This window comes from Stylophora pistillata, chromosome 10, assembly GCF_964205215.1.
Source record: "Stylophora pistillata chromosome 10, jaStyPist1.2, whole genome shotgun sequence".
NCBI classification, from domain to species: domain Eukaryota; kingdom Metazoa; phylum Cnidaria; class Anthozoa; order Scleractinia; family Pocilloporidae; genus Stylophora; species Stylophora pistillata.
The window spans coordinates 25,570,090-25,640,248 of NC_142528.1; the positions used below are offsets into that span (position 1 = coordinate 25,570,090).

At 38.1% G+C, this 70,159-nt stretch overlaps 7 protein-coding genes and 1 long non-coding RNA gene across 9 annotated transcripts in view; 3 read left to right on the forward strand and 5 right to left on the reverse strand.

The window, feature by feature from the left end:
* Positions 1–317, reverse strand: part of LOC111323006 (uncharacterized) — a 2,003-nt gene extending 1,686 nt beyond the window's left edge. Inside the window, exons 1-2 of the mRNA XM_022926260.2 lie at positions 205–317; positions 1–51 (exon numbers count right to left, since the gene is read on the reverse strand). The exon at positions 1–51 is cut by the window's left edge and continues 1,686 nt beyond it. The gene's annotated coding sequence lies outside the window, so the exon portion shown is untranslated. The remainder of the gene's footprint in view (positions 52–204) is intronic.
* A 3,182-nt stretch (positions 318–3,499) lies between these two features.
* Positions 3,500–5,381, reverse strand: LOC111323044 (melatonin receptor type 1B-B-like). The gene has a single exon (XM_022926318.2). The coding sequence runs from the start codon at positions 5,303–5,305 to the stop codon at positions 4,250–4,252; it is 1,056 nt and encodes a 351-aa protein (XP_022782053.1). The 5' UTR covers positions 5,306–5,381; the 3' UTR covers positions 3,500–4,249.
* Positions 5,382–6,756: 1,375 nt separating this feature from the next.
* On the reverse strand, positions 6,757–14,072 carry LOC111323034 (SUN domain-containing protein 3). Of its 2 annotated transcripts, none has more exons than XM_022926308.2 (12): positions 13,476–14,072; positions 12,774–12,995; positions 12,030–12,106; positions 11,307–11,402; positions 10,633–10,723; positions 10,048–10,091; positions 9,800–9,905; positions 9,597–9,715; positions 9,007–9,069; positions 8,310–8,420; positions 7,628–7,720; positions 6,757–7,530 (listed from the first exon to the last, which is right to left on the reverse strand). In XM_022926308.2, the coding sequence occupies exons 1-12, from the start codon at positions 13,528–13,530 to the stop codon at positions 7,408–7,410; spliced, it is 1,200 nt and encodes a 399-aa protein (XP_022782043.1). In that variant the 5' UTR covers positions 13,531–14,072; the 3' UTR covers positions 6,757–7,407. The 2 variants fall into 2 exon arrangements, with proteins under 2 accessions (XP_022782043.1, XP_022782042.1); XM_022926307.2 differs by having other exon boundaries at positions 10,048–10,103.
* A 3,423-nt stretch (positions 14,073–17,495) lies between these two features.
* On the forward strand, positions 17,496–23,175 carry LOC111323009 (BTB/POZ domain-containing protein KCTD5). The gene is made up of 6 exons (XM_022926266.2): positions 17,496–17,847; positions 17,924–18,032; positions 19,428–19,522; positions 20,575–20,673; positions 21,297–21,428; positions 23,104–23,175. Exons 1-6 carry the CDS (start codon positions 17,707–17,709, stop codon positions 23,131–23,133), a joined length of 606 nt encoding a protein of 201 aa, XP_022782001.1. The 5' UTR covers positions 17,496–17,706; the 3' UTR covers positions 23,134–23,175.
* A 4,499-nt stretch (positions 23,176–27,674) lies between these two features.
* Positions 27,675–29,208, forward strand: LOC148722401 (uncharacterized). Its single transcript, XM_088736804.1, has one exon. The coding sequence runs from the start codon at positions 27,769–27,771 to the stop codon at positions 28,519–28,521; it is 753 nt and encodes a 250-aa protein (XP_088592930.1). The 5' UTR covers positions 27,675–27,768; the 3' UTR covers positions 28,522–29,208.
* A 1,051-nt stretch (positions 29,209–30,259) lies between these two features.
* On the reverse strand, positions 30,260–37,433 carry LOC111323025 (uncharacterized). Its single transcript, XM_022926293.2, has 3 exons — positions 36,757–37,433; positions 33,334–33,442; positions 30,260–31,975 (listed from the first exon to the last, which is right to left on the reverse strand). Exons 1-3 carry the CDS (start codon positions 36,948–36,950, stop codon positions 30,701–30,703), a joined length of 1,578 nt encoding a protein of 525 aa, XP_022782028.2. The 5' UTR covers positions 36,951–37,433; the 3' UTR covers positions 30,260–30,700.
* A 5,578-nt stretch (positions 37,434–43,011) lies between these two features.
* Positions 43,012–44,776, reverse strand: LOC148722402 (uncharacterized). Its single transcript, XR_015992708.1, has 2 exons — positions 44,586–44,776; positions 43,012–44,242 (listed from the first exon to the last, which is right to left on the reverse strand). It is a non-coding gene; the product is annotated as an uncharacterized LOC148722402 (long non-coding RNA).
* A 607-nt stretch (positions 44,777–45,383) lies between these two features.
* On the forward strand, positions 45,384–60,101 carry LOC111323022 (cytosolic endo-beta-N-acetylglucosaminidase). The gene is made up of 12 exons (XM_088736268.1): positions 45,384–45,994; positions 47,699–48,002; positions 48,566–48,714; positions 50,440–50,608; positions 51,714–51,817; positions 52,526–52,637; positions 53,202–53,407; positions 54,468–54,622; positions 54,928–55,147; positions 55,611–55,687; positions 57,400–57,446; positions 58,498–60,101. The coding sequence occupies exons 1-12, from the start codon at positions 45,414–45,416 to the stop codon at positions 58,843–58,845; spliced, it is 2,472 nt and encodes an 823-aa protein (XP_088592394.1). The 5' UTR covers positions 45,384–45,413; the 3' UTR covers positions 58,846–60,101.
* The last annotated feature ends 10,058 nt before the right edge of the window (positions 60,102–70,159 follow it).

A 70,159-nucleotide genomic window follows, 5' to 3' on the forward strand; every position in this document is an offset into this window, starting at 1 on the left:
GATCAGCCGATCCGGCAAACGTCTGGATTTACGTCTGGATTCTGCTCGACTCTGAGGGTTGAATTAATAAATCTTTGTTTAAATAAACCTATTGATTGCCTATATAACCCTTTCCTCCGGTCTATACGATATATTGTTTGCTGCGCTAGTCCGTCGTTTCTATCAAAACACGTTGCCAAGCTTTGCAGGGGACAAACTTGTTACCTTAAGTGGCCCACTTTTTGTTCTACTTCTTTCTTGCGTGCACTTTTCACAAAGCCCGACTATACAATGACCTTATAGAGCTTTATTAATTACGTTAAATCGTTTCAAACCTTACGTAAAAGATTGCTTTGTTATCTGTGCATATAAATAAGGTGCTTTGTTCAAAGCCACTGATCTCGTCCACACAAAAGGGCAATAAAAGCTTTCTCTTCTTTCTTTCTCATTTTCTCAAAGAAGAGTCTCGAAACATGATACTAATTTTTTAAATTTTTCTCTTCTCCAATAAGTCAATACAATACAATACAATACTTTATTACCCACGCTACATCTAGGAGTGATAAAAACTCGTTAAAACATGTGCGTGAAACAAAAACATTTAAAAAAAGAAATAAATAAAATAAAATCTATTAAATCTACCGAAAAAATCTGCTTTTAAAGACATTTAAAAGTAGAAATATCCTTGGCGTTTCTAACATACACAGGTAACGAATTCTATCAAATCTCTTAAATCTATTAAATCTATTTAAAAAATCTACTTCTTTAAAAGACATTTAGAAGTAGAAATATCCTTGGCGTTCCTAACATACGTAGGTAACGAATTCCAGAGTTTTGCCGCCAAAAATGAGAATGACTTATGGTGCCATTCTAGATTAAAATTGGGTAGCGTTAAAAGTGTCCCCGACCCTCTTAGATTATAATTACAGATTTTAGTCTTAAAGAAATCTTCTATGTACCTTGGGGTTTCTTTATTAAACATTTATATACCAAAACTAAGGCCTGGAATTTTCTTCTTTCTTCTAACTTTCTTATACCAGCCATAATTAATAAATGGTTGTATGGTGTCGGCTTTCCATACCCTAAATAGATCTAAGAATATAATTATTGTTGTCTTCCAATTTTGTAACTTGACCTCTTCCAACTCCAAGTGATAGCGGACAACAATATTCTAAATGAGGCAAAATATATGCTTTATAAAGGCGGCACATCATTACGTCTAAAGGAATAAACCTGCGAATCATCCGTAACGCAGAGGCTTTGGTACCACGCCTTTTTTACTCGTTCAGATACACGAGTGGCAAAATTGAGCTTACGATCTAATGTAACACCAAGGATTTTAAGTGTATCACAAGCGTCCACTTCATTGTTATCTACACTGAAGTTAGATCGATATGATACTGGACCTATAGCCATTACCTGTGTCTTAGATGCATTGATCTGAAGATAGTTTTGCCGAAGTCATGTTGACAATATATGTAAATCAGAATTGATAATTTATTCTAAAACTGGAGGGGAAGCGTCCGATGCATTCAGTAGTGTCATCTGCATACAACCGTAGAGAGGTATTTGTAACCTGAAGGTTTAAATCATTATTTAGATATTAAAAAGCAAAGGGCCCAACAGGCAACCTCGTTCCCAGGGTTTTTCCCTTTTTGAATTTCTTGGTTGCCCAATAGGGACCCCTGAGGGAGGTTTATTACCAGCTTCGTTGTCAGTTGTAATCCTTTTAATGACGAATTTTATTAAATTTGTTTAATTTTTTATTGTCTGTTAAATTGTCCGCGGCAAAAAGTTTAAAGAAGGCAATACTCTGTTGTTATCACATGTACTTTTTTTTTCCTGTGATGTATAGCATAGTTCTCAGGCGGGTCAAAGTTGCTCTCTTCTTTAATAGAGGAGGTTAACGGTCTGAGAAAGGACCCTGAAAAAAGTGGTTTGCCGGCTAGCTCTCAGGCAACCTCGTTCCCAGGGCCTTTTCCCTTAGTTGGGGGTGGAGTTGGGGGTGGGGCGGGCGCCCCACCCCCAGCTAAGGGAAAAGGCCCTGGGAACGAGGTTGCCGAGAGCTAGCCGGCAAACCACCTTTTTCAGGGTCCTTTTTCAGGGTCCTTTTTCTTATGTCATCGAGTCAGGAAAAGAAGAGTGAGGGTGCGCCTACCTCCCTTCTAACTATTCTTCTGTTCCTACCTTATTTTTACATCATCCGCGATCCATAACTGAATACGAAATCTATATGATCGATAGGCCATGGACAATAATATCGATTTCTTGCAAATTCATGGCTTTAAAAAACATTACATGGGTTATATTAAAGTTCACAAGACAATCAGGTGGACAATCAGACATGGTTTCATGCGACTCTGGTTAAAGGATTTGATGAACGGTAACCAGGAAATAAGAATTCATCAACCCAACGTTTGTTTCACTGCACTTTGTGATTTGTATTTGGTGCATTCATAAATAAGGGAGTGTGATACTCCTAGGAATTTAGTCATTCTTTTTCAATTTCAGTCCGCTATGATCAGGGTTCGACATCCCCGCTATCCCAAGGCTGGTAAAAATTTGGTCGGGCTGGTAAAAATCCACGTTTAATAGTCCGCTAGCTAGTAGAAAAACTAAAAGAAATTACACATAATTAGTTTACTTGCAGCTCACAGTTGATTAAAAAAAACAAGAAAGTTTAAATTTTAATGATAATACCAATAAAGAAAGCATAAGCCTTTCATCTTCTGACGTCTTTTTTTGTCTTGCGTGTTGATCGTAAACATCGCTCTATCCCAGACTCTGCACTTAATGGTCAATGTCTTCCCCAATCTTCTCCCTACCAATGTTGTGCGCCTTGCACATCGCATCGCACGATCGCTTTGTACTTGAAGCGGCGATTCAGCGATCTGTCAGTTACTCTGATGATGAGCGACAAGTTGATTGATCGAGAAAACGAGGCCTATGGGATGCTAACACATCAGGGTTTTAATAATTTGCGTTCACCTCGCACACAGTCAAGTGAACGTGAAACAAAAATTTACTTAGCTTTTTCGTTAAATAGCACATTACGTTATCACAATGAAAGAAAAAAACGCCATTCTTTATCATTTTAAAAGACCTTGCCAATAAGTTTAGAGGAAGGTTTGCGTGTTTGGAGTTGAAGTAGACCTCGAGGGAAATTGATCCGGGCTACCAAATTGTGTTTCGGGCTAGTAAATTTTAGCAAGCACTAGCCCGGTGGCGAGTAATGCAGGTAGCCAGGTGTCGAACCCTGTAGGCTATGATTCATAAAATCTTAAAGCTAACTTATTAAATCTTAAACTCAATTCATCTTGGCTATGTCACGAGGCACAAACGGCCGTCGATCTTCAGACTTCGTAGCAAGAAAAAGAGAGCTGATTTTTTCGCTCTGATGTTCTAGAGTGTATGCCACTTTATATTCCGGATCCTGAAAAGAGCTTCATGTTAAGATAAGATAGCAGAGAAAGAGAACGAATAAAGAGATTTCAACAAGAAAGGAAATCGAAATAGAAGCTAGCGAGTGAGATATCTTTATTTCAACTCAAACCGAACTTAAACTAAACTTGTTTTCTGATGACGTACCAACAGGGAAAAAAAAATTGCAATATGCCTCATTTTCCCTACTGGGTTGAACTAAAATGTCACCTGAATTAAAATTGATCGCACCAAAAAGACCCAACCGCAGAGACGACGAAATTACCACAATCTTAAGAATGAAGTCGTCAGTAACACAAATTGAAGGTTCTTTGTATATTTTAAGTGCCCTATTTCAGGATCCAGAGTATTTTCTAAAGTTAAAATACCTACAAACAAAATACCTACAAAATACCTACAAAATACCTACAAACAAAAAAACACTGCCAGGCATACTTAATAATGTTTATGTGATCTTTTATATCAATCGATTCTCACCATCACACAATTAGAAAAAAATGGTGCCAACGATGCTGAAACGAATGAAGATGGGCGCTAGATATGTCACAATTATATTTAGTGTAAAAAAAACCTATCCTACTTACGCAGACTACTAATAATTTAACAGAAATGGTCCTAATGAAACTAAAAATAGCCACTAACAAAGAAACTCCACGAAAAAAAAAATATTGTATTGTATTCAATAGCTAGGCTAAATACAATACAAATTTTCAAACGCAATTCTATCCTAGGGCGTGTTTCGTTGACTAATCAAATTCCTCATTTAGAATGATTAAAAATGCAAGTTTTGGAAGAGTCTATGTTGATGCTTGCTTTCCTCCTTTATCCTTTACTTTATCTGTCTTATCTCAAGTGCCATATTCTTCTTGGTGGTTCTGACGCTATGATTCTCGATTTGGACACCTCTGCGTAGAGACCAGAACTTGAAGGCCGCTAAGATGCGCAAATACTCTACACGAAAGGAAGGATTCATGATGCCATAAATGATGGGGTTGAGAGAAGCGCTGGCGAATGCTAAACAAGTGTAACTCACGTACACTTGTCGTTGGAGTTTCCAATCTGAGTTTATAAAGTCGATCAAGTCGATTACTACAACAGGCGTCCAGCAAACTAGAAAACCTGTCACGACGACTAGAAGAGTATAAGTCACGTTGACTTCGTCCACTGAAAGGCTGCAGTTTATCGATGGATCAAGTTGGCTTCTACCACGAAGCCGGGAAACGAAATTCAAATTGTGTTTCCGCACCTTCATGAACACCCTGGTATAACATACTATGATTGCAATTAATGGAACAGCTACGTACACGAGGACCAAGTACGCTCCGTAGCCGTTATACAGACTCTCGACGTTATGCGCACACATGGCTTTCGCAGGATGGAAAGAAAACTCGTGTCCGGCAACGACGTAAGGAAGGGGTGCGAGGAAAGCTATAATAAACAAAATCGCCATCGTTAGTCTGGTTTTCTTGGCGTTGAACACTGTTTGATACAGCGCACGGGAATGTACCACTCGAAAGTACCTGTTTACAGCAGTAACGGCTACAGTTTCAAGGGAGATTGCACACATCAGGAGAATCCAAAAACCCTGAAGCTGGCAAAGAAAGTTATTGAAGGGCCATCGTCCAACCATGAGAGTGGCTACTGAGAAGGGAATTCCAAGTAAAGATAGAAGAAAGTCGGAGAACGCCAGAGTTATGATGTACAAATTGGTAACAGATCTTCCAAGAGATGGATTTTTGATTGCAGCGATTCCAAGCAGAAGATTGCCGGCAAAGGAAGTTAGATTAATAAGAAGCATCACAAAAGATTCCACGAATCGAATTGCCGTTGTTCGACTTTGCAACTGTTGGGAGAACACCTCTGTACTTGTAAATGTGACATTCATTGCGTTCCCTGAACGTTCTATGTTCCGAGGAGTGTGCTTACGAGAGCGTGCGAGCTGATCCAGTAATCACGGAAGCACAAAGAACCGAACTCAAGAGAAATCTTACAATTGGGGATGAATTATTAAAAAAGCTTTTAAATTTTCCCTATTTTAACTGTAAACTCTGTATTATAACTTTCACCTGTTCTGCTCTTTCACTATCAGGGTGACTTGCAATGCAAATATGTTGTGAGTAGAAGAATAATGACATCAGCACGAGATTTAGCTCAAATTAAAAAAAATAATTATGCTCTTAACTCTGTAATAAAACAAGTATTAAACGATTTATACAAAAGGTGTGTCGCATCCTTTTAGCGATAGTCTTTATCTTTTGTCCGATTCTCTACTTTTAGCAGCAATAAAAGTAAAAATGTCATATCAGAATCTTAATTTAAGCTGAGCTTAATGGACTCTTTAAAATCAAAACTCTTTATAAAGTGACTCTATGTAATCACTTTCGGTTCAATGATAATTGAAATCATTTGAAAGGGAAGTTAAATTTGTCCTTTTACTGCAGGTCAACATTTGTAAATTCAAAAGCCAGATGGCCTGTAAACATAGGTGGAAATGCAAAGCTGATTCTAAAGGTTTATGGTCGATTCACCACCACAACAAACTCGCCACCACTCTAATGAAATCGCCACCAGTGGCGATTTGACTTAAACGATATGTGCAGCCTCTCGTGTGAAACTTACATCAATAAATATATTCTTTCCGCGAGGGACAAATACGTACCGCTGCATAATTTATCATTGTTTGATTAAAAAAAAAAAACAACAAGTCACTGCATAATTTCTGATTGTTTCATTCGAGAAGACATGTCAAAAACTCAGGCTTCGTGCTTCATCAAACACCACCTGTTTTTCGGTGATTGAAATCCGTGATATTACTTCTCGATTTCTGGGCTCTCCTGGACACAGTTTTTTTTCCTTAATAATCCAGAGAAAGAGCCATAAACGATGCTTCGTTCTGACAATGATATTGATCCAGTTATTTAACAAATGCAGCCGTCGGAGGAAACATCGCTGACAAATCACTTATTATTCTAATAAAATCTAAGTTTGATCCGTTTGCTTCAGGAACTCCTAGAGGACGCCAAACTGCTTTCTGCCGAATTTTGCCGCGTTTACGTGCACTCTTAATTTCACATAAAACAACTATAAAAATAAACTTTAAGATCTAACCTTTCGTGTGACACAAGTTTCATTAGATTTGATCGCGGATCGTGTTCATAATAACTAAACTCGTGTTAAAGCTCACGTCGACAAAACACAAGGGGTTTACCAAACATAGAATGGACGCCAAAGTCTGTTTGTGTAAACTTCGCTGTATTTGTACGCGCTTTTAATTTCGCACTATTCTTCGACTTCTTAGCCTGTATATGAGGTGAGTTTCATTCGATTTCATTCATATCGGCGGAAATCACTTAGCTAATCAGCAGCTTGAGACTGATGCCTTAACTTTGTTACATCAAAAGCTTTCCTGGCAATATAGAATTTAAATGCGCACGAACAAGACTTTAATACCAATAAGATGAGATACATTTTGCACAAACACAACGTTCTGCAATCTTGTCTTCGTTTATTCAGCTAACCCCTTTAGTGTTCTATTTTTTCTTTGTTTTTTTTTTTTTTTTTTTTGATAGGCAGCTGGTTACTCACAGTTACTTCGGTAGAGCACTTTTCGATTAAGTGTTACAAAATCAAGCGGCACACGACGTTCAACTTCTGACAAAGAATTGTATCACAAGGAAACAATGAGATCTTGAGATAAAGATAAAACGAATGAACTACTTCAAGCACTGGAAAGGTACATGGCGTGGTCATCTCTAGTTTTAGTTTCGTGTCTGATTGGTCGAGGACTCGGTGTGAATTTCAAAGACAAATCACTTAGCAGAAACAAAGTATACAATCAAGAATTTCTCTACACGGTTATACTATAAGCAACAAAGTAGAAGCCAATACTAAGAATAAACGTTCCCATTTACATTCTTTACACGCACTTTGAATTATATATACATTACATAACTGTTCCTACTTTGCAAATTTGATTAAACGTGTGTATCAGTTATTTGTTTTGTACGGTAGTCCATGCACTCTGAATCTGTACAGGCAGGTAAAGACAGGATTTCCATAGTTGGAGAGCACTTTGAGCTCAATATATCGAAATTCTGGTACGATGGTCGCCTAAACCCAAAAGCAAAACAATTCGTTACTCAATTACTCAGTAACAGCCGCAACGATCATCGGTGGGATTAACTTGGAAGCATGATTTTATCCTCACCTGCACAGGAAAATTTTGAAGGGCGTGTCCTCCATCATTATACACATATTCGCCCAGGAGTGCCTTTTCATTACCACGAGCATCAGCCCACCCCTGTGGAGAAGCAAATGAACGATATCATGAGTTTCTGAAGAAATTGTTGGGCAGCAGCGATGGGCAAGTAATACAATAAGTTGCCTATGAAATGTAAATGGAGCAAAGTTGTTGAACTGCGGTAGCGAATTTTTGAAGAGCTAACTTTTCGAGCGTTATCTTAATGAAATGCTCAAATTCTTTAAATTTGCCCTGAGGAAGAGTTCATCCCTGTAAATATCACCGCAGCATGGTGCTAGGACCCAGAGAGTGCAATGATATTTGTAGGTGTTAGAATGTTTTTCCATAGAGTATCCTTGAGGCAAAATCAAAGTAATCGTAGCAGCCAATCAGAGGAAAGGAAAATATCCTAAAGAGCCAATGAAAATTCAAAGTAAACACAAGCCAACCAAAGCGCGGGAAAACTCAGGAAAGCGTGGGAAAGCGCTGAAAATGCGGATGTCCGAGTTGTTATAAGGCTTAGTTTTCCATTTGATCGATTGAGAGAGTAGAGCGTATGACAAAGAGTATTTTTGTGGAAATATTTCACGCTGAGATCAATCATTCCATTTAAAACTAGTCGAATTGAGTGTTTGGGTCCATAACTTACCCAGACCGTGAATTCTCTAGGAGCACTTGGAATACTGTGATCCTCAAACTGGGACAGAGTTGTAGCCATGTGTTCCAACGTGAAAGAAGTGGGTTTGATCAAACGGGAAAGCTGGTAAGAAATATACATACCATTAGCTTCTAATTACATGCACTTTTTGTTTACTGCTCGTCAAGTTTTTTTCTTCCAATTTTCATGTAAATAGTCGGAGTACTATATACGTATCGTAAGCAAACGATTGATTTTTAAGTGATGATAGTTTTTAGTAGCTCACTTGGCTGTAGCCTGTGAGCTGGCCCTAATTTTTACTGCTTTGGCGGGAAAGGTTGAGACTTTCAACAATGCCAGCCGGCGAGAGATCTGCAAGGGATCTAGCACTGACAATTCCGAACTACAGGTAAACCTCTCCTCGACTCATCTCCAATCTTTCTGCGGGCGGAGAAAGGCACGTCGGGCAGTGTCAATAATACTGGTCGCAGAAAATGGTATGTAAATCCTTTTCGCAAATAATGGTATGTAATTGTGGCGTTGATGTAACTCTGTAGTATTGCAATTGTGAATGGCAAGCAGTTTTAATTAAGTAGTTCTATTACTGTATGCGATTGACCACATATCATACAAGGTGCAAACAGTGACGTCCACCACAACAAACTGACAAAAAAAATCAGAAGTTAATTAGCCACCGACTGATACCAACCTTGAGAACTATAAAACCAGAGCTTCCTTGAAAAGCCCAACATTCTCCGGGGGTATTTCCAGGCTAGAATTAAACGAAGAAAAGAAGTCATTAGAATCTTGGATATAAAATACAAAGATTTGTAGACTCGTGCGGTGCAAGCTGATCGATGCTACGCGCATTGAGGTGATGCGCCACTTTTAAAAGAGCTCTTTCCACCGACCTTAGATTACCATTCCCAACTGAGTGTCAAAAGGAATCCGAGATTGCATCACTTTACTTTGCGCTGTGATTGGTTCAAAAAATCTCGCGCCATCCTTCTAACCAAACCGATGCAAGTCTAAAACCAATCACAACTTGGTCGCACGCGTTTTCCCGCGTTTTTGGTTTTGGTGTGAGTTCTCATTGGTTCTTTAGGGTATTTTCCCTTATTCTAATTGGCCGTTGTGAAAATTTTGGTTCTTTTCAAGGGCTTTATTTAGGAAACTGAAACTGTCGTGATTTTTCTTAAAATTGATGAGAAATCCATGTAAACGTGCGCCAACTCGAAAACACCAAGGCTTCCAAAAAAGCCGATCACCGAGTACTTAACTATTGGCTCTGCCACTAACCTGAATGATCACCCTTGGTAGCTTGACGTCATACCACACAGGGATACCAAACACTAACACTTGAGGAATGGCTCCATTAGCGAAGGTAGGAGAGTGATTTGCACCGTGTATCTGACCACCTTATAGTGAATCCAGACAAACAAAGAACACGACAAATTAGACAAGATGGTTGGTGTAATTCCAACACTAAATAAACTACCAACCTGCTGATTCCAAGGCGTAATCGGGGATACCAATCTTGTCCGCGTCCCAACGACGAAGTGCTTCTTCAATTATATTTTCCACGGGTTTTCCTTCGCAGGTTTTGGACTAAAGACAAATATAATTTGTCAACTAATCAAGCTCAATGGAATCAATATCATGAAAAAAAGAAAGTACAACATATATGCACAACAGAGTTAGTAGAGGGACCCCTTTGCTAACTCTGTACACAGGTAAATGTACAACATACCTGGTCTTTAAGTAAAACTTTCTGGTAAGCATGGTCTTGGAATGCTTTGAAAGAAACTGCATGTTTAAGAACACAGGCGGCTAGAGATGATCTCACAGTATAAAATGAGATTGAATCTTCATATAAAATATACATTCATATATTCACAGTTGTTAAAACCAGTATTGTTTCCAAAAAGTTCTACACCTGAATTTCTGAGTTCTTCCATGTCTCTTGTCACAATGAAGTCTGCCACAAGATCTTTCCTGACCCCCTCCCCCCTCCTCATAAAGAAAAAACAAACACTTTGCCTGATAATCAAATATATGCTTTGATGTAGGAGTATATCACTTTTATGATGGTACTTGTGATGTTGTTCTGTTAATACCTTAAAACAAAGTTATTCACTTTTTGACTTTCTTCCATTCAAAGCAGCGAAATCTTCCTAGACAATAAGTGTTGTCTGTCTCCTCACTCCACCCCCCCCCCCCCCCCCACTGTGTTTGAAAGGGATACAACCTCTCCATTCCCACCTTGGAAAAGTGCTTTACAGTACAGACAGAGCTGGCATTTCTTCACAGTTACCCCTGTAAAGTAGTAACTTACATTGTATGCCTTGATTGGACTGTGCTTGTTCCAGTTTACGAATGCGATTTTTCAACAGTGTTATTTCTGTTTTATCATCTCCATGCTGTTGCTGTTCAATAAATGACAATCTTGAGATGGCATATTTAAAAAAAAACACTTGTGGTTGAAAAGTTTTTTTTATTGTCCTTTCCACCTTATCTCTGTGAGAATTTCAAAATGTTATAATTGCATCTAACCATAAATAGCTGCAAGGTTTAAGGGAACAAGGCTCTCTTTCTGATCCAAACTTATTTTTCTCCTCAACCCTAATTTGACTGACTAGTTAGTTAGTTACTTTCCCTTCACAATATCATCTGCAAATCACACATGAAGGTCATGACAATGGAAACGGTTGCTAACTAAAAAGGTTTTGATTGTTAAACAAATTCTCTTTGTCAGCACCTTTGGAAATGTAAAAGAGAACAGAATGGAGAATATACAGACTGACATCATCATTGGCATTCAGGACAAAGTCTGCAAGACTACCGGACAAGTGAAATGAAAGGAATAACCCAGCAATGATTTTTTATTAGAAGGGAGAGAGCAATCAAGCTTCCTATTTGTTTCAAGATTTAATTATTATTATTTTTTTTTTGCAAATTTCAGTTTTCCTTATTGCTGGTAAGGTAAAATAAAGCAGAGTCTTAAGTTACCTTTTGGTTCAGATGGTCTGAGAGTAATCCAGTCAAAGCCACCAGAAAAATTAAGCAGAGACAAACAATGAAAACTGCTGAACATTTCCTGAGATGCTGCGTAAATGAACAAATCAATCATCAGTTATATAAATTTTCCTTTATTTACAGATGCCTAAAGAATTTCTTATGCAACCAACAACACTACTATCGATTGCTGTCCTGTCAACCCCTACTCTAGATAATTTCCTTTAACAACATTTTTTGTAGCTATAATATATTATTAATAAAATATCTTAATAAAACATTGGATAGCTTTTTCTGATACTGAAACACCAAGTCCTAACTCCTAATTAAATAGCACTGACAATCTGACAACAATCACCTACCAAAACCAAATCATTCTTTTAATTCTCTTTGGACAATTCAAAGCACCCAGCTAGTATTCAGTAGAAAGTCTGTTTTTCCCCTGATTTTTATGGAACAAGTCCAAGAAAGGAATGGGACAAGGTAGATCAATGACACAAGGCCAGTCAATTCCAAGAAGGAAATGGTATGTTTTCTTCCTGGTTAATTTGATCTGGTCCCTCTAAGTTCAAAACGTCTGTAGTTACCGGTTGCTTTCTACTCATGCAGCTGGGATTGAATGAAGGCAAAAAAAAAACTACAAATAGTTTACACAACAAGAAACCAACCTCTTTCAGAGCTACGTCAGAGAACTTATAAAAGGATCATTTTACATACTTTAGTTATAGGTTTGGCCTGGGCATTCTCACTTTCATCTTTGCCTTCTGTCACTACTTTTGTTGGATTATCTAAGCCTGAAAAGTTCAATTCAGGTCTTTTCCTCATGTTGCAGTAACCAATATAACTAACTCACTCAGATTATACTTGGTCAGCATTTGGTCAGACTTCCTTAACAATTCCCTAATACCAAATTACACTCCTGGGCGGAGATCGAAAGGCATTTATGTCTTGCCTACCAATGACATACCATGACCCCTCTTGAGAGAAGGGCTCTAATCATGACCCTGATCCTTCCAGCCCAATTATGGCTGGGTTTTGCTATCTACCACAAGTGAGGGGGGGGGGGGGTTGCAACTCACTGTAATAGGCCTCATAGACACACTCTGTCCAAGGTTCCTTTTCTAGGCTCATAGTCTTTTAGATGGGTTCTACATAATTTGTTTTAGAGAAAATTGTGTGAAATGTGTTTTACTTGAACCAAAACCCTTCTTTTGTCTTTACTCTGCACAACATTTGGTTAATGTAGTGTTTTGATACAAGTTATTTCATGAGAGCAGCAAATTCCTTATCTTTAAGCTAAACAAATAGAAGTTCCCTTTTGTACAAAGCAAAGACAAAGTTTTCGATTCTGCAGCAGAACCCTTGTGTACATGCTAACAACATCATTGAATTCTCTTCCTCTTTGACAACTCTATCAAATTAGGGCACTAAATAATAAATATGAGCTGTCACTTTTCTTACCATACAAGTGTTCCGGCTTATCTTCAAATGTTGGGGTGTCATTAGTGATATTTTGATCGTTATCACAATGGACCAACGGATCGCTGTCATCATCACTGAATAAAGTATCTTGCTGCTGGCTTACACTTGGCCGCTTGACCACTCGAGAACGTTGTCGTTTCTCCATTTCTGGAGATTCCCTTTTGCCAGCTGAGCGAGGAGTACTGCGTCTCTTGGGAGTATCTTATGTTAATATGAAAGATAAAGTCATGATCAGGTTTTAGAGAATGTATCATCACAAAATATTTATTTCGCAGGTGCAAAAATTTCAAGCCAATTTTTCTAACCAGAATTAAACACAAAAAAATCGTTCAAAGTTTAAACTATCAATACAAATAATGTGAACAGGATCGGACATAACATAACCTGGCAAAACTGAAAAACTAACAACTTTTAAGGTTGTTAGGCAAGGCTAAAAATTTCGTTTTGTAGCAACGCCAAGAATTTCCATCGGCTGGTAATGATCGCGTTAATCTTAGTCCTCAAAAAAAAAAAAAGAAAAAAAAAATGCAACGAAAGCCACCATAGAAAGCATGTCAGAAAACATAGTATATAGTACTATGTTTCATGGTGCAGCTTGTAACATGTACATTGCTTTCAATTTTGTTGTGATATGAAAATCAAAATTAACAGTTAAGTTTGAAATTCACAGGTTAATCTTACCTTGCGTTGACACATTTACAGTGCGATCCATCCGCTGTTTTCGGCCTTTACTCATGGCTTTCGAAGGTTTAAGGCTGTTTTAAAATGGCTTCCTTGCAAAATCAAATGCTGCTCAAAACTATTTTTTTCTTCTTTTTCGAAAGTTCAACGACATGAAGAGTTCGCGACTTCAAGCAACGCGCGAAACGTAAGCCTCGTTTTCAAGACAAAAAGTTTTCCCAACTGTGAGGCAGGTTCCGTAAATAGATCCCGTAAATATTCTCTAATGCGCCCCCCGGGGGGTTATTCATTTCAAGTACTTTGCGGGGGTGGCTTATCAGAGGGGCGCTTTATAGACGAAGGGGGCTTCGCCTGATGTTCACTATCAGGATACAATAGGATATGATGTAAAGTAGAGCTTGTCAACAAGTTGATCAGGACGTTTTTGGGCTTCGGTTGTGCGAGGCCTTACAGTCCTTGACATAAACTTTTCAAGCCATCCGTGGCTAAATCCCAACTGGTCAATGTTCGGAACCTCTTTTTCTTCATCGATTTTTGTACCTTTAAGCATGATCAGTTTTCTCGACACCCTGAGACCTTTACCACGTCGATCAAAAATCCTCTAAGAAATCATAGGTCATCCGCCGCCATCTAGTCTTCGTCTTCTTCCGCCCCGAGATTTTTCGGTCTTAATCTCCTCCAATTTTTGTCGTTTCTGTCTCCAGTCTCGTACGCTGCTACGATCAATTTTGTATTTCGTTGATACAGTATGAATCGACTGAGCTTCCGCGTAGTCAATTACCTCCCACTCGAAATGGACAGAATATGACCGCACTTTCTCGCCTTTGAATCCATCTAGTGCTCTTCGATTTTAAATAACCCTACCTGCTCTATTACAGAGTGAACTGTACTCACAGTTATACATAGGTCAAAGATTGTGACAAAGATTGAGTAACAAATAAAGATCAAAGGTCTACATAAGTTAGCTTTACCCCCGCCCAATTAGCCCAATGGATAGTGCGCTGGACTGTACACGTTGTGCGGGAGGTCGAGGGTTCGAGCCCCGGCCCGACCAACACTCAAGGTCTTAAAATAGTTGAGAAGAATTTGCTACCTTTCTATAACATCAAGAAATGGTTAGATATTCTAGTCTTCTCGGATAGGAGACGTTAATTTCCCACACACGAGATTACTGTGTGATGGATGTCCTCCCCAGGGGTGGGATGGGTGGGAAGGTGAGATCGATGGACTGAAGCGGCTGCCAGAGGCGCCTGATATGCTGACGTCTGTTCTCAACCTTAAAACCGCACCCGTAATTCAGCCTCAGGCTGCAAGTGGTCAGAAATAAACTATATTATTATTATTATTAATGTTATTATTATTATTATTATTATTTAGGAATGTAACACATAAGACTCAAACGATAGGAGTTACTCATCCTATGCATCACATCGTCAAGAAAAAACAATGCTAACACGAGAGATGCAATTTCCCTTGACCCTGCGCTGAAAAGCTACCGTCTTGTGCAAACATTCATGGCAAGGACGCAAGGAGTATTCATTGTCTATCTCCACTGTTGCGAGTTCGAGTCTGTTGGCCGTGATCGCCATATCTACAAAAGAGTTTGGAGGCCCGAGGCCGGAGAAAAGCTTTTCTTTAAGCATGATACAAGAGAAGAAGCTAAGTTGTATAATGAATTTGATGTTGGAATTCATCGCTCAAGCAGTTCTCAAAACCTACAACTAGTTGGACATCTGTCGATAGAGCTTTCGTTCCTGTTGTGCAAATTTACATCTCGTGAATATTGAAAGTTTGACTTTTCACTTTCAGGAGCAAGGTTTCTTGAGCTCGTGGTTCCGAGGCGGTATACTGCAGTTGCGAATAACCGGAAGACCTTAACGATTCTCCACAGAGAACTAGAGCGAAATGTGGAAAAACTTAAGCACATGAAGCTGGAAGTCAAGCAGCCGACAATAAAGAACTCAATTTTATGATCTAACTCTCTCAATGAATCTTGTTTAGCATCGCTCTGTAATTTCCGTATACCGTGTTCTACTAACGCCAACATGATGGCATCAATCAATCAATCAATCAAGCAATCACCATAATCGATTTTAAAAGGCAAACTAAAATTACAGCATTTGAATATATTTATCGTACTTACTGACATGGAATGTTATTTTGAATTTTTTATTTTTGAGGGAGAGGGGTCAACCTCGTTCCCAGGGCCTTTTCCCTTAGTTGGGCGCCCCACCCTAACTCCACCCCCAACCACGGGAAAAGGCCCTGGGAACGAGGTTGGGAGAGGGGTGGGGCAACAGAGGGGGACTTAATAAATTTCTTCCTCTTAAGATAGGGGGCTTATTGGAGGGGGTGGCTTATTCAGAGAGGGGGAGGGTTAACAGAGGATTCACGGTTTGCACGCTGAAGGTGGGGCACTGGGAGTCCAGGTTCTACGTGTACTGAGTACTGAGTACATACAGATACATGTATCCTAATAAGTCTCATTTTCTGGGATGAATCCCGCAGAATTTTAAATTTCATGCAAACTGTGTGGGTAAATTAATGTCACGGAGTCTGCAATGCGTGAGTACCAGATTTCAGCGGAGAGTAAAATGATAACCTCACTACTGGCTTCCATTTCTGAATTCCAAAGATGCAGTATTAATTTTACTAGGAGCCCAGCTCTTGAACTTGCCCAGAATTTTCAGTCGTGAGTGAAGTCAAATGAAGGAGATAAATTATACATTATTCAGTCCTCCTCACTGCTAAAAACAAAATGTATACATACTATTCAAAATGAAGAGTCGGAAAGATCTAAAAGTACTATCACTTGTACGCTTCACTTATTACCTCCTTGAAAATTCTCAAATTTTGTGTAATGGTTTTTGTCGGTCACATAGGAGCAGGTACGTCAGTTAAAATTTTAAAGGGGTAAGTTTCTAAAGAAACTGTCGCGCTGCGTCGGTGGGGTAACAAGGTAATTTGGTTGTATCAACTAAATTGAAATTTTAAATTGGCCAATGTAAAAAGTTAAAAAGCTGACGTTTCCGGAGCGTTAGCCCTTCGCCATTCGCTCTGACGGAGAGCTAACGCTCGAAACGTCAGCCTTTTAACTCTTTACGGTGGCCAATTTACAATTTCAACTTAGTTGATAAAACCAAGTTAAAATTTTTTGATTAAAACATCACTAACACCGAGGGGAAATTGTGACAAGGTTTTACCTCCCCCGTTCTTAAAAATAGATATTGAATCCAAGTAGGTGGATAAGTGGGAGGGTGATGCAGAAGGTAAAAAAAAAAAAAAAAAAGATTAGCTGTGCACGAATGAGTAAATAATCATTGGATCTGTAAGACATGCCCACACATTTGAGGTCCACCTGCAGAGCCACCTGGTATACTTTTCAGTTAAAACCCATTTCAGGCAGTTCAACAGAGCATCAGCTGCTCTCTGTTTAAGTGAAACGGAAAAATAGCCGTCATTTTTAAATTGGGGTTTTTTATTTTTATCCCTTGGTCCGTGAAAGAAACTTTTGCATGACTCCGCGATTCACAAAACTTATTATTTTTAATGCCCTAGTTATTTTTTATAGATTCTACGAATAAATGATCGATGACCATAAAAGTCTCATACAAAGAAAGTTGTACCTTTTTTTCCTAATCTTCCGTATACATTCAAAATACCTGTGAAATAAAATCTTTTTAGAGAAAGCTCGGTTGATTACTTTTTTTTTTTTTTTCTTTTTGTGGCCCACTCGTCATTTGCATTCAGATGAGGACCACATTTTTAAGGACCAAACCCTTTTTTTACCAAAAACCGATCAGAATTGCTATACGATGTCAATTTATGGAGAGTTTTACACGCTTCAGACGTTTCGTTTTGATAATTTAAAAGAAAAATGCACTCGATGAAGACTTCAAGGAGAATTTAAACTTATTTTTTCCTTTGCAGCTGTACACTACTCCAAAGGCAATACTTTACATTTTTTGCGTGGGCGTTCAAAAAATTGTAGTCCTTTGTCGTAATCCTTCGGAAATCATCGGAAGCCCTCGTCAGCGGAGTTTTCTTTTTCAAAACGCTTTTTCTGTGCTGGGAATTTACAGATTTAGATCAAGGAAGCCAGGTGAATGTGCCCAAGTTAACTGAAACTAAATTTAGAAAGCTATTTTTAGCACAGCCGCCGACCAATCGATACGATTTACCGAATTATTATCTTTCGGCGAATTCATCTTCATAACATGATGAGTACAAGATGGCTACTCCAAGTAACAACTGGGTGAAGTTAAATGTCGGTGGAACGTACTTCTTAACGACAAAACAAACGCTTTGTAGACATCCTAACTCCTTTTTACACAGGCTTTGTGCAGAAGATCCTGATTTACCCTCGGACAAGGTGAGAAAAAGCATTTCAGTCGAAATTTTGTGAAATTTTCAACCCTTCTAAACAAGTAGGCATTTTGACATTTCAGGACGACAGCGGTGCTTATATGATAGATCGAGATCCTCGCTATTTTGGACCTGTTTTAAACTATCTGCGACATGGCAAACTTATAATCGATAAAGACCTCCTAGAAGAAGGTGAGAACACTGAAAGTTAACGTATTTTAGATGCTTGGTTCGAAGTTCACCTCGCTTTTGGCATTTTGCTATGTAAACATTTAGCTTGAAGCGAATGGGCTTGGAAGTTCTCTCGGTAAATGCCTTATTTTATGCTCTAGTTTCACAAAGTCTTCATTTGAGCTGTGGAGAGAGTATGCTACTAATAAATTAATTTTCGTTCGAAAGAATTCAACCTATTTCACGTATGCAGAACTCATTCAAATCTTGTATATGCAGTGAAGAACGAGTGTTGTTGACTTCGGCTGTTTTATTCTTTTTGAAAATCTCTTTTGACGCATGGGGGGCTCAAGTGTCAGCTCATTTCACTGCTTTGTAAGAGTGTACGCTAAAATACATACTAAACATCTCCAAGAGTAAACATGCGTTTACCAATTGTCATGACAGAACTTCGAATTCTTGTATGATCCCGCCTTGTCAGTTCTGTTTATGTTCTCGCAGAAACTTGCATTTACGAGATCTCCGGGAATTTAAAAGAGAATTGATCGCTTACTAGAAAGTTTTGAAATGGGGAAATCTGCTTAAATAGAATGTTTCGTTGCATCTTGGGTAAATTTAAGCGTGAATTTCTGGTAAGCGCTGCTTGAACATTTTATGATAATCGGCGAGTTCTGACTTCGTTATCCAAAGCAATGGTGTCTGTTAGAAGGATTTATACCTGGTAAGGGACCCTCGACTTTCTAACTAGTAATTTTCTGCAAAGTAAACAAATTAAAGGAATATTCTGTTGAGGTTTCACTAAGAAAAAGAGCAGTCCATTTAAACACATCATTTAAATGCAAACAGATGGCTTACATTAAATTCAACTAATTTACATGACTTGTGAATGATAGCTGTTCTCTCTGATTAGAAACTTCATCGAAAGCAATGTTTCATTCATCTGAAATGTGTTGGTTTGAAAACTAATTTATGACAGGAACAATATGAAAGAGAGTCAAGAAAAAAGTAGTCTCTCTTCCAAAGAGTAGAGGAACTAATTTTAGTGAGCCTGTAGTGCTATGTGAACAGCAGCTTCACCTCATGGCAGCTGGAGTCCCTTAGGAAGCCTTTATTCCCAAGATCTCATCAGTAATTCTCCTAACTGTCTGCCATACAATTCTTGTGATGTTAGTTTGGAGAATTTGGTATTGGATCAACTAACAATCTCCTAATTGATAGTTTTCGTTAGTCTCATTACTTTTCTACTTAATGTTTTATTGATGTAGTATGGAGAATTCTGCCTTGGTCTCGCAAGGGAGTTAAAGGGTTATAGGCATGCATAGATCAAATTCGTCACACAATACAGTATTTCCCACTAACAACTTTGTAGAAAAGCATAAGAATTACTATATTGAAATATTTTTGTATTTCTTTTAGGTGTATTAGAAGAAGCAGAATTTTATAATATTGACCCTCTTGTTAAGATAATTAAAGACAGGATACAGTCAAGAGAGGCACGGCAAAAGCTTCCAGTAAGTTGTTTCCTTTTTCCTCTTTGGTGAAGGTTTCAAAATTACTTGTGGTTCCTTTCATGGACATCCATGTTTTTGAAATGTCCATTCTGCTCCTCCTTTTGTTTTTTGTTATTATCCCGCACATTCCAAAAATATTTGAAGGAAGATAAACATAGAAATCTCTATTAGGTGCATAAATATGCATGGATATTTCTCATTGGACATTATCTGTTCCTCAAAACTCAGAGTTTCCCTTGAGCTTTGCACTTGGAAAACTGTTCGCTTCTTGGAACAGATTAGTATAGGTGTAACATCTGCAAGCAAATATTTAAACACATTTTCACACTAAATGGAGGCCATTGTTTATGTGGTGACACACAAACGGACATTTCATTAACAGAAGATGACTAGGTGTGTGTATACCATGAAAATGTCATGACATATGCGTTATTAACCAGGCATGAAGTTAAGATGGTTGGATATTGGTAGAGTTCCTTTTTTGCATTTTATGGACTGAGATAAAGTTTGAGATCCATAAAAATGTGAAAAAAGAATAATGCTGATATCTAGCCATTTTGATCAAACAAGCTTGGTTAATGAAGGATTTATTATATTGCAAAAAGATGTGGCTTTTTTGAGAATTGAGAAATGACTTGCATTGTTTACTCCAAGAGCTGGGAAAGAAAGCCAACTGTGTTTGTAGCACAACAAACTCATGAGATTCATTTCTGTTTTCTTTTTTTTCGTTCTTTGTCTGCTTCCTCTTGCATTTCCATGGTAGAAATTGTCCAAGAATTACATAAGTAGGTCTAATTTTTTTTTTTCATGCATGAGATCAACGCAGGTAATCACATGTGGCAAGATAGGCCCATCTTGCCCACTCGGGTAGCCAATCAAAACACAGAATTTGCTTCATCTTTCCCACAGTGCTGCAAAAGATGCAATAATTGGAGGTTATCACACTTTGAGACAAACACTCAACACTTAATTGGTATAACAGTACATGATATTTTATCCCCATGGACAAGAGCAATCTTTGTTTTCAATATTTGGTAACATTTCCTCATCAGCTTCAATCAAAGAAACATGTATACAGAGTACTGCAGTGCCATGAGGATGAACTCACTCAGATGGTATCCACGATGTCAGATGGTTGGAGATTTGAACAGGTTAGCTTTAAGCTAACTAAAGAGCTCTTTCCTTGAGATGATTTCAGTTGTAAAGCAAGGAATAGTTTATTTTGCCTCTGATAACAGTTAGGAAATATTGTTTGTTGCTTGTCAGTTACTTCTATAATAGAAGTTCCACAAGTAGTGAAATACATTAACATGCATTGTACCACAGAGATTTGTAATGGTAGTAGACATGAGTGGAATCTGAGTTGGTATGTAATCATATGAGTAAAGAGTTAACAAGCTGATGTTTCGAGTGTTAGCCCTTTATCAGAGCAAATGGCGAAGGGCTAATGTTCGAAACGTCAGCTTTTGAACTCTTTACGGTGGCCAATTTACAATTTCAACTTAGTTAATATTACCAAATTACCTTGTCACCCCCACCGACGCAGCACCACAGTTTCTTTATAAACTTACCCGCTTTAATCATATGAGTGTTAATTACAACTATGATCACAGACAGAATTGGATGGCAGAAAGTACTCTTGCCAATTAATCAAAACTACATTTTGTTGGTTCTAAAACAAGGTGGGACCTTTAGGTTAGGTGCATACCTATAGAATGAATACAGTATAGATTTTTTCTCCATCCATCAAAGATATACTTGTCTTCAATTTCAGCTAATAAGTGTTGGCAGTAATTACAACTATGGTAGTGAAGATCAAGCAGAATTTTTATGTGTTGTGTCAAGAGATGTGTCTGATTCACAAGAACAAGGGGCAGCTGGAACTGAACAAAGTGATAAGGCTAAGGTAATGAGAAAATGAAATATCTTTGACACGAAATTAAAAGTTGTTCAAAAGTTTGTGTTCCAGATGAAATAATTGATTCTCAGGGGTTGAGTGAAGGAAGTTAAATGCCCTTTGATTTGCAGTTTTTGTGTCATATGTCAATGCATTAGTACAGATTCATTGTAGATTGAATACATTTTTAAAAGTTTTTACTTCATCCTCCAAACTCTTGTCAGTATCAACACTTGGTTGATCAATTTTTTGGGGCCTCATGTGTCAGTAGCTTGAAAAGCAGGTACAAGCCCCATGACTCATTTTGCATATCCTATGCTTTTGGTGTTGTCAGTGGTAATTTTGAAGTTGAAACCTGCATATGAAAGTGTATTGTCAAGTACCGTATATACCTGTGTATAAGTTGACCCCCAATTTTTTAGGTCAAAAACTAGATTTCTTAATTTCCAGTTAAGAATTTCTTGGAAAGGTTATCTTGTACGGATATGTGAACAGATCACAGCAAGTTTCAATGTGAAGTTTTAATCAGCTTATTATGGCACGTACACGAGCATATTACCCAATTTAGCAGCACATGTATATGCGGGCTTTTTGACGATAATTTGTGAAAAATGCTCACAAAATCAAACATAATGATTTCAAACAAACCATTTAAGTGTGTAAAGGTAAAAAGTGGCTTTATAAGACAGGCAAAACACCAAAGAAGCTCAGGACTCTTTCCAAATGACATGCTAAGCAGAGTGCAAAGAGTGTGTTGGGGAACTTGGTAGCCAAGCCTCGAAATTGGTCGAGTATTGGTAACTGAAATAAAACTAAAGTTCTTGTAAATTTCGTATTCGACTGCATGCAGAACATTTGAAGAAAACTATAGAAAAAAACAATCCTGCAGTTGGTCATTGACTTTTGATTTATTTGGTGGCTCCTAAAGGAGCCACCAAATAAAGGTTCCTTCAGATGATAAATGTTGATGCATTTTAACTTGAAGCTCTGATATAGTGAAACAGATTGCTAAGTGAACATATGCTGTAAACTGTGCTGCCGTTTATTACATGTTAACATTGATAGACAATTATTATGCTAATTATTTGATTGGCGCTTGGATCTTAAGTTTGACCCATGTATAAGTTGAGGGTGAATTTTTGGGCCAATTTTTAGATCTTGAAAGGTCGACTTATACACGGATAAATACAGTAGCAAAAATCTTTGAGGCTCCTAGTGACAAAAAAAATCTGTGGATCATTAATTAAGTTTGAGAATATTCAGTGGATGCTCTTTTTGAGAGATTTCACTTTTGAAAAATAATGATACTGAGGACAAATTCTTCTTCTAAAGTTATATTTAGAGTACAGTAAATTTTGCTCACATCAAGGTGTCGTGCAACGTGTCGTGCATTGAAAGTATTGTTTTATTTGATGGTAAAAACAGCATGGTCTTACTCTTACTGACAATAATATCCATCACCACAGTGGTTTAAATGTTGTGGAATCACTCATCTGCCCTTCGTGAGTCCACAACATTTTGACCACTGACAAAGAATATCATTGTTGCTGACAGACCATGCTAAACCACTGTTGATTTGTTAAGTTTTCCATGGGATTTGAATTGTCAAGGTTCACAGATAGGTAGCAGGTAACAAATTTATTTCATGATTTTTACTAAATTTTTGTTTTGAACTTTCTTTCAGACTTTACGACTGCAAGGATTAAGAATGTAGCATCGAGTAGAGTAGGGTAGTTTACTTACCCCCCCCCCTCCCATAAGTATAATTATTGCTCTCACCTTACCAACAGTTACCTAATCAAGGAGACAGTGGGTTGTGGTGTGAGTAAACAGAAACCATAAATTATATATTATTTGGTGGGGTGGGAGGGGAAATAGGAAAATTTAATAGCATTATTCATTGTCTGTGCTTGTGACTAATAGAATTTTAAAGTAATTCTGAGACTTGTTTCTTTTACAGAAAATAGGACTATTTCTTAAAATTGTAATATTGCTTTTTGTTTCTGAATGCAAAAGAAATGGTGTTTAGATAATCCTATAAAATTTCACTAGTTCTTGTGAAGTGCAAAACACATGAGAATTTTTGGGAGACATTTGAATTTACAGAGTAAGTATTCTACCAAGGTGTTGGTAGTTTAAAATCCTCCTTGTGGAGGCTTATGAGATTGTTTTTGGCCTGTGGTTGGTGAGGGTTTGGTTTCATCCCATCCTCTCATCCTTTCTCATCTCTCTCCTTCCCAGTCTTTCACCATTCTTGTTTCCTTATTTGGTTTTATGTCCCTTTATTCTTAAGATATCTTTATCAATTCTCCTCAATGTCTGCTGTGCATTTTTACAAGTTATAGGCTCTACGAATTTAGCTTTGAATCAAGAAATATTCTTTGATCACAATTTCTTTCTTCTCATTGTGTTCCTTCTTTAAGAACATATTTAGGTAAGGAGAAATTTCATGCTGATCGCTTCTGAAAGTGAAAAGGTTACTTACCCTACTATTTAATCCTTGAACTCCCAAGATTTGATATTTAATTTTCCTCTCATGCTGCGGCACATTTCTTTTAAAACTAATTAAAATACTATGGTGTTAGATGATGATAACAACTACATGATAAGTTGATAAGCGTTTAGTATTCTCATTACCTGTTTGCTGAATAATTTTTCATATTATAAGGAGAAGTTACATGTTAATCATTTCTGGGAGTTAAAGGGTTAATATTGTATTTTGGGGTTTCGTTTCCTTTGCTAATTGCTTTAAGTGACCCTCAATATTATCAAATGGGATTATTTCTATGCTCTCAGAAAGTTTACTTGAAATTTGATACTTGCATTTTGTCAACTGTCAGCCAATGAAACTTCAAAATTAACAGTCCTTGGTAGGCAATGTTTAGTGTCTCTCCAGCAATTGACATGGCATTGTTGCAATCAAGGTTTGAATTCTCCCTGTTGTTTTATCTTATTCCATGGGAACTACACCCCAGACACAATTGTTGGGACACCAACTGCCTTCTCTGCCACCCTTAATGTTGTTCTGAAAGATGGCAGACAAACGTTGGCAGGAAACCGCATAGAAGCACTGGCAGTCAATGGCAGAGAAACATTGGCAGTTGATGACAGAAACATTGACAGTAAATGGCATGGGAAGATTGGCAGTTTATGCTAGAGAAACATTAATTGGCAGCTAATGGCGTAGAAAGACTGGCAGCCAATGACATAGAAACATTGGCAGGTATCGGCATAGAAATATTGGCAGTCAGTGGCAGAGAAACATTGGCAGTAAATGGCATGGAACATTGGCAGTTTATGCTAGAGAAACATTGGCAGCCAATGGCATAGAAAGACTGGCAGTCAATGGCATAGAAACATTGATAGTCAATAGCATAGAAACATTGGCAGGTAATGGCATAGAAACATTGGCAGTCAGTGGCAGAGAAACATTGGCAGCTAATGCTTAGAAACATTGGCAGTAAATGGCAGAGAAACACTTGCTTCCAATAGCATAGAAACGTTGGTAGTCAATTGCAGGTAATGGTGTGGATACAGTGGCAGTTCATGCTCAGAAACATTGATAGCTAATGACATAGAAACACTGGCAGTTTATAGCATTGAAACATTAGCAGTTAATAGTTAATGGCATAGAAACATTGGCAGCAAATGACACAGGGACATAGGTAGTTTCTAGCACAGAAACATTGGCAGTTCATGCAATAGAACTTTGGCATTTAATGGCATAGAAACATTGGTAGTTAACAACGATAGAAGAGGGAGAGGGGTGAAAGAACATCACAGAGGTTGTTCAAGAGTCCCAACTAATTGTGTCTAGGTGTGAAGGTTGTCTGTCAAGGAAGCAATCACCGGGAAATTTTATTTCATTGGCTGAAATGCAGTTAACATAAAAGTTTTGTTGTTTTTTTCAAAGACTTTTAAGAGTTTTATTTCTTATGATTGCCATAAATAATGAATGTGAATTTGTTATTTGCCTTGGTTCTCTGTCTCAGTGTTCAGAACACTTGCTTAACTACAAATGATTAATAGATAGATAGATTAATTGATTAGAGTTGATAGATGACAGATGAAATGGATTTACGTTCATACAAGCCAGCAATTCTGAAATGAAAATATTGAACCAGCATAATAGTGATCGTTTTGTATATTTGTATATTTCCTTTGTAAAGCTGTATAAATTGCCCTTGTAATTGATTGGCAATAAATATGATTTTAGCTGCAACTGAAAAATTCGTTCTTTTACAGGTTTGTTTTACTGTCCCTCCAAACGATCCCAAGAGCCTTTATGGTGGCAAATCGTACCCAGACTGCCGCTCGTTTAGAAAATGGCAAATTGATCCCTACCCAACTTATCCAAATAATTCTCCCCCTCCCCTTTCTCCTACAAACCACTGTTCTTTTATGAATCGTGTTATCGTTTTATCTATGTAATGTTGATGCCATTCAAAAGCTGCTTACCACATTTTTCCTTGAGCAACCGAGCGGCTCTTTTACTTTATCGCCTTGTTGACTCAAAGCGGACGGTTACAGAAACACTATTGGCCCGGGGGGGTACTCGATATATTCCTGGGTGGGGAGGTGCGGCGCGGCTCCTCATACCCTGACCCAGTTTAAGACAAATATCGCAGATTTTCCTACCCAGTTTAAGACAGAATTCCGATTTTTGATACCCTGTTTAAGACGTTCAATGTGCCTGGTATCAATGCCAAAGTCAACGGAATTCAATATTAATTACAATTAGAGCTTGTAAAAGTTTCGCTGTTTATCTTTCAAGAAAAGATATCCTGTTTAAGACAAAAATTGATAAAACGATACCCTGATTAAGACAAAAAATGATAAATTCGATACCTTGTTTAAGACAAAAATCTCGAAAAACATACCCTGGCTGGTCGCACGTCCCCATTAAGCCCTTATAAGGGAGTACCCCCCCCCCCGGGACTATTGGACTATTTCAACACTACTTGCGATCAGCACCGCAGTGTTTAGATAATAGTATCATCTGTCTTTATTTAACAATTGTATCGTGGTTATTAACTTTTAAAAGCTAATATTTCGTTTCCAGGCAGAATTATACTAGATTTATTCTGAACTCATGTTTACAGATCGCGAGATAGTCTATTCGGGCTAAATTCTTAAACATTAGTTAGAGGTTATTTTGTTCTTGTCGTATCTCATCTTAGCGGGTCGGAACCTGGATCCAACCATGATTAATGAATATTAAACAAAAATAGGAATTGATTACGTCATGACTCGTGCTCGTCGCGTGACAGCTTAATCACAACCAGAAACGGTAAGTTATACTTTAAACCGATGTTAAGTGGGAAAAAGAAGAATTTGACTTCGGAATAAAAATAAAAGAGATAGTTCCATACAGTACCGCTCAAAAGTAAGTTGACAGTCTTCGCTCTGAACTTGAGCCTCGATCCTCCAGATTAGAGTCCAGACGATCTGTCAACTCACTTTTGCGCTGAGCGGTACTGTATATGCGACGATGATTGTATTTATGTGATTTTGGGCCCATAACAAGTAAAGGTGCACCAAGTGTAACTACACGATAGAGGGAAACAAATACATCTGGTTCAGGTAATGCCAAATATGGTAATGGTATAAAGTATACCGGTCATTTAGGCCTGCTACGTCATCTTGGAAACAAGTGGCATTGAACTTTTGCATGTTTTGTTCTAATTAGAAAGAAGCCTGTGAAATTCAAATAACAGTAATTATCAACAACCCTATGTGAATGAAATCCAGAGCCAAGAAGACGGGAAAAAATTAACTGAATATGTGTAATTAGGCGAAAGACGCCGGCGCACTTTCGATTAGTAATCATACAAAACTGGGTTTCTTAGCAGAGTGATGTCCATTGTGAAGTTTTCTGCAAAAGTTGTACAGTACTCAAATGAAATACTTATTTCTGGCAAGAGTGAAAACAGGAAAAAGAGCTTTTAAACACTTTTGTAATTGTGCTATGTGTAAAAGACAAAAATAGCTCTTAAATCATGCACTTGACCTTGTTTAGCAACCACACTTTCTCTCTTGAATTGAATAGCATTCGCTTTGGTCCTGCCTCCTTTTATCTCGTTAACACATTTTATTCAACTACCTTATTCCTTGGAAACAAAGCCATCATTACGGTGAATTTGCATGAAAATATCGCTTTTGTAAAGACTTTCTATGGGCAATAAACTAGATGAAGGCCATTCCAATAGAACTACGTCTGTTATTGAGCAGGTCTTTCAGTTTACAAACCGGGGCGTCGCGAGTACAAGGCTTGTGTCTAGTAAAATCGAAAAAACTGGAATATTCTTCTCTAGAATTCGTTCTTTCTACGTTACTTTGTCACACTGACATGAATTTATCGCAGATAGGAAGTCAGCTGCAGCAAGAGCCACTTTTGCGGGCGAAAAAGCTGGGTCGAAGACTTTCCGTTCAAAACAATCAGCTGAATAGTAACTGGGAGATAGTGAAAAGCTCACTGGATAAGATTCGACTCTTTTCCGAGAGTAAAATGGAAAAAGACAAAAACGAGACGCTGAAATATCAAGAGAAACTCAGGGGAAGTAGTGGAACGTACCAATTTTACGAGGAAGTGTCCAAGGTTATAGCAACGCCGAGAAGGCGAGAAACGAGTATCACTTTGGGTCAATGGGAAGCCACGAAACAACAAAATCCGGGACGAACACGCCAACGGCGTTCATCCATTTCAAGCGAGTCGTCAGCTCAAACTAGCACTGTTAGTTTTGAACAAAAGCGAGTTTTGCGAAGACGATCAAGTTTTTCACTGTTAGATCTTCGAAAGCTGAACGAAGGTTTAGCAGGAAAGTCTCGTTTGGCAGATAACTCAAAGCCTTCTCTGGATCCTTTAGACGAAGAGCCTGCAAGTACGCGAGGGTCAGTTATTGAAAACATCGAGGCCGACGATGAACCCATACGATTGCCGCCAACTGTTCGCTTACCCCCAATTCACCAGTTACGACCACAGAGGCTATCTACTAGAAATTTTGGAAAGGATTTTGAATTCGAGAAAAGGACACGATCCGTTTTAGATAACCTCGAAGACTTGAAATACTGTCGATATCTCAGAAACGCCAGAAGGAACTGAGAGTATTGTATAACAAGACCAAGTCCGTAACGAAATTTCGCCGCACGTGAAAGTAGAGAAATACAGTTTACCTGCCTCTCAGTAACTTGGATAAGAACACGCCGTTTAGAAATCGTTTTCCTCAACCTCAGTGTTTTAAGAGGATGAAGGCAGCGGTTTTAATAACTTTTTCCACAAGTGGCTATCGATGGCGTAATAGGCGGCTGTGCCCGGAAAGGAGCCATAAGTCGAAACCCAACCACGGAAGCCTGCTTGCAGACTAAATAGACGGTGGTAAGAGGTCTTAATGTAGCGGAGGAGAATGTTGTATGATAAGGTTGAGAGAGAAACACAATTTCACTTCAAGCAAGTAGAACACACATAAAAAAAGACTTCGTCAGTCTTTAAAGAGAAGACCATGGCGTCTAGTTTACGAAAGGTGTTTTTCCTTAAGATTCCTCTGATCCCTTTGTAAGTTTTGCTCCAGAAACTCAGGATCAAAAAGAAAACTTTAGTAAAAATGTAAAAATAAATAAATAAAAAATGCTGCAAGAGAAAAAGTCTTGACGCGTTTATAAATACGGCCAGAACACCTAAAGACTGACTAAAAAAGAGTGTCATTTGTGACTGTAAAAAAAGAAGGATTTCGATCACCGTACTAACGGAAACCATATCTTTTACTTTTTGCTAAAGTTCATGTAAACTGGCTTATATACGTGTTTCTTTTTTATGTTATTGATTGCAGAATTGTACACAATTGTATACAGATGCTTAAAACTTCTAAACCTTTGTTTGTAGGCGTTAAATCGAGTTTGAGACTACGGGTGTTGTTTTCCAAAGAGATAGGATAGAAGTAGTTCTGAAAAATGTAGATTTTATTTTTCATTTCGTCTATCCGTGCCTGATGCAAAGTTTCTGTCAGGCACCAATTAGTTAATAATAACGCGCTAAATTAGCTTTGAAAAATTTTGATCCGGTAATGGAAACTGGCTTAATTCTTCTCTTGTCCTCAAGGATTATTGCTTATTGTTAGAATACTTAGACAGCATTCTGCTATCATCAAGCGTTCGTTTTTTACGGCGTAAATTATCTTTGGCTAACTCCAATGTATCAAGCAATTCCTTAAAACTCAGTTGTTCGTATTTCATTTTCCAGGGTGTTATGGCCCATTTGTATTTTCAAGTGAACTATTGCACATGCCAGCAAACTTACGTTGAAGCTCTTAATCACAGTAATCTCTTGGTAAAGCCTTTAATATTCGACACAAAAACCATTTCATGATGTAATTAGCTATTTCAATATTGTCATGCAAAACTTCATGCTCAAAAGCACGCCTTCATGGCTTTAATCACGTCCTGCTATAGTCGTTTAAGTGCCAGTGAAAACATGAATGTTGATAAAAATCAGTTGATGTATCAGTTTTATCAACTCAGTGAACAAGAAGGAGGCAAATTTCAGGATTGGCATATCCTAATCATGATAAACTAAATATGCAGTTTTTATCATTGTTTACCAGGTATATTTAGGAGTACCTTGCAATTTATGACATGAATCAAATTTTCGAAGTGCAATTGCAAAGGTCGGGGCCGGGGGAGGGTGAGTTGTCATCAGCGATCACAAGTGCCCCCTTCCCCTTTTCCACTGACGTCTTATATTTACTCTTAGAGCGCCTTTCAAGTGGGTGTCGTAAAACGACAGAAAAGTAATCAAAGTGGGCCATCATAGATGAACGGAAAAACGAAGAGCAGTCTGTGAGACCTCAAAGTAACAACAAGCAAATTTTTATTTTTGATTTAGCGAAATCAGTGCTTAGGTATCCAGACCTAGATGGTAATCAAAGTCCTGCTCAAAGTTCCAGATGACCTTATCACAGTTAAAATGCCGTGTCCTTTCGCGGGCCCACGATAGCCCATCGCTTTTCTCCTCTGTTTACGATCCAATCTTAGCTAACCTCAGAGATCGAGTTGGTCGCGCATACGCTACAGAAGCCCTGGGGCAGATACTGGGATCGAGCTTTCTCGACTCTCATTGGTAAATATTGGATCTGAATGACCAGTTAAATCTAGCTAGATAAGTAAGTGCATGCGCATTAGGGATGGCAACGTTTCGAAAGACTCTGGGATCATTTCCAGCAAACCATATATATAAGACTTCAGGATGAATTCTCAAATAATCCCACCGTCGCGGCTGAGCATGCGTATCATGGCGCTAAATGTACCTGCGAATCAGACAAATGCGAGGAAGAAAATGGATTTTTAAAGCTCCTTCGCCATTTCCTTGTGAAATTCCAGCCCATTGTATGAAGAGACTCGTCCTCGGATTCCTCATTACCTCCGTGTGAGATGGCTACCTGGACGTTCTTTAGCCGAGAATTAGCATCGATCTCGTTCTCAGGAGAGAAATCGTTCTCCTTATGGTCATAGCACGTACAGTGAAGAACACAAAGTCGGTATACTTGTAACGCCAGGACCAGCGCATTTTTTGCTGTCAAGAAAATCACCATGTATTCATATGCTTGATACTGGGCGATGATGAATAGGCGAAAGGTAAGGAATGGTCCGTCTTGCATGAATAGAGACATTAGAATCCCCAACAGTTCTATGGTAATACGGGACTTTTTTGTTTCTTCCTCCTCTGAGAAATCAGCGTCTATATCGACATTTGTCTCCAGCCCTGCTGAATTAGTTCGTGCAGATTTTTCTTTGGAGCGAATCATGTCTTCCTGGAGCCCTTTCAGGTCAAGCCTGAGATTCGGTGACGTCATTGATGTCGTCATATATCTCGTCGTGCCTTTCGCTCTCATTTGTCCCACATCTAATGAAAAACGCCCAGGCCCTCTCGGTTGCCCATTTGAAATGCCTCTCTCGGTATGGACATTTTGAATATGGTCCAGGTTAGGCTCAGGAGAATCACTGTCCCTTACATGAGGCTGATATGAATTTCGCCGAAAATCTGGCAGATAACCAGCTGGTAATCCACGTGAATAATTATGCGACATCAGCAGAATGTCACGTGACATTCTCTTGGCAGCAATGGCCTGCCTGAAGTCTATTGACGTCATTGAAGCTCTGTTAGGCATATCCAGCTCCCCTTCATATGGAACAATTGCTCTTTTCCCTCGCAAATTTTTATCAACATTTTTTGCCGTCTTTTTCTCGTCCGACCCTTCATCTTCGATGTCAAGTTTCAACATGGTGTTGAATGGAAACTGCATCAAACTCCAGGTCCATAAGCAAAGAATTGTCACTATGAGTGTGTGAGAAGATTTCACGAAGCTCAGTTTTAGAATGTCGAAGAACTCGATGATATCTGCGCACATTGCTAAATTGACAAGGAGGAGCTGCGAGAGGGAGTCCTTTGTCATGCCTTGTGCTGTAGGCAGCAGCCAGCGGCCCAGGATCATCATCAGCATGGTAGTCTGTTGTATTAAATCTGTCCACCTCTCAGCTGAAACTATCAGTACGTCTGAATTTAGCTGCAAAAGTACAGAGATAATCATTGGTTTATTAGCAGTTGGGTTAGGCGTGGCCTGTTTGTGTGTCTTTGTTCCATCGGGTTAATGGACCAAACCTTCTTCAGGAACCGGTCATTATTTATCACCTGGGGGGGGGAGTGGTGGTTTGGAGGAATTTGGTTGAGTCACAATGACATTTATAAGATTCAGATTCATTTACAGGAAGACTCGAAATCATTTCCCCGAAATGCAGTCCGCAAAACTGTGATCTACGATTTTTAACAATTGATAAGTTTTTACAAAAAAGGGCGTGCTAATTTGTATTTGACTGCCTTAATGGCACTGCATGCTTTCCATTTAAAGATGATTTTCAACGATTACATCATAACGTTCTAAACACTAGAGACAATATGGGAAATGTGTAAAACTACCAAAGGTCAGACTGGATTTTGCGCGCCATAACTTTTATTTTTTAGGTGCCTCGATTTTTATTTTAACTAACTACTTCTAAAGCCTAGTTTATACGTCGCGCTACAGTCGAATTTAATTCAGACGAATTTAATTCAAGGTCCCACAAGCAATTGAATTCGACGATAGCGCGACGTCTAAAACGAATTAAATTCGTCTGGTAAATTAAATTCGTCCTTGACGTTCTATCCGTCTTGGTAAGACGGATAAAATATCGATAACGCGCCTTCAGTTTTAACGTCACACTAGCGCCGCGTCGAATGAAATGCATACATTTTCTTAATGTATTTCAATTTATTTTGGCGAGCCCGCAGCGACCCGAGGCACTGCATTTGGGAAGAGAATTAAATTCGATCTTATTGATTTCGACGCATAAAACCACGCCACGGTTTTCGTCGACGGAACGACGAATTCAATTCCATTAATTAAATTCGATTGTAGTGCGACGTATAAACTAGGCCTAAGTTTGAGAAACATTAATTCTAGAGTTTTATTCAGGAAAGCCTTAGAGGATTATTACTAGTAGTTTTATTGTATTATTTAACGGCTTTTTACTTAACGTATTTTTGCCTTAATATGTATTTTATTCAATGTTCTATTGACATATCTTAATAATTCTTATTTATAGCTTTAATTCTTAGTCAGCAGTGCCCCGTTGATAACAGTACTTTGTACTGCAGGGTTATCCTGGGTAAAGATTCGATGATGATAATGATGAGGATGATTATTATTATTATTATTATCATAATTATCATTATCATAACTATTATTATTATTAACATCATCATCATCATCATCATTATTATTATTATTATCTTAATTATTATTATTATTATTATTATTATTATTATTATTATTATTATCATTCTCATTCGTTCAACGACCTGAAGTAGTATCACAGAATTTCTTACCTTGTCACTGGTTGAATTGCCATTTCTTCTCACCTCCAGAAGATAGAATTCCAGAATCCATGCGCAGGGAATGATTCCAATCAAGTGACAAAAAATTGAAGGGGAAAACCTGAGCAATGATGTACAAGATACGCGACATTTATTATTGATTTTAAGTAGTGAAAATCCTATAGGGGGTTTGGGAAGGCGACTCCCTCATTTGGCCAACATGGGTATATGATGCCCAACAGACCTTCAACATTTTAGTCACAGTTAATGCACTTTAGGATCTGGGTACAGGATAAAACAGGGCTAAGTCCTTTCTTGTCATGTCGCCTCAGGTCTCTCACCCCAAACGCTGTGTGACCTCACACTTAGGTGGCATAGCGTCGATCGTAAACTCATTCAGATTTGCGTTTATCAAATTAACAATTCTCGTACCAGATCCTATCGCGTAATTGTAACTGAAATGTAGGGTCTGGGTACAAGGCAGCGAATTAATAGATTTGACAACAACAAGAAGAGATATCATAATTAATACCACAAGTCAATCATTAGTTATCTCTCTTAAAAAATTTTTGTCTTTTATTTCCAGTATGAGAAAATCGATCCGCAATTTTTATATCGACCTGCGTTTAGCCTTCTTTCAGTAGTTTATTTCTGGTCTTACTTCAAGTAAAAACGCACTTGTGTGCGTGATAGTAAACAGAAAGAGGAAAAAAGACTAATATATGTCTGGCATACTACTTAACATTGCCGCCGAATCCATGTTCAAGTGGATTATGGATAGGAAATCAGTCGTCAAAAAAGTAAATATTTTCCTTTTCAAGTAAAAATGAATAAGTTGTCGTGCAAGGTTGGATTGTTTTTAATCATCAAAGGAAACAAAGCTTTTAATGTTTGACCCGAGGCAAAATCCAAGGATGAAAAGGAAAAAATACGTGGAATTGTTTGGTTTTTCCGAGTAAAAGCAAGTGCATTTGTTGCAGAGCTCAGGTGTCTATAAATCATTCTTCTGAACATAGAAAATGCTCCGAACCACAAAAAAATTTTTGCAGATCCGCAATCATTGGGTATTTTGAAACCCGCGCATCTGCTTTGAATCGATGAATTTAATCATCAAGGCCAAGTCTGCTGATCGGCAAACCCATTTTCCACCCTCGCTCTTGCTTACAGTAATATTTGTCTTGAAAGACATCCTAGGAGAAAAATGAAGATGCGTGCTGAGATTGAGATAACAAATTTCAAAGCTGCAAATGAAAAAGATTCCATTTCAACCTCCCGCTACCTAAGAACCAATAAAAGTGTCAATTGTAAGAATTAAGGAAACCCTATCATGTATTGTTATAGTTAATACTGAAAGGTTTATATGCAGTCGGATAGACCCCAGTTAGGTCGCCGATTTAAACAGGCAGAAAGGGCGAGGATCAACTAGAACTTTAACGTCTCAAGGGTCACTTTTTTATATACGGATTTTTTCTAATTATTTCGTGAAAGTAGACATCTATAATCTGTCATAAATTTCGGGGAAGGTACAGAGAAGGAGTCCAATTCTTTATTTTCTAATATAGTTAAGGCCAGCACTATACAACATTCATGCAGTTTTTTTTTTTTATTAAGTTTCCGACCAGAGCTACGCCTTTGAGTACTTAATTAACAGGTTGCACTTTTTTTTACAAGTGCTGTCAATTTATAAGAAATACTAAAAATCTGTTGTAAATCAAGTTGCAAATTTTTGGAATCTCCTCATTTTTCATGCTAAACCTGTGCATGTGATTGCCATAAAAAATTTAAAATTTTTCAAAAAGCTTATAGATCGACAATATCCAGCACATTTGCTTTGATTAAAATACTGAAAAAAGTTAATTTCAGCCACGTTTCAACATTTGCTGGATCATGCCTTCTTAACATAATTTTTTTTACGGGTAAACAAAGATCATACCTTCATTTTAAGAGTTTATTTAGGAAGGACTATGTTATGTAAATTAGGGAAGGTGAAAACACCCCGTTTCAGCGAATTTCTTCAATTAAGCCTTAGCTTGCATCAGTCTGTCGGCGGCTAATAAAATAAAATGGGATATTTCCTAATTCTTTGTACTTCCTTTTTGCAAAACGATTAAATCGTTTTTAATGAAAAGTTGTTTATTCGGGGTAATCTTCCCTTTTTTTTTTCTTTCGAAGCTGGATCACAAGCGCAAAATCGCGGCAGCTGTCAATGAATAGAAGAAGAACCATTTTCTAGCTGAGAAACTTGCCTTTTGCGTCATCGAGTGTTTCTCAGTACAGGACCTTTTTAATTAAGATGCTCTCCAAAGGCAGTCAAAAGACCCACTTAATCCTGAGTGAAAGCTCACTAGAAATTGAATAATATTCTGAGATTTCCTGTGTTCTGCACTTCGACTTAAAACACCTGCATTGGCCGGATTTGTATAGAGGAGAACATTCTATATCCTCGCTAAAATAAAGGAAAGGTTCTGAATGAAATCAAGTTGTAAAAATTCGGCTCCGCTGTAGCATATTAAGGTTCTCGTTACAAAATTTCCAGACTTAAAATGACTCTGTTCGTTTTTTCAAGATTGAGCAATTTTCAGTTGTATGCTGAATTGTTATCGTTTTGGCGCCAGAATCCCTATTTGGAGTATTTCAGAAGAACCGTATTTCACACCCACTTTGTTCTGAAGGTTGTTAATTATCAGTGGGCTAGAATTTAAAAGACAATAGCGTAATCCAACTTTAATGGCATAGATTTCTTCCGTCAGTCAATCAAGACAACGGTATACAAAGATAATTTACAAATGTAAGACTTCGATGACTGTTGGTTGGAAATAGCACATCAGTCTGGAAATTGGATAAAATTGTTTTAAAAACTCAAATTGAAAAAAATATAAATATCAACACTGCACATATTCTGCCGGTAAAATGTTTTACGAAGCATTCAAAATTGTTCCTTCTGTCGTATGGAAAATAGTAGGAAACGTGTTTAGCTGAAAAGTTTGCCTTATAAAATGAATTTATATTTCTAATTCCAGTCCTTTCGCCTCATCGTCTATTTTGCCGGCGATAAATTTGTGAGCATAGCTACCGAATCTTACCGGTTTATCAAAACAAACCAAGAAATAAACGAAAAAAGGCTGCCTCAGGATTTACCATGCCATGTCTGTCCTGTGATTTGAGAATTGTTGAGGTTCGCCGGGCCTAAAAAATCTCAAAGGATTTTTCTTCCCATGCGAGCAGTGTTTTATTTCAAGTTCGTTCTATAATATTTAAGTTCAATTTCTTGCACCATATGTAGCGACTTGTTTAAGTTTTTCCTGAGCAAAACTTAATATTTTTTCGAGTAACTTATCATTCCGTAATTATAAACCAGAGCTGTAGCTGAACACCCGCGTCTATAGAGACAACCGAATAATGCTATTGATAAACACAATTCAATATATCTCTTACCATTTGTACTCATGTCCCCCTTTGTAGAACACAGAGAACAGCGTTTCCAGAAACAGCAATCCTTCGAAGAATGCCAGATGCCACAATTTTGTATTAAGTGTCAGTTGCACTACCCACCAAACGGACACGATAATGTGGCCAGCAAAAATGGTCCGGGTAAGTAGTGCTTTAACGATGAAGGAAGCCGACGACATCGATCGAATTTTCCCGCTATTTGTGAATTCTTGATTGATTTTTAAACCTTTCAAACCAGAGAAAACGCCTGCTTTCCGCTATTGAAACTGCAAATACTGCTTCTTCTACTTTTCAGCTTCGCTCTCAAAGCACATTTTTAGTCCGATCGTTTTAGGAGCCAACGAAATGAGAAGAAAAAGAAACGCCATAGTTTAAAGCCAGCTTAGTTCAAACCGTGGGGGAAGTTGTGTATTGTGACTCGCATGCGTAGGTCTCTCGTTCAAAGTGTCCTCAAAGACGCAAGTAAACTTCATTATGTGACATTTCTACTTTAGATCAGAATTTGTTTTGAGTCAAAAACTAGAATAGGTCATTATCCTTGACAGTGTCACATTGATAAAGCCTCGACGTTTTCACTGGACGAAGTGTTTGATCAGCGTCGTTTTTTCGGAAATAATATAACGCATTTGGGATTTAAATAAAATAAATGACTACCGTTTTTCTATTGTTACGTTAAATGAAACGGTCAAGCGTCAGATGCGCAGTGCGATCCTTGATAGCTTAAGATTTTCTCTGCAGCACGGAAAGGCTCCAATTTATTTTTCTAATCATTGTAGCGATTGTAGATACACCAGCGATATTTAGAATGCGTTTAGACAGAACCTGATAGATCCTGCCCGATAACCGGGTCTTTATCTCTCATTTTAATTTATTACGTTTGTTGCCGAAGGTGTGCGAGAAATGATAAATGTTATTTGCGAATGTATTGGCGTTTTTGACAAAGGTCTACAGAAAACCTCATTACAAAAGATTGTGTTGAATATAGAAGAAGCGCGCCCCGATTAGATGTCAGCGACTAAGGTTGTTTTTGTGTACAGTCTTGAGAAATCAAAGCACCAAGAGCAATCAATTCAAGATTTTTTGTTGAGACTCGAGCGAAAAAACAAATAATCGGCTCCACTTCCGTTGATGAAGTGCAAATAATTTCTAACTTCGGATACGCTACTTGTCGCAGATCTTTCTTGGATATTTATTCAGCTGTACCTATCGCTTTTAGAAATCTACTGGCCATCAATATTTTCTCGAACGTTTCTCTTGCATCATCTCGAAAAAATTGGATCTATTATCACATTTTTCGTTCCTTGACAACAAGAATTAGTTGTTGAATTATGCGCTAGATCCTGCATGGAAACTTACTTTTGTTTATATTTATGTGCCGCAAAAGAGTTTGATAAATCGTGTTCACGAGTGATTTCTATGCAAAACTAATTGATAGTAATTAATGAGTCTAGCACAGAAAGTTACTCCTTATTTCAAGTGGCAGAGAAAGATTATGAGTAGATCCAAAACGTAATTTTTTTCCAGATCTTACACAACAAAGTTTTGCTCTGCGCAATGGATAATTTCGTGGGTCACACAAATTTAAATTTATTGAAATGATTTGAGTTTTAATCTGAACCACCATCTCCATTTTCCGGATCTGGAATCGAAAAACGTAGGAAGTCACTTTTACATTGTAAGACCTCGGATATATTGAAGTGTGGGTGTGTTTTTTTGTTTTTTTTTTTTGGAGAAATAATCCAACTGCTTGTGTCGAGAGATCAAGAAAAAAAAATCATGAACCTCTTCGAGAGAGCCTACGGTCAGTTCCAGGGTCCCTCCTCTTTTCCTCCGCTGAAAGACTTTGGAGACAAGCTACTCAATCGCAGATTTATGAGGGAGAGCCAAAACGCTCATTATTGGCTGATATCTTAGCTAAAGGAGTTATAGAGTTGAACCTGCATGAACGGGCAACTCTCTCTCCCTCCACGAAAAAAAAAAATGCAAATTGGTCCTTGTTTCGTGTATCGGAATGGCCGATAATGTAAAGAAGTGACTAACATTTAGCAATTATTCAAAGGGGAAGTGAACGTTGTTGAATAATCCCCGTGAAGAAGTCGAGGGGATTATTCAACGATATTCACTGAGCCTGAGGCGAATAATTGTTTTAGTATAAATGTGTTCGAATTATGTTTTAAATATTCGTTTTGATGTTGAAACCATTATGTTTCAACTGTTTTGATTACTTATATCGAGATAAGGAGCCAGTTTCCACTGGAATTTGATAGGTTCATATGAATCAGTCAGCAAAAACTTCATATTTTTCTTTTGAAAAGTGTTACTCCAAACTAAACAGCATCTTTTGTGCTCTTTGGAATTGAATTGTCCTTATCGCGTTCATCACTTCCTCGGTAACACTGACAAAACACGAGGCAGCCATTTTGAATTTAGCGCTCCGACTATAATCATATCGCGTGAGGTGACTATAGCGAGAGATGGCGCAATCCTCTACCAATCAGAGCGCGCACATGATTTATGCTTTTTGACCAATCATTATTTATCCCCTGGTGGTGGGGGAGGCTGGAGGATTTTGTTTGGGTCACGATAAAATTTACCTGATCTTACCTGATTTTCTTATGAACTTCCTTTATGGTGGTTAATTAGCAGTCACTTTTCCCCTCTTTATACTCCATTCCTCCGGCTTCCCCCCCCCACCCCCCCGCACCCCCCCCTCAACCGGCTCTTATAAACAGTGGTGAAACAATTTGCTCTGATTTGTGTCTGGAACCCGAAACAGGGACCTTAGGAGAATTTTAATGAAGCATGAAAATTTGCGTTGTAAACTGCAAAGTTAACTTGCGCAATGCATTTTAATTGGAGGTAGGGATGCTTACTGTATACTGACAGAATTCCATTGACGTCAAATGCTTCTTGTCATTCAAATGTAAAAATCTTTAAACAAAATTCTTCTTTATGTCGGTGGTTAATAGACATTTTGCTCACCATAATCGAAACAATAGGTGTCGTAACTTGAAATATCTTTTAATTACTGATTTAAATCAAAATCTATGAATAGACTCGTGAGAAATACAAAAAATATTGCGCAAGTCTGCTAAATTAGTGATGGGTTCATACTTCCACTGGAAAATAAAAGGGAAATTTGGTTGAGGGTTTCCAGCACAATACTTAACTTTTAGGAGAAATTCATGATCATTTCTAAAATACATAGCCCCGATTTTATGGAACGCACTGTTTCGATAAAAAAAGGGAAATTTGGTTGAGGGTTTCCAGCACAATACTTAACTTTTAGGAGATGGTCATGATCAATTCTAAAATACATAGCCCAAATTTTATGGAACGCATTGTTTCGATAACTCAGTGTATCGTAGAAGTGACTAAAAAATTAGGTATTATCATTCCTTTGACTTTGTGGTCATTTAACACCCGGGGTGTTTTAAATGAACTCGTTGTTCCTTTCAAGGTCTTCCAAGCTTGCACCAATTCAGTGTGTCAGATATGGCGCTATCTTTCTTTTCTAGTTATCAGAGATGATAGAATTTTTGATTTTATACTGAATGTTGTCAGTTATGTACTATTTTCTGACTAGACTTAACTGCCCTTGTAAAATTACTTTTGGGGGGATTAAGGCTTATGCAGGGGCAGGGATTTTCTTGTACTTACGATTGTGTTCATAATTAGTTCAGTGGTGACATTTTTTAATTATAGAAAGCTACGTTATTGTTAAAGGTGTTCAAGAGTGTTTTCTCTGCATCTGTAGCTTCTTGCCGGATTTTGCTCCAGATTTTCCTCGATTTAAACGTCTGCATCAATGTTTTTTTAGCAAAAATAAACGAATCTAACGCTGTAGCTATGGCTAACAAGTTAAGACATATCCGTAGGTCAGGATATAGGTAACAAAGAAGGAACATGTTTCTTTGTATATCAGTACAAATAAATCCAGTTGTCCGGATAATTGTTTTATTATCTAAAGCCTCTCTCAGCATGAAACTTGATTGGTCATAATTTTGGCTAATTTACAGCTTTTAGACTTTAACTGAGGAACACAAAACGTTTGAACGCGTTTTGTTATCTCAGATTACTAGCCTGACTTGTATAAGTATTGCCAGTGGTCGTTCGGTCAGAGGGAATCTTATCGACCTGCTAACCAGGTTCGGCCTGATTCGCACCCTTTGTATTTTAACTGAGAAGAATTACTTCACAGCAGATCAAGAATGGAAAGAAGAAATAGCTATTCCAGGCCTTTTCTTAGACCTACAACAGCTTCCCGAGTGGCTGGAGTAAGAAACATGCGGGAAAGTCTGCAACTGGCCAAAACCAGCCAAGGGTTTGCCGCTGAAACAGACATTACGCTGAGAAATATTTTCAGAGAGAAAGCTAAGGCTATTGCGTATCTGCAAAAACTTCACGAAGGAAGATATGGTTTGTTGAGTGCTAAGAGTGATGACTTTAGAGAGATTAAAATTGTAGGTAATGTAGAAACGAACAGTTTTCAGTCGACAAGTGACGTTAGAGATGAGGTGAGAGTCCCAAGAGCAAGACGAATAAGTCTGGACGTTAATCAGACAGAAGAAACGCAGAAACGAATTCAAGAATTTTTAACGCGAGAATTACCGGGACAAAGTGGACGGTCTAAAGACACCCAAAAAGAAGAATCGAAAGAAGAAAGCAATGGAGATGTATTTGGGAAGGAAGGATTTGATTTGGACACTCTTTTTGCCACGAAAAGCTTTGAAAGTCACCGAAAGGAGAAAGTTACTACTAAAGCTCCTTTCCGGATACGTTCTCGACTCTCTGGTATATGCATCTCGCATTTGCAATGTCACGTTCAATCTGTACCTTCTGCAAACAAGATGGAAAACGTGCAGAGGACGTTTTCAGAACCCTTATTTCCGGTGAAATCTCCCTGCATCCTTAGGGAGAGCGGGCATCGAAAATTTAGCAATCCGCTCATGGTAACCCAGATGTCACAAAAGCTTAGCAAACTTGATAATGTCAAGAACTTTCATCGGCCCTTAACGGCGAAGGACAAAACATCCACGGGCCAAATTGTGGTAAAAAGAAGGTGCCTTACTCCTATGCCGACAAAAAAGCATAGTTTTTTAATTTACCGGGGTTGAGTCATTTACGGACCTCTGAAGCAAACAAAGGACGATCTTACATTCTTTCTTGATGGTCGAAGCCTTTGCGGAAAGAATTTTGAGAGAAGCACAGGTATGGCCAACTATCCAACTGTGTCATGGCCAATACGCTCGAGTCATACACACTATCGCTCCATTTCCACTTTGGCGGCTCAAGTGAAGGCTGCTGCATAAATTAGCACTGAGTAATGTATTCACTGACATTTTTGTTAGAAACATTGCTTTACAACCATCAGTGTTTTTCGACCCTCTTTAAATAAGGCTCAAGCGCCAATTGAAACATAGCTCAATATAAAAAAAAGGCAAGGAGAACTTTTTTAGCCAATAAACGGAAATTAATTGCACCAAACGCGGGAAAACGCGGGAAAATGCGGTGACCAGATTGAGTCTTGCATCTTAGTGGTTGAGCGGGTGGCGACAGCTTTTTAAATAAATCGATCGCTCACACTTGAACATTTTGCATTTTTATCTTCATTTCTACGGCAATGTGTTCATTCTTTAAAGACTAGAGCAGCTGAATATTTCGTGAGACTACATGGCCTTTCTTGTAGCTTTGTTAACAGATGTTGTGCATTTGTATTGAGTTTAAACTCGAAGATTTACAGCGAGTGCAAAACTCGATGGGGAACGTTTTAGTCTGTCCTCTCTCAATATAAATAAAATTCACTATTGATTCATTTGCGTTAGCGATGCTTTCAAGTTTGACAAAGTTTAAGTTCAAATACGAGATGCATTTTCAATTTTTTTTTATCAGCGTTTGGTAATGAAATGTTATCATCTGTGATCTTCGTATACCCTACCACAGCTTCGATATGTCTCTCTTTAATTAGTGATTACATGGTCTTTAATCACTGGAATTGTCATAACGGCGCCTCTAAGTTCTTTGAATACTTCTTAAAAGCCTTGTGTTTCAATTAATTCTCTTTTCTGGAGTTAAAAAGGTAAAACATTTGATTCATCACGTCGTAGGACGTATTGCGGGCCTGTACGATGTAAGATGTGCAATTGCTCTCGTGGTTCAGTCGAACCTTGATCGTCTTACAATACAATTGACAACTGGAATTGACGTCATTATTTAAGTAAAAGGTAAAGGGTCACAACATGCCTGAACTTGAAATTTGTAATTAAACTAAAGGTAGCTAATGCTAATTTGTGAAGCCGGAATCACACCTTGTTGCGGTTAGCGAAGCCGATTAGTTAAAAACGCATGGCGATTAATCACACCATATGCTGAATCAACTTTTTAAAGCATCAATAATCACCCACAAATCAGATAAGCATATTGAGAAACGAAGACTTCAAAGACGTTTAGCTAAAGTCTTTGTTGGGGGGTTTTACCAACTCGCTTGGACGAATTAACGAGAAGTACCAAGTATCAGTACCAGTATCATTGATTTCTCGGTCTATTCTTCAAATTACAATGTTCCAATACACAATGGCTTTGTATATCGATCCCTGTCACACAGTTTGATCGAGTAGTTTAAAATCAAGGGAATGTTTCTAACTAACCAAAAACCGCAAATCTTAAAATAGCAATTCATCCAGAATTTTCTCGAACGAAACAAAGCATTGTACGTCAATCGTTTTGTCTATAATGTTTATTTTCGCAATTGCACCTGTTTTAGGCCGTAAAATATTACGACTAAATGATATGTGACCTGTCAAAACTTGTTGAAAAATTCAAATGATTGGTTTAAAAAGGCGAAAAGATTGATCGGCGCTTTTTGAAGAACTTTTTTGGACTCACAGACCTTTCTCACCACGCTAGTCCCTATTTGTTATGTCTTTCCTCACAGTGGGATGAGGAACATTGACGTCATAAGTTTACACGCTTCATTCATCACGACAGCCAACCATGCCTTGCAATAATAGGCATACTGAGTTTTCGGTTGCAGCTTTTTTCAAAGTGGCATGGGAACTTCGGTTCCAGTTCAGTGTCTGACAATCTTCTTCCAATTTTAGGCTGGTTTATGGGTGGTAAATTTAATTCATGACAATGACAAAAGCATATCCCTGATGTTCTAGAGCGAACCTTAAAAACATTTTTGACGGAAACGTTCGTTTTCTCGACTTCTTTAGCACTTTTGTCTTCAGAGTGTTTTAGACTGGTTGCTTGGGGTGGTTGTGCGTCAGAATTCAATTTTCCTTTTTCAAATCCAACTCCATCATTCTTTCCATTCAACTCGGAGCTATCTTCCCCATTTTTTGAAGTCCTGCCTGGAAAATCTCGCACTAAATACTCTTGTATCCGTTTTTGCGTTTCTCCTCTCTGATTAAGGACCTGACTGAGGCGTTTTCCTCCACGAGTTTTCACTTGAATTTTCGTTTCATCCCTAGGTAGCAAACCATTTCTCCAGTTTAGTACAAACCTTCCATGTTCACTACGCTGAAAAGCCAGCATTCCCGGGCTTCTTCGGTGAATCTTTTGCAAAAAAGCATTAGTTTTGGCCTTCTCTCTGAAAAAGTTTTTCAATGTCCAGTCTGTTTCGCATGATAATCCTCTACTGGTTTGCACAAGCAGCCGAGTTTCACGCTTGTTTTTTGCATCAGCAATTCGAGATGCTGCTGTTGGAGCATAAATACTCTTAGAATAGGCATTTCTTCTTTCCATCTCAGAATTAAATCAATATCTCGCTGGTTACTGACCGTGAGTTGAACAACATTTAAACCACCAACCTCAAAGTGTGTATGACCTGTCAAGACAACGTTCAAAAGTTCTACTGTGGTATATTCTAGTCGTATGGCTATTTTTCCGTAACGAAGTTGACTATACTTAGAAACGATATCTTCACGCTGTTAAAAATAAAGAAAAAAACTTCATTGTGAACCAAAGTGCGTTCGTTTTCGTTTGAACACAAAAACTCTCATTGTTTAGTTATTGTGTCTTATGTGCGTCATAAGAATTTTTTAAATTAAGTAACGGTAATAGGGCTGAATGGAGTTCTATTCGGTTTGTAATCATATATGAGTGATTAACAAAATCGGACAACCTCGAAGCGTGAGTCCAATCTAGTACTTTCTAGTATGCAGAACTGGACAACACGAGGTCCCGTTACCAATCAATCAAAATTATGAAAAAGTTCAGATATTAACTAGTCATCGGTTATACATTTTCCTTAAAAAAAAAAGCAAAAAACTCGGCGAAATACGCGCCAATAGCGCGTGCATATTGTGCGATTATCGGAGGCGAAAAGAAGAGTGGACGCCAAGTATATATTTAAAGCTTTTGGTTTAATGGGAAGAGGAGCTTACAAGAGCAAGGCCTGAGGTCAACTGAACTGTTGCATAATCACATCAGGATATTTATAAGTCGAGCGCGGTTGGTAGGTAAGAGGATTAAGGGCTAATCCCACACATATGACACGTCCACAAACATCCACTTTCTCTACTCAATCAGGCGCCATCCCCCGATCTTAGAAATTGACCGAAACCTCCTGGGGACGAGCTTGCATTTTGCTGCAAGTGAGTGCCACCGGTTGGCCTTGGCATCTAAACAAATAAAACATGGCGGAAGATATGTTACTGCTACTGCTTTGGACAGTTCTGGCGGTTTTATTCGGAATTTATACGTTCTGGAAGTATCTTAGATCAGGGAATATCAACTCACAGAAAAAATTAACGGTTCAAGCCTCCGAAAATGTAAAAGAGGCGCGTTTGAAATATTTTATCGGTAACCAAGAAGGAGTCCGAAGCGAAACTCGTGACATACATGTGTCTACTAATTCCGGTGAAAAGGATGAGAGTATTTCCCCGGAAGAACTGAGAGAAGAGGAAAGAGAACCAGACGTTTCGGAAGCAAAAATAAATTCTGAAGCTCGTCAGCCTTCTATGCAGTATGCCAAGCTCATTGACGGACCAAGTAAAATGAGCGGAAGCAGGCAAGTCGCCGACAACAGTTTCGATCCGGAAACGGGTATGCCGGTTACTCGACCTCTTAAAACATTAGACGAGGCCTTGTCTTGGAGACAGGGATTTGACTTTTTTAACGTAGCCTCGGTTCCATTGAGTGAACAGGGCAGAAAGATAGAGAAGAGGCCTCGGACTTTAGTGTGTCATGACATGAAAGGAGGGTACACTTATGACAGGTTTGTGGATCTTTCACACTACTTCTCCAAAGTCGTAGGTCCTGAGTATATACTGTGAAAAATCATAAAACCCTGGTTACCATAAATATATACGGTCATCTTTGTGTTTCAAAGAAAAGCCAATTAGGCATCAGAAGATTGTACGGCAAACAGCAATGGTACATATGAATAAAGGCTGATAGTTTCGAAAGAAACTGTTTGGGGCTGCGTCGGTGGGAGTAACGAAATAATTTGGATATATCAGCAAAGTTGAAATGGTAAATTGGCCACCGTAATGATTACAAAAGCTGACGTTTTGAGCGTTAGCCCTTCGTCGGAGCGAAACATTCGCTCCGATGAAGGGCTAACGCTCGAAACGTCAGCTTTTGTAATCAATACAGTGGCCAATTTGCCATTTCAACTTTGCTGATATATCCAGAGCAATGGTACTTAGTTTGAAGGTTGAGGTTTGCACTTGTGTGCTGGTCTTAATTGTGATTAGTTCATTCATGACTGACCTGTAAATTAAATCAAAATATTTACAGTTTTCACATTAAGGGACAATTGAGATATAGTCTAACATTCACTACCACTAAACACATCACAAAATATTGGAAATTATCATATCTAAGATGAATAACCGAGAAATTATATAATTAAAATATAACTAACTAAATAATATCTAGATTTAGCCAAGCCTAAAAGCGGAGCTTGGATTTTTTTTTTTTCTGCATGTCTCAAGGGCACAAGGCCTTGCCCCAGCCAGGATTAGAACCCAGTTGTCTGACTCGGAGCGCAGTGCACTGACCACTGGACTACTGGACAAAGCTGTGGCATTGGTGTGCCCACAGTACAGTTGACTGCACATGCTAAAAGTAGCACCTTGTACCTATGCCTGTATGGTCACAAGTCCAAATTTTTTCGGCTTGATGGGTCACTATTACCATTTTGTATAATTATCAGGCTATGCTCTGCGTGCTCTGCTATAATATTTACTGTAATTATTGAAAGTTTTCAAAAGGGAAGCTCAACCAGTTAAAACATGATTTCTTCATAAAATATATTCCCTTGGATAATGTAAATAAATAATAGAAACTATACTAAATCTTAAAAGAGCTTTTCAATCTTGGATTGCTCTTTAACTCATGGACCCCTAAAAGTGACTAGCATCTAATTTCTCTTGAATCAAGCTTTGATGTCACAAGTAAAGGGAATGATAATTAACTAAAGAATCTCTGGATTGTTAAACAAATTCTCCTTGTCAGCACCTTAGGAAATGTATTGAGAAAGTATGGAGAATATGAACAAGAATCGCATCTTTGAATAAAATCTCGCATTCTGATTGGTTAACGAAGCAAGGTATTTAGCATGGAATTGCAAGTTCAAAACAAGACTAAGTGATATTGTTTTGCATCCATGTGTACATAACAACTATAAGTAATGCTGTTTTCTTTCTTTTTTCTTGTTTTTATTAAATTATGTGATTCAAGGAAAATCTGTTACTTGACTCGTGAATTCCGTGTTAAATTGCTCTTGAAAACTGGTATTGCACTCATTGCTTTACGATTCATGTGATATTGGTTTTCGCGTGCAATTTAATGCAGAAGTCTCAAGTCAAGTAATGAATTTTCCTAATAGTATATAATGTTAGGGTGTAAAGGGTTAGACCCAAAAACCTCTAGGTGAACGTAATAAATGATGTTTCACAAAAATTAATTCCTACAGGTTTGTTCAAGGCTACCCCTCGTGCGATTGTTATCGGATATACCACTGGCAGTTTATCGACGTATTTGTGTACTTCAGTCATCACTTTGTTACAATACCACCCCCGTGTTGGACCAATGCTGCCCACACCCATGGGGTACCAATTTTAGGAACTCTGATCACAGAGAACACTGATGGTGTGGCTATGTGCAGCAAGTTTTTGGAGGATACATCATCATTGGAGGCTCTCGTGAATCAACTTGTTGATATAGCTGAGTATTATGGATTTGATGGATGGCTTTTAAACATTGAAAACCCTATTCAGGTAAACACTGACTCTGTGCTCTAAGCTTCAAGTGTTTTGGTCATGATCAACCCATTTACAGCCTAACATCAGTATGCATATTCTCCATGCTGTTCTTTATACATTTCTTAAGGAGCTGACAAGTAGAATTTGTTTAACAATCATTAGCTTCTTTAGTTGGAGATCATTTACTTCATTCTTGACTACCCTTGATGTGTGATTCAGGGGTGATATTTTAAGGAGAAATTGGATGTTAGTCACTTGTACGGATTGAGGGGGGTAAGTTTATAAAGAAACGGTCAGTGGTACTGCCTCGGTGGGGTGTAATACAGGATAGTTTGGTTTCATCAACTTAGGAAATGTTTCGAGCTTAACCACTGTAAAGAGTTTCCAGATCTGATACTTTAAGAGTTAGCGCTTTATCTGAATTGTTTTGGTTACCATGGTGGGTAGAATAGGTCATTAATTCATGTCCTGATTTGTCGCAGCTAGCTTCAATCTGACTTGAAATTTTTAATTAGATTGTTTTTGGGGTTCTATTGGGATAATAATAGAACTGCAATTCTTGGTTCTTTTTCTTGCAGCCAGTCCAGATCAACAATCTTGAAGAATTTGTGAAGAGCTTGACTACAAAGATGCATCAAAGCATCCCTAATTCCCTTGTCATCTGGTATGACAGTGTAACTTACAAAGGAGACCTTAGTTGGCAAAATGAGCTGAATGCTAAAAACCGGTAAACATAGTTTATTGACTGCGTTTTTAGCGTTAAATAGATTTTACTTAGTTCTTATTAACCGAGCGGGAGGTCTGTATGGGAGAATCTTGACCGAGGTTACCAGTACAGACTGAACACAGTGAGGTTTGTACCAGCAATTGAGATCAAGATTCTCTCATACAGACCAACCTAGCTCGGTTAATAAGATGTTTATTATATGGCTGTGTCTTCTATGCCAATTTTTTAAATTCTTTGTACCTTTTCTTTTCTAAACCGGTCTAGATGCCGGTCTAGATGGGAAAATCTAGACCCTTTTAATATTGATTTCAGCCAATCAAATTTGTGAATTAGGTAGTTCCCAGTCCTTGTGAGACACAGCCATATAATAATACATTATATTAAAGAAATGTTATGTTAACAGCTCATTTCATCATAATGATAATTATTTTAGAGTTTAAAATGACAATCTATGAAGATATTTTAAGAACTCTTTATATTTTTGTTGCCAGAATACATGTACATTGAAAAAGAACTAATTTTGATTATACTCCAGTGTTCAGGACTGTCAAAAAGTCTGAAAGTAGAAGGCAAATAAAAGATGGCCAAGCTATTGTGGAGGCCAGTTTTTTTTGTCAGATTACATGTAAGATTGGAAACTATTCAGTAAAAATGTCCCACCTTTGAAGATGGTAACAATTCACTCTTCCATACCTGTTACTGTTAAATTGGGCCTTCAATTCTTCTTGATGGTGAGAAATGGCTGCTGTTCACATTTCTTCTATGAAGCAAAGATAGCAAGCTTCAGATGGTAGACTAGTGGACGGTTTTGGCTGAATAAAACCTCTTGTTGACAGCTCCGAGTGTTTAAAACAAGTGATATTTCTGTTAGAATTGCATCACTGAATAAAACCTTGTATTTTGATTGGTTAATGAAGTGAAGTATTTAGCGTGGAATTGCAAGTTGAAGTGATATTGTTTTGCATCCATGTATACATAACAACAGTACTATAAGTAATGCTGTTCTCTTTTCTTCTTGTTTTGATTCAGTCATATGATTCAAGGAAAATCCATTAATTGACTTATAAATTCCATGTTAGATTGCACTTGAAAACCAATATGGCACTCATTGCTTCACGATTTGTGCAATATTGGTTTTGGTGTGCAATTTAATGTGGAATTCCCTCCTCAGGTAATGGATTTTTCCTATAAAATCTTGTTTGAACCATGTCTACTAAAGAGAAATGCAGTTTTACTAGAGCTCCACTTGAAAAAACCAAATGATGATCCACACCTTAGGTCAATTATTAACATAATATTTACCATAATTATTATATCTCTCAGTAAGTACTTGGGTTATGACTGGTCAATTTAGCAGGTTGTTTTTTAGTGTAAGGCTCAGTAAATTCAAAAGTTTGGTTGAAGTGAAATCCTCTCCCTGCATCTGAACCCAGACATAGAATAAATACTGTAAGTTAGGGACCTCTCTTTTTCCACTCTCTTTGATGATCTGCTAGTTTTGTGTGTGGGCCATAAATCCAAGCCAAAAAAACTTGTTCTGTACCTTACAATGCAGACCTTGAACTTGGTTAGTAAGAGGTATTTATCATTTTCAGTGTCACTGTCATTGTCGTGGTTACTGTCATTATCATAATTATAATGATTAAAATGTACATAATTTTTTTTTAAGTCAACTGAGTAGATTGAATTAGGTGATTTATTTCTGTCATTTTTCTATCCCTGCAGAGTTTTTTTTGATGCATGCGATGGAATATTTTTGAACTACAACTGGTCAGAGGCTCACTTGATGAGATCAGCTGCTGCTGCTGGACGAGCACGTCAAACTGATGTCTATGTTGGGGTGGATGTTTTTGGGCGTGGCTGTTATGGGGGTGGTGGTTATAACTCTAAAGTGGTATGTCTAACATTGGACTAATGATTTAATTTAATTTTCTTAATTTATTAGATTCGCTGACAGGCAGGGACACCGCAACAGCTTGTGCCAATTACTGCAGGCCCAGTAAACCCACCCATCCCATCCCAGGGGAGGACATCCACCTCACAGTAATTTCATGAGTGGGAAATTAACGTCTCCTACCCCTAACCCTGCAGGAGACGGGGCCTACGGTTTATTCGTCCTTATCCGAGAAGACTAGAATATCTATCCATTTCTTGTTATTATAGAAAGGTAGCAAATTCTCCTCAGTTATTTTAAGACCATGAGTATTGGTCCAGCCGGGGCCAAATGATAGTCTCACTAGACTTTAAAATCATGTAAAGCTAAATTTTTGGACTTACCTGTAAGTGTTTCATAATAGTCAGTGCATATTCCCAGTCTCTGTGGTACCAAGTGGCTGGTAGTTCTGTTATTTTTGTGGTTTCATTCAAGTCAATCTAAAGTAACCTCCTAGCATTTGTCAGGTTTTCTTGAGAGTTTGCTTGGACCCATTTTACTCTTGAAATACAATACTTTGCTGTAACCTGGGCTGGGGTTGAGCCAGAGCTTGGGATTCTGAGTCCTGTGCACTAGTTACCAGACCACGGGGTCACTAATTTTAATTCAGATCTGTAACTGTTAGGTAACTGTTTGCCACAGGCGAAGTACACATATTTAGCAAGTTAAAATGTACAAATTAAGGGTTATTGACAATCACTACCATTTTTTGAGGATTTTATTTAAATTTTTATGAGAATTTAAACTCAATCATGTTCAAAAAGTGTTTCAATTGATAAAAATCTTTTGGATGCATTGCAAATTGCTACAAGCATTCATTCTACATTTGCGAAAGAAATGTTGTGCAGTGTTTACAAAATGGTGAAGGTATTATAGGCAGGCCTTAACAATGGTGGCAAAATTACTTTTGAGAACAACCATATGATTGTGTAGGAAGGCCAAGAGCTATTTGATAATTTTTGAAACATGTTTTTCTCACCTATATCAAAACTGTTCTACACTATATTCAATAAAGATGTAACCAAATTCTTTGAATTTAAATAAAACTGTTCTTCATTTTCTTTAGGCTTTTAAAGTGGTTAGAGAGGAGAAGTTATCTGCAGCACTGTTTGCTCCAGGATGGGTTATGGAGAAACACGGGAGTGAACATTTCACTGTAAATAATGACAAGTAAGGGTTTGTCACCTTAAATCCTGGAACCCCTAAAAGTGACTAGCATCTAATTTATCCGTACAATATCACCCCTGAATCATACAGTAAGGTCATGAGAGTAAAGAAAATGATCAACAACTAAAGAAGCTCTTGATTGTAAACAAATTCTCCTTGTCAGCACATTAGGAAATGTATAGAGAACAGTATGGAGAATAGGCATACTGATGTTAGGGTGTAAAGGGTCAAGAGTGAGTTTAAATTAAACCTGCTTTACTATACTTGGTCAAAACCATGGGTGGGATGCTCAATGTCTTTGCTGGAAAATTCCAAAAGATATCTGATGAGTCTCTTGGCCTGAGACCAAATGGAGTTTAGTACCAGCCACCAACTATTTTTTACAAGTATTTGACAATTTTTTTTTTTTAAGATAATGTGACTTGTGAGCGTGTGGGTGGAGATCCTTCACAATAGAGCTTAATTTACAACATTTGAGTACCAGTTTTCCTTCTCAAAGGAAAGCATATTGAGACAGAATGAAGTCTTTGTTGTAAGCCTAATGTAGTTTGTTTACTTTCCTTTTAAATAAAATAGATACAAGGCAGTATTTTATGAGCCTTGTGGCAGTTGTTACTCATTTTAACCCCTTATAAGTTTTGATATGTTTGTGGTTCCAAGTCTCTGAGTAATTTGTAGCATCTGTTTATTGTTTGTACTATTAAATGGCAGGTTTTGGAATCTTTTGGCTCCCTATTGCACTGTACGCACCTCTATAGTAAAGTTGCCCCTTGTAACATCCATTTGCCGTGGTTATGGAAAGACTGCTAGCATTGATGGAAAGGTGATGATCACTAGTTGTTTATTAGTCAAAAACTGAGCATACACGTGTGCTGTTACCATGCAATAAGCAAAGGATCTTCCCAACAAGTTACAATTATAGTGTCTGAGGTTGTGCAATAGTTTCTTGCACACCTCAGAAGTGAAGTGAAATAGCTTAGTCAAGTATGGCAGCATTATAGGTGTTTTATTACACGACTCGGGCAGTCAGAGGGCCAATAACTAAAGTCAACCAATCAAAATGCTCTACTGCTGGTCAATATTCTCTCAGTATTGGACTGGGCATTGTCCCGAATGGTCGCGAATGATATCACGCTTGTGTCCCTTTGAACTTCAGTCGTAGAATAAATCTCTTATCAACCAAGCTTGCTCGGGACTGTACTGGAAGAATATCGACCCTCGGTCTTTTTTGTACGGACCTCGCTGTGCTCGGTCCATACTGTCAAGACCTCGGGCTGATATTCTCCCAGTACTTGCACTTGGTTAATAAGATATATGTACATCACAACATTCACTTTAATTATAATTTGCTTATTGGTTTCACTACTGATGTCTTTTTCTGAATTAGACTGTCCTTTCCACACCTTGGACCAATCTTAGTGCACAGCAATACCAGCTCTCATTCAACAATACATTCTTCAATCTGGGTGATAAAGAGGGCTTGGTAATCAGCTCTGTAGAGTTCACCCTGGATGAGGCATATAACGGTGGAGGCTGTCAGGTGATCAGTGGGTGTGTCAACTCCTCACAGGCCATGTCTAAGGGTGTTGTGAGGTGAGGCTCTGATGGTTCATTGTTGTTGAGCTCTTTATTATTATGATTATTATTATTAAATTTAAATTTATACCGTGCAGTTTCTATAAAAATATTCAACTGCGCCTTACAATAAATATTAAATCAAAAATAAATAGAAGTTCAAAATTACATTTCTAAAATTCCATAAATAAATAAATAAATAAAATAATTCATCAATAATGCAATTTAATCATAACAACTATAGTAACTAATTAAACGCCCTATTAAATAAAAAAGTTTTAAGTCTAATTTTAAAAATATCTAAACTGGAAATAGATCTTATTGTGGTAGGAAGCAGATTCCAAAGTCTAGGGGCGGCACAACTAAACGATCTATCTGCCAGGGTCTTCTTGGATATTATTTTCGGGAAAGTTAATAAAGCTGCGGAGTCATCGTTGCACCTTAAATTATACCTAGACGGCGGCAAGACAGATATTAAATGGCCTAAACTCTCTAAACTTTAATAGTGACTGGCATTTTATTTCTCCTCACAATATCACACCTAAATCAAACTTTAAAGACATGAGGATAAAGGAAATGGTCACCAATTGAAGAAGCTCTTAATTGTTAAACAAACAAGAGTCAAACATTGTCAGCAGCCCAGCTGGCTATTCAGTCATGTGGCTCCATGATTGGGACATTCAGACACCTATTGTACTGTCTTAGGTACAAGAGAAGAAGAAAGAGGGATTAGCTTTATCAGAACCTTGATTCACCTTGTTTAAACACAAAAATACTAGGAGATATACTGCGATGATTGAATTGCAGATCAGCCGCTGAGATTTCATTTCTCTTTCTGTAAGCTATCCCCTTCTCCGAAGCATTTTTTTTAGGTTTTCATTTGAGCTCCACTGGCAGAGATTGTTTGCTTAGGGAGCTCTTCCATCGACCAACCATCTGCACACTCAGTCACATTTGAGTGGAAAGGGTGGTGTGTTCAGTAAAATAAATTTTAGTCAGAAGTTTAGTCGTCAGGTCGGTTATGGTTTCTTTTCAAGGTCCATCCAACTTGCTATTTCTTTCTCTCTTTGTTTGTTAGGCTGTTTAAAACGGATTTGCCCATAACAGGACCTTTTCTGGTGTCATTCTCTTTCAAGTTGTGTCCAAGTGTTCCGTTGGTTGTGGCGCTCCAGCTTCATCTAGACAAAATGCCAACTTACATTGTTCTCTGTCCTACCTCACCAGATGATCAAGGTGTTGTGAGAAATATTCATCTTCACTTAATAATGATATTCAATTAAGTTTCGATCACAATCCAGTATTCTGAGATTGGTCATTAGAAAACTCGCGTCACTGTGGCAACCAATCAGGTGCAAAATGAAAAACCTATCGCGAGTTGGTCGCACACGTTTTCCCGCGTCTGACCCTGTTGAGATTACTGTATTAGCCTTATCCTTGTTCCTGTGCTCACCTTAAGAATCCAGACGTAAGTCTGCAAGGAGGGGTTAGTGTGATAGTGTAGTGAGAAAGTTTGCTCATCTTGCTATTTTTTCTTTCAGATCCTGGTAACTCAGAGGAAACTGAACAAAATGACAAGCTGATTCGTCGATATGGTGTACCGAAGTCCCGGCTGTTAACGTCATCAGTGTTCATGTCTCCTATTGGTCAGGAGCATTATAGATTGTTTCAACCTCTGACCGGTTCTTTCCATGACTCAGTGCAGCAGGCTCACGGATTAAATGAAAGCAGAGCTGACTGCGTTTCTGATTGGTGCACAAGGTTTGTACTGGAAGTGGTGAGGGGTTTGTTGATGGAAACCAGGGTCCAGTTTCATTGAAGTCTTAATTATTAACGGTTATGAAAAGTTCCATATCTGGGATTGCTGCTTTTTGACTGACTCACCGCTTTCTGCCACTTTTTTGAAATTAGATTTCAATTTATTCACAAACTATTTACTGTCACGTGGTTGTATTGTGATAAACGGCTTGTACTGGATTTTTTGAGTTGTTTTCTGTTTGGAACTCGAGTCGCGTTGTTTGTTCTTGGAGTTCACTTGGGAACAACTGTTGTTGTCAGGAAAAGCAGAAGATCAGTTGTCGTGGTTTTGTTCCTATCCAAGTTTTATTGAACATTGTAGTTTGAGGTCATTAACGTTTCCTAGCCTCTCCCAGTCGACTGTTCATTAATATTCGCCATGTTAGTTATGTTTTTTGTTTTTTTTATACAACTTATGTCCCTATAGGTATTACCTGATTGCTGAAAAAGAGTTAGTGGGTCTCAAAGTTCAAGAAGTTCGAGTGATTTGTGCTATATCTCCTGGTAAGACTGCGGAATTTTATCATCTGAGCTGCGCTTGTTGTAAGCTGTAGTTCTTATGCGTACTCAAAATAGCGTTAATGATACCCACTCCCTTCATCTTTTAAGTTCCAAATTCAACGTAAAGATTCTCCTCAGTATCTTGCAAACATTATCTTTTAATAGCAACAGTAGGAAATTGTAAGAGTTCACGGCCATTTTTCTATGCTGATCGGTTCCTTCACCTTAACTGGTAATAATAGGGACTTTAAGCAGTCAGGACGGCAACGCCACGGAAGACGTCGTGTAAAAAATGAGTTTCTACTTTTAGTTAGAATTTCGAAAATGGCTGCATGTGTTTACCGTCTCGTAGGGCGCCAGACCTCAAACTCAACATATCGCATAAAAGTAGCGTTGAGTTCCAAATGTAAATTAAAATAATTTGCCGCCGCGGTTTCGCTTCGCATACGACGCAAATTTTGGTGATTTCACGTTGTTGTTTTGCAAAGGACGGCTAAGAAATGTACAAAGTTTTAGAACGCACGTGCTTGGCTATTGTTCTGCCAATTAGATCTATTGTTTTTCCACGTTCTCGTTGCCGTAGCCGTCGTGGTTTGCTTAAAGTCCCTAATGAGCGCATATTCACAGTGAGGAAAAATTTGATAGTGATCTCTAGATCGTCCATGAGAGTTGAACCCTTTGGCCCCTTACAGTGACTAGCATCTAATATCTCCTAACAGAATCACCCCTGAATCACACATTAAGGTCAGGAGAATAAAGGAAATGATCACCGACTAAAGAAGCTCTTGATTGTTGAACAAATTCTCCTTGTCAGCACCTAAGGAAATGTATAGAGAACAGTATGGAGAATATACATACAGATGTCAGGCTGTAAAGAGTTAAAATGTTGCGTTGATACGCCTCTTCATCAGAAGAGTGTACTGACTTTGCAAAAAGGAAGCTCTATCAAAGAATGCGAGGTTATTCCATAGTGCGTGACTCCTGCTTTTTCATGTTAAGAAACAATAACAACAAAGATAACAAATGAATATCAAAGCGATCTTCGCAGTAATGAACACTGCTTGAGCAGTAGTGAAAAAAAAGGCCTGAAAAAAAAAAAAAAAAAAAAAATCAGGCCTGTACGGGATTTGAATCCATGACCTCTGCGATAAGATGTCAAGAGTTCAAATCCCGCACAGGCCTTAAAAAAATTCAGTGGTCAGTGCGCTGGACTCTGGGTCAGGCGGCTCGGGTTCAAGTCCTGGCTGGGGCTTGATGTTGTGTCCTTAAGCAAGACACTTCACTCACATTGCTTCGTCTTCTCGGATAGGACGTAAAGCCGGAGGTCCCGTCTCCTGCAGCTGTCAATTAGTTAATTTGGTTAGGCAGGGGACGTTAAAGAACCTACATCACGAGATTACTGTGATGTGGTCTGGCCTGTTTACTGGGAATTGGGGGGAGGGGGCATCTTTAAAAATTTCTTCTTCATTAATTGTAAACTGCCGCTGGCAGTCTGGAAAAGTCCCCCCGCACAGTGTTGTAAAGCGCTTTAGAACACGACATGGAAATGCGCTATAGAAATTGATATTATTAGTATTATTATTATTACTGCGAAGATCGCTATGATACTCATTCCTTAACCCGCAGTTCTTATAACAACATAGAGAAGAAAAGAGATCTAGTACGGTAATTTTCCCAGACAGCAATCTGAACATTCGTACTATCATTTATTTTAGGTGCGCAAACTACAGGAGCATTCAAACTTCACGTTGGAGAAATTAAGGTGATTGACTTCCTTTTTTTTTTATTGCCGGTTATCTTTTTTAAAAGTTTTAAACAAAGGGAGATCGCAAAAATATGTCTTGGAGGGAATTTTGAAGCGTTTGGTCTACGCGTATGTTATGTTTTTGTCGTTTTAACCGTCTATTTTTGTTATTTTTTATTAAAGTAACATGTGATAACTTTTTTTGCTATCATTCTCTGTTTAAGAGGATTTTGTAAATATTCTCCAAAGATCAAATGATATTGGTTACTACAAATGCTAGTTCACTGTCAGTACGTAGCATAAAAACTCCCCATGGCTATTTTTAAGATTGTTATGAAATATTCTTTAGGTTTCGTTTTCAAAAATGTTAAAAAATGGACGATTTTAGATGAATTTTAAATTCAAGGCTCAGAACGAATCGCTGATATCATCACATTTAACGAAGAGGTTGATAAGTTTTGTAAGTTAAAGATGTTAATTTTTATAGCCTTGATAAAGCTCCATTAAGATTGTCAGCATCTAATTTCTCGTTTTGTTATGGGTATCAGGGCTGGACACTAACGGTGGCCAACTAGCCACAGACTAGTAGAAATTCAGTTTTGGCTAGTGGTTTTCGATTTCCACAAGCCAACCAACAACTAAAATTGTTGTCGAGCCCTGGGTATGACACCAAGTATAATTATAGGTTATAAGTAATGCGAACTGATTTCGAATCGAGCGCCTTTCGATTGAGTGTCGTAAAACCAGATCAGAAGGGCCAATCAGAAGAAAGCAAAATTCCCGTAAAGAACCAATGAGCAAACTTCCCAAAGCGCGGGAAAACGTGCATGACCAAGTCGAGGTTGATTTGTGTTTTGCATGTGATTGGTTGAGAGAGTATCGCGAGTTTTTGGACCAATCACAGAGCGAAATAAAGCAAAACTAATGCAATCTCGGATGACTTTCGACAATCAACTGAAAATGGCTCTAAAGTTGAAAGCCTTCAAACCTAGCATGAGTAAATTTTTCTGCGGACGAATATGAAGAATCTGGATTTGACCTTTTCTTCTGCTGTTCTACTTTGCTCCAGATTATTGATCCACGAGTTATCATACAACCGATTGCGTTAGCAAAGAATCTAAGATACCAGGACATCGAATGGATTTCCACGGACGACGGGTACCTCTTGAGCCTTACTCTCATTTGGCATTGTCCAATCAGCGATGGCCAGTGTGACGAACCTGCGCACTACAACATATTTAGGGTGGCAGAGGGATCCAGTGTTTTTTTGGGTCGAGCATTTGTGGAGGCGTATCGGATTGGTCAGATAGCTGTGTCGAAAACATGTTCCTCTGTGACATTTGCTGTGCAGATTGTGACCAGATCTGGTCGAAAGAGGCCTCCTAGCCAATGTAGCCACTTTACATTAAAGTGGTAAATGGTAATTGTCAAACTCTTGGCTAAGAAATTAGCCAATTTGCTCGGGAAGAAGAAAAATCTCAAAACGAATATTATAAAACCATTAGAAGGTGATAAGTTATGGAAAAAGCTAGTACGAAGTTAAAAATAAAAAAAAGAGAGTATTGCTTAGTTTTCATTAGTCATGACGGGTTTTAACCAATCAGGAAATATTTGGTCTGAAGGGACTGGTCATTATTGATCGCCTGGAGGGTGGTGTGGGGGAGGGTTTTTGGCTGTGTGTTCCCCCCCGCCCCCTTATTGGTAGTCAACTGACAGTCAATTTTCTAGAGAGCCTTTTTATACTCTGTTGGTGACGACTGCTTTCCCCCGAAGTTCTCCGATGCACTCAGGCGATAAATATTGACTGGTCTTTAAAGCCGAGGGAATACGAAGCAGAGCATGCATGTATTGATATTTTAAGGAGAAATTTTGTCTTGGTCAGTCATGGGAGTTAAACAGTTATTCAGAAGAAAGTTACTGTAGGTAGTCTTTTTTTATCTTCAAAATGGCACATCACTGATTCACATAACAAAATTTCGTGAGCTATTAAAAATAATTTCAGCGGAAAGTATTTTTAAAACTTTTTGAAACTCCTAGTATAGTTCTTTTTGCTGTCTTAGGAGTATACTTATTAAAGATTAAAGATTAAAGAAGCGACCGTGTAGAAAAATAAACAATTTTTGGGTGTCGATGCATTTAGCACCCCGGTGCTTATTGAAAACAATGTATAATCAAATGTAATAATGAAAAAATAATCTTTAAAGTAATATATGAATTCATCTGTTATGGCAGATTGCTAAAACTAAAGCGACCTTATGGAAACATCTGGCTCTCTTACTGTTGTTGGTTTGGTTGCCAAACCTTTGAACGGGAGTGAGGCTAAGAGTGACCTTGTTATGATACAGACGTAGCTGCTTTTCAAATGTTATCATGCTAACTAGATACTGGTCTATCACAACAAGGTCATCTTTAGCTTCACTCCAAATCAAGGGCTTGGCAACGAAGTACAACTGTAAAATGGCCTATTACACACGCATTTTGATTGGTTATTACAGGTTATCGTATTAAGGACAGACACATAGATTTTAGCGATAGACCGTACTTTCTATCGGTTTCCGGTCGTAGTAACCACATAAATCACGAGCCGGAGACAAATGAATTGAATCAGTCATTTTTCGAGTGTTCTCCAACATCATCCAAAGTGGAAAATAAAGTTTGTTTTAAAAGTAGAAATTCGTGTATATTATTTATTGTAAAACATATGTGGTAGACATATATATAAAAGCCTCGATTGTGCTCCTTTCTTTTGTAAAGCACTTAGGAAGCGGCTAAAGCACTCAAGAAGGAGGGAGAAACACTCCACCACGTCTCGTGTTTCCCCGTACTCTTATTTCGAGCTTGAGCCGCTTCATGCATGCTTCGCAACCGGACAGAGCACAGTCTAGGCTTCTTTAATGTCTTGATAAACACCTGGATGTGGCTCCGTGCAGTCGATGCAGAACTATCCTGTGGAACAGATGCCATTCTCGTTTTGTAGTTTTTAAAGCGAGCGAATAAAAGCGCCCGGGGTGAGACCGCCGCAAGTAGAGGTTTTTTTTCCCGCGCTCCTCCACTTGCTTTGGTGTTGATCGCCCCCCCGTGCCTTCTTTGTGCTCGTCTCGCGCTTCTCTTCTCGCTCGTCTCGCGCTTTTCTTCTCGCTCGTCTCGCACTTTCTTCACGCTCGTCGCACACTTTCTTCACGCTCGACTCGCGCTTTCCTCTGCTCACCTCAAAAAATCACAAAATAATAGCGCATGTTCCATTGGCTGATTTTTCACAATTCACTGTCTTAGCCAAGGCAACTGGGTGAATGAACTTTTCTTAACTTGGCCATGGGTTAGGGCGGCACATCGCTCTTTCTAGGGTTGACTAAGAACATCGAACAACCTTTCAAATAAGAGAGATGGTAAATTTTGAGCTCGGCAAAGTGATAGAAATATTTGTATTCGTCTTGTCTTTGTCTTACTCTGTTTTCACATGGGACACTTTCGACGTTTCTCATCGTAGCTGCATGCAGGTGACGAGTGCTGCATAAGGACCTCGTAACGGCGTAGCACATCGTGGAGTGTCTGACTTAGTGGTAGAGCATCGGAGCGCGAAATCCGAAGATTTGAGGTTCGATTCCTCATGGGGAGTAATATCTTTTTGTTTTTGTCCCACGCTCGAGACAAGAGGAACGCTCATCTTCATCCACAACCTTTCAAATCTATTTCCCTTTTATTCCCTTCTTTTTTACCCACTCTCAGTCTTAACTCTTAGGACTACTGTACATGTAGCTTGATGCGCCGTGCTGCTATTCGCTTAGTCATTAAGGAGTAACTCAATGCCCATGTTCCTTTCTCCTTGCGTGATCGAGTGACAGCGCTCTTAATTCATTTTTGTGTACTTTTCATCTTGTTTTTTTCCACCACGAGTTAATTATGATTTCTTCGTATCTTTTTTTCTTCCACTGGTAAGTTACAGTGCGTACTATCCTGCGAGCGGCAGAGGTCCCTTCGATCTTCCTAGAGAAGTCGGGAACAGGAAGACTTTCCTCTTCCCGACTTCTCTAGGAAATCGAAGGAGAGTTAACTTTGATCGAAGGGACCTCTACACACAGGGTAAGCGCGTACGTTCCCTTCATAATAGGAAGAATTATGAAGGGAATTAAGAATTAAGAATTATGAAGGTTCGTGAATAGATGAACATTTGTTCATCTATTCACGAACTATCAAAATGAGGCCTTGAATATTTTCTTATTTATTTTTGAGATCTACTACTTTTGATAATATCAGTCTTTCAAATTAGCTCTCTTCGAATGTGAGAGTAATTTCCTGGCCACATAGCAGTTTCCCAAAACTCAGTTGTTATGAATTTTTTTCCTCGTCTCACGTGCCAATCCGTCGCTCACGAAGTCTTTCATTTTAGCTTGATTCTTGATTAGCTGGCTGAGCGTGCAAAGAGAACTCCGCGCCAAATCTGTGACGTAGCAGCCGATTATTGGCCGCAGTCGTTAATCCATATATTCATCAGAAGTTGCAGTTTTTCAGTAAACCACGTTGTCTGTCCAAGGGTGAAGACGTTCTGTCTGTTGTGCTGAACATAACGTTGTGTTTTGGAAGGAAGAAGACACTGGACCTGCAAGAAAGAGCAAAGAAAGCATTCTTTGTGTCACTATAACAGCAGGTGAGCATTGCCTTTGAATGATATCGCCTTAAGCTCCTTCAGAGATCCTAACGAGTCGTATTATTTCAGTTCAACGACGTAGAACGAATCGGTTACTTGGTCTGAGCGGCTCGTCAACTCGAAATTAGACTGAGTTAGGGTGTTGCTTCGAGAAAAGCAAAGCGTATAATTGTAGATCGAATATTTTAGGTGAAGCACTCAAACAAAATGTTTCGCTTGCAAAATCTATTGGGGACATCAGTTTGTTATGAATGCAGACGTGTGGAGGTCTGATGACTCTTCAATAGGCCATTTGACAGTTGTGTACTTAGTTGCCAAGCCTTTGATTCAGAGTGAGGCTAAAGATGACCTTGTTGTGATAGAGACCTGTATCTACTTAGCATGATAACGAAGTGATTTACATTTGAAAGGCAGCAAGGTTTGTATCATAACAAGGTCATCTCTAGCCTCACTCCCATTCAAAGGCTTGGCAACCAAGCACACAACTGTAAAATGGACTATTCAGTGGTCTTTGCTTCATTGTCTCGATAAAATTTTTAAAATATTCGATACTTTCACTTTTTTTATGATTGTGTCCAAGAGCAAAACAGTTACACAGAATTTCAATTTTTAGTTTTCGTCCTCGTGCAAAGTAAACATTTCCTGATCACATTCGTATTTTCTATCATCAGGAAGAGAAATGTTGTCAGAAGGATTGAAGAACAAAGATTCTGGTCAAGACAAGAAACTGGAATCACTGAACTTTTAATGGATACTGCAAACTTTGAAATTATTCAGTAATATTAGCAAAAATAGTGGCCCTTTATATTTCTTATTATTGTGCGAAGTCTTTGTTCTTTCACCAATTGTCTTGGAATGGAAAAACTTTATTATATGGTGAGTGAGTATTCCTCAATTAGCCACCATTTTTGAAATAGCTGCGTTACTGATGGTTATTCAGACCATGAGCGATCATTTGATTTATTTGAACTACCAGCTATAATTTGGCCTGATTCATCTCAGATAATCTTGTAGCATCCGATTAAAAGCAGAAACAACTGGAAACTGATATAATCTTGACTACTGAATGCTGACACGTAGCTGATAAATTAGGAAGCTCAGAGCGCTCATTTTATTTAACAGTTAGTATCACAGTTCATGTCACATAAAGGTGATATTAAGGTGGCACTTCAACAAATTACTTCTGCCCGAAAAAGCCCAAGTGGAAATTAAAATTTAAATCTTTTGGAAAGTTTTATTGATTTTACAAATTTTCTTTTGTCAAAAATCGCATTGCTCGACACTATCAACTTACACTATCTTCAAATCAAGCGTTCAAACTCAGAGAAGACTCCTAAAACAGATAAACTACTATTAGCACCATACGACGTGAAAAAACCAACACGGTCATCATCAGACGGACACCGCCATTTGAGTCTGACAGCCACTTTACTGCAAAACTGATCAATCACTTTTACAAACCAAAGTTTTAACGTTAGACATATAAGCAATTGTTCACTCGCGATTGCTGCTCGAGCCATTCACAAACCTGTTCAGGACTTCTCGGACCCGGCTCGGACCCGGACGATCGTGCCGAAAGATTGACCACTAAATGATATCAAGAGAAAAAATTGGCCAAAAACATATCGATTCAATTGCAATTCATTTTCGACTTGAACTTAATTAAACTGGAAATTTAGGAATTTTATTCAAAAAAGGGAAGTATTTGTTTTTCATACAAATTTAGCAGAGTGCCATCTTTATAAGTATCTTTTATTGCGTGCCATCAACTGTGGTTGTTTCTGTTAGTAATTAATATATGTTTCAAAGCTCTAATGCCTGGTCACAAGCTCCTTTGAGAAACTGATAAAGACGAAATTTACCGCTATATAAACCAGTTCAAATTGACTTTCGTTTTCACGACGAATAGATGCAGATTTTTTTTTATATTTCAAAGAAGAGTTTATTCTATAGAAATTAAGATAGTGAATTGTGTCCCAAATTGTTGACCAATAGTTTACGGTTGAGACTAAAATCAACGTGAATATTCGAACCAACTGATTTTCACCAATAAACAACAAAAAGGGCTTTTGGCCACGATTCGTTTTTATGAAAGATAATAGTTTCACAAGAACAAGAAAAACACATTCTTATTTACCCATCTCGATTTTAAAGCATTGCCCGTTGAATCACGTTAATTCCAGAAAAAAGTTGGAATCAGAAATGCCAAAGAAGCAAAATCAGAGAGTTTGGTATTTTACCAAATCTTAACAGCTGTCATTTTTTTCACATATTTGTACAGAAAGCACGAATTAAAAATGAAAACTAGTTATTTTCAAATTAAAGTTTAAACACGAAGGCGCGCTATATAAGGAAGTCTTCCCTGGGAAGACCTAGGCTCATTTGTCACTCACCGTTGACGTGTGCGGGTCAAATTTAAATGCTGGTAGACGAACAAAAGGAGCTGATGAGATATCTATTGTTTACTTCCACCAGCATGGTGGCATGAGGTAACGTGCGAACCACCTACTTCGATCTCAAATTTACCGCCACAAATAAAGACAGTTTCCACTGGAGAAAGGAAATACAAAAATCTCAAAAATTCTTATACTGTGATGAAGACATAAAATAATTTTGAGGAATGCTCCCGCTGTTGACTACTTTGGAGTACCTGTAGCTCAAGCTGACTTGACTCTGAGAGTTCTACATCACACGGCGGTTGATTGACAAATGTCCAGTGGGACCTAAGGCTCCTTTTATGGCGCGCCTTCGTGTTTAAAGAAAATAAATGAGGTTCTACCAAACCGGTCACGAAGTAATTTTTCACGAGTAATTGACAATCAGTTTTATTTGTATGCATTGACCTTGCTTTGAAAAGCTTATACTTTTGATTCCTTTACCGCGATGGTCGTTTAAAAATTGAGTTGCATTCGAAAAAAAGGATCACTTTGCTACCCTATGGACCAGGCATTTGCTTCAGTTAAAATGTATCGTAGTTAGTTCGTTTACTTCTTGTTGTGAGTGGAAGGGAGATCTTTTCGGGGCAGTCACTCGGTGTAACACAGGGAAAAGAATGATGAATAAAAAGTTGAAATTTCGATCTGCATATTCAGTTTATAATAAAGCAGAAGCTGTACGCGTCTGACGACTAAGCCTAAGTGTGAAACGTCGAATTCAAAGAGTTTTCTACAAAAGATTAAAACTATTTCGTTTCGCAAATAGCTTCGCGAATCTAGCTTATGAAACTTGGAGCCTAATTCTTACATGTCTTAGCTTTTGAAGGCTAAAATCAAATTGAAAGAGTCTGCTCCAACTTCTTTCATTGATACCACTTTATCAAATTTCATGTTGAATCTAAAAGGAATTTGGCCTCTAATTATGAAATGTGGTTAGTTGATTCTGTTAATTATTCCTTAAAAGCTTAACGAAGTTATTTTAAGAAATTTGGAGTCTACTGAGTACCATTGTAATGTCTTAGCTGCTGTGGTTAAAATAAAATTCGAATAGTATGCTCCAATGATTCATAGCTTTTTTTCATCCGAATCGAATAAAAATTGAGGATTTTGTAATCTGGAAATCTAATTCAATGTCTTGGAGAATGTTTTTCGATGTTTTTCCATCCTGTGTTACATTCGAAACTGGCGGCCTTAAAGATCTTTTACTCCGAAAAATACACCATGGCAACCTATTGATTGGATTTAGAAACAAACTTTTAATTGAAAAAATTGATCACAATTTCGGAGATGAATTCACTGTTTCTGATTGGACGCTCTGTATTTTGCCATGAAGCTGTTCCGTTTTTTTAATTTTTTAATTATAGACTAGTGAGCAGCACTTCTGCGAACAGTAGTTGTAAAACTTCTCGTATTTTCCTACGCGTTTCGTCTAACTGTCGTAGACTTCTTCCGGGAGTTTTACTAGTGTGACTAAACGCCTGTATTTATAAGCCAAAGTTACAGGGGCCGATGACCGTAAAGGCTTGGCCGGACTTACGAACAGGAACAAGCGAAGTTGTGAAAAATTTAACACGTGTAAGGCAAGGTGAGAAAAATATTTTGGGGGCCACGGTGTGGCCCCCAAAATATTTTTCTCACCTTGCCTTACACGTGTTAAATTTTTCACAAATTTTTCACGGCTTCGCCTGTTCCTGTTCGTAAGTCCGGCCAAGCCTTTAACGGTCATCGGCCCCTGTAACTTTGGCTTATAAATACAGGCGTTTAGTCACACTTGTAAAACTCCCTGAAGAAGTCTACGACAGTTAGACGAAACGCGTAGGAAAATACGAGAAGTTTTACAACTACTGTTCGCAGAAGTGCTGCTCACTAGTCTATAATTAAAAAATTGTAGACGCTCTGTATTTTGCCATAAAGCTGTTCCGTTCGGATCTTTCACGCAACATCTCGTTCAAAGAATTGAAGTATAAAAGAAAAGTTGGGGGATAGTTAAGTCAAGACAGAATTTCTTTTTAAAGAGAAGAAACGGAATTGTTCAGACTTTTTTGATATCTTTTTCTGAGAGAGGATAGCTTGGCTTTTACTCTTCAATTCTTTTGCACGAGATGCTGTCTAATTTTTTGGCGGGAAATTTTGAAGGAAGTCTTGTTAAATTATTTGCTGAAAATGTTGCCAGGGGAACTCTATGCAAATTGGCCCAAATCTTCCCACCAGAAGTCTTAGCATATATACAAAATTTTTTTTTGACACATTTTTAATCAATATAAGTGAAAATTACTTAATGAATGAACTTGTGATTAAAGAGAATTGGAGACAAAACACTTAGTTTGATGGTTTATTGAGTATATGTTATGACACAATAAAAAGATAATAAACACATCTCTGTACTTTATTGACTTGTTTACTGGTAGATGATGATAATACAAAGAGACCACGAGTAAATACTCTGTTTATTAGCAATGTATAATTAAAAAAAAACAAAAACAAATTGGCGCATGCGTATTTTGGGCGGGAAAATTTGCTACATTTTACTTACAGACAAGATAAAGAAAACAACTTAAAAAATACGGGCGCTCACAGAACGCATGCGCAAAGTTTTTTGGCGGGGAAAATTTTTTCTCTCAAAAAATCCCTTAATATGAATTGAACAGACAAAAATCACATATTAGTTTAGTCTTTCACTTTCGCGTTTCAATAGTTAGCTCTGAATCAAAATTTTGTCGAAAGAATTGTGTCACATCTGTTTGGTACCTGATCCAGAATAAATCTTTTCTTTTTACTTGGATTATAGTCTTTCTTGTTTGATACGTGCCTGAAACATCAACGATATTCACCAGTCAGTCTGTAAAAAATAAAGAAAAACCAGAAATCAACAAATGCTCTAGAATTTAAACCTGGCTTTCTCAAGCGATCATAGTGGAGCAATTTGGATATATCAACAAGGTTGAAATGGTAAATTGGCCACCGTAACGATTACAAAAACTGACGTTTCGAGCGTTAGACCTTCGTCGGAGCGAATAGAGGAATTGTGGGTTGTGTGTGCTTTTAAAGGCAGAAAATGGAGCTACGTCATCGGTGGGAACATGGTCACGAGAAAAACAAGAATAAATTAGTGGAATGAAAAGCGTTCGTTGATCCCTGTGGGATTTAGACTACCGGTTTGAAAGATGAGCTTTTGTTCAAGATTTTTACGGCTTTCCGTGATACCTGAGTGTAAGGAAAGACCACAGCTTGCCATATGTTGCTTAGAATGATTAGGTAAATTAAAATGTCTCGCGACTGGTTTCGATGTGTCCTTGTCAATCCTTTCCACGTCTCGAAGGTGTTCTCGGAATCGGTCACCTAGTCTTCTGCCGGTTTCGCCGATGTATATCTTTTTGCAATAAGTGCAAGTTATGCAATAGATTACACTAGCGGAGGTGCACGTAAAGTGATCGGTGATCTTAATGGATCGTTTAGGTCCCGATATTTTATCAGTGTTGTGAATGAAAGGACACGTTTTGCATCGTGCACGAGCGCATTTAAAAGTGCCTGGTTGGTCATTAGTCTGAAAAGAACTTCTGACCAAAAAATTGCCTATGTTTTTGTCGCGTTTGAATGAAATGAGCGGAGGCTGCGAAAAGATAGTGCTTGTCTCTGGATCGTTTTGAAGTAATTTAAAGTTTTTAAGAATGATGGATTTAACTGAGTGGTTGTGAGGGTGAAACGTGAGAGTGAATGGAATGCGGTCAGAATCTTCCTTATGCGACGTTTGTAGTGCTGAATGTCGATCAATAAGTTGGGCGCGGTGGTAACCCGCTTGAACGACAGAAACAGGGTAACCACGTTTATCGAAAAACTGGCATATTGACTCTGATTTGTGTTGGAAATCAGAGTACTAGTCATCACTACATAAACGACGAAGTCTTAGAAACTGAGAAAAAAAATAATAGTGGAGCGTTGATTTGTCGCAGAAACACGTGTTTACTAAATGGGTACAAATTTAGTATTTTAATCGTTAAGTACTACGTGACCACACAAAATTAAGTTGAACGTAACCTGGATTTAACGACAAATTCAAAGCGATCACTGATAACTATTCTCAGAATTAAATTCGAGGAATTTTGTTGCAGCTATTGTCGTCGAAATAACTTCAAGTTAGATTTCATGATATTTTACTTTTTGCTTTTCGCTTGCTTGTTTTCAGCCATTTTTTTTTTTAATTCGAGTCAAGCAACAGCATTTAGTCATAGTTAGTCTATGCCGGCTCGCCAGCAATTCCTCGACAACGCGAAAGAATTTTCGAGCACAAATGGGATGAATTTAATCTCTGATCATTCGCAGAGTGCCTGTTCAAATACTCTGCTCTTGTTCAAATTTTCGACGAGAAAACCCAAAAACTTAAAGAATCAGAATATTTTTGCAAGCTCATGTTCGCATCAAATCCAGATAGAATAATTACCAGAAGAGTATTTAGATGTAAATGTAAATTTAAGTGTCAGTCCTGGTGTGTGAGAATTCACAAGAGTTTGTGAACATGTGATTAACAATAAGAAATAGAAATGGCTGAGCGGCGTTTATGCTAGAGTGAAAAACTACAAATCACTCCTTTCACAAAATGTGCTTTTGAAATTATTCATTGATAAATAACTTTGGTAAAATTTATGAAATCAAGCTATCTAATTTTATCCTAAAATCGTTCCCGGTGAACATCTTTGAATGAATCATCTTAAGACTAGATTTATTTGGAATCTTTTTATTGCTAACCCGCTTACTCCCAGAATTGATTAACATGTAGCTTCTCGTGGCAATATCCATACTTATTACACGACTCGGGCAGTCAGAGGGCCAATAACTAAAATCAACCAATCAAAATGCTCTATTGTCGGTCAATATTCTCTCAGTATTGGACCAGGCACTGTCCCGAATGGTCCCAAATGATACCGCACTTGTGTCCCTTTGAACTTCAGTCGTATAATAAATCTCTTATTAACCAAGCTTGCTCGGGACCGTACTGGAAGAATATCGGCCCTCGGTCTTTTTTGTACGGACCTCGCTGCGCTCGGTCCTTACTGTCAAGACCTCGGGTCGATATTCTCCCACTACGGCCCTCGCGCTTGGTTAATAAGATATATATAATCCGCAAACAGGTGAAGAGAATACTCAAATGTATCAGGTACAAGTTGATGTCTTGATCTAACACTAAATTCTCGTAATTGATTTACAAGTAAATGTGTAGCAGCTAGAGGGGAGAATTAACAAACACATCTTTGTAAATTGAAGGGTTAGGCAAAGCCATTTGATATTGAATCACTGAGATTTACTTTAGGGTAGCAGTAAATACTTTACAGGTACTGTGCTTTGGTGAATAAATAAAACCAATGAAACAAATCGTATTCAAACATTTGTTTCAAACTTTAAAACTTTTGTATGCAAGTATTTTCTCATGTTGCTTTTTCAAGACAAAGAATCTTTAAGCCGGCCAAGTGCACTCATATCTAACACAAGAATAGACTGAAAAGCACGCATTAATTTAACCTCCTTGTAAACCGAATTCCCAAACCATTTTATTGACTAGATGATAGAATATTTAAACTCTATGGGCAAATGGTACTTTTCTTTTTATTAGCCAAAAGTGCCGACTGATCTCCCAATATTCCCTACTAAAAGAGTAA

What these genes read in the sequence shown, in the direction of transcription:
- LOC111323034 (XM_022926307.2), bottom strand. Translation starts at nt 13,530, where the DNA reads ATGAGTAAAGGCCGAAAACAGCGGATGGATCGCACTGTAAATGTGTCA. An exon ending in TACCAAGGGTGATCATTCAG is followed by an intron (nt 9,070 to 9,596) that starts GTTAGTGGCAGA and finishes GTTTAATTCTAG; the next exon opens with CCTGGAAATACCCCCGGAGA. An exon ending in TTCAAAATTTTCCTGTGCAG is followed by an intron (nt 7,531 to 7,627) that starts GTGAGGATAAAA and finishes TTTTGGGTTTAG; the next exon opens with GCGACCATCGTACCAGAATT.
- LOC111323022 (XM_088736268.1), top strand. Translation starts at nt 45,414, where the DNA reads ATGGCGGAAGATATGTTACTGCTACTGCTTTGGACAGTTCTGGCGGTT. An exon ending in TACCTCACCAGATGATCAAG is followed by an intron (nt 54,623 to 54,927) that starts GTGTTGTGAGAA and finishes TTTTTCTTTCAG; the next exon opens with ATCCTGGTAACTCAGAGGAA. An exon ending in GTTTCTGATTGGTGCACAAG is followed by an intron (nt 55,148 to 55,610) that starts GTTTGTACTGGA and finishes ATGTCCCTATAG; the next exon opens with GTATTACCTGATTGCTGAAA.
- LOC111323044 (XM_022926318.2), bottom strand. Translation starts at nt 5,305, where the DNA reads ATGAATGTCACATTTACAAGTACAGAGGTGTTCTCCCAACAGTTGCAA.
- LOC148722401 (XM_088736804.1), top strand. Translation starts at nt 27,769, where the DNA reads ATGAATTTATCGCAGATAGGAAGTCAGCTGCAGCAAGAGCCACTTTTG.
- LOC111323025 (XM_022926293.2), bottom strand. Translation starts at nt 36,950, where the DNA reads ATGTCGTCGGCTTCCTTCATCGTTAAAGCACTACTTACCCGGACCATT. An exon ending in GGGGGACATGAGTACAAATG is followed by an intron (nt 33,443 to 36,756) that starts GTAAGAGATATA and finishes ATCATTGCTCAG; the next exon opens with GTTTTCCCCTTCAATTTTTT. An exon ending in GCAATTCAACCAGTGACAAG is followed by an intron (nt 31,976 to 33,333) that starts GTAAGAAATTCT and finishes GTACTTTTGCAG; the next exon opens with CTAAATTCAGACGTACTGAT.
- LOC111323009 (XM_022926266.2), top strand. Translation starts at nt 17,707, where the DNA reads ATGGCTACTCCAAGTAACAACTGGGTGAAGTTAAATGTCGGTGGAACG. An exon ending in CTGATTTACCCTCGGACAAG is followed by an intron (nt 17,848 to 17,923) that starts GTGAGAAAAAGC and finishes TTGACATTTCAG; the next exon opens with GACGACAGCGGTGCTTATAT. An exon ending in ATGGTTGGAGATTTGAACAG is followed by an intron (nt 20,674 to 21,296) that starts GTTAGCTTTAAG and finishes CTTCAATTTCAG; the next exon opens with CTAATAAGTGTTGGCAGTAA.